Source organism: Parus major, chromosome 5 (assembly GCF_001522545.3).
Source record: "Parus major isolate Abel chromosome 5, Parus_major1.1, whole genome shotgun sequence".
Lineage (NCBI taxonomy): Eukaryota > Metazoa > Chordata > Aves > Passeriformes > Paridae > Parus > Parus major.
The window spans coordinates 50819076-50891164 of NC_031774.1; the positions used below are offsets into that span (position 1 = coordinate 50819076).

At 37.2% G+C, this 72089-nt stretch overlaps 1 long non-coding RNA gene across 1 annotated transcript; it reads right to left on the reverse strand.

Moving 5' to 3' along the window:
- Positions 1-2759: 2759 nt before the first annotated feature.
- LOC107205945 lies at positions 2760-38973 on the reverse strand. The gene is made up of 2 exons (XR_004498000.1): positions 38721-38973; positions 2760-7876 (listed from the first exon to the last, which is right to left on the reverse strand). It is a non-coding gene; the product is annotated as an uncharacterized LOC107205945 (long non-coding RNA).
- Between the last annotated feature and the right edge of the window lie 33116 nt (positions 38974-72089).

Consider the following 72089-nt stretch of genomic DNA (forward strand, 5'->3'; position numbering starts at 1 on the left):
CACATTGTAAGATTTTTGAATTTTTTCAAGTCCCACATTAAAAAATAGATAAATATGTGATGATGCCTAATAATTTTAAGAGACATTGCTAGTATTTGACAGTCTTCCATAGAATACATAGATGCAGCTATTTTTTTTCGGAAATTTTGGTATTTATGCTGTAGCTTTTTGAGTTAATATCAGGAAAAGAACAATACTAGTACATAAGTTCTCCTCCCATTCCAAAAAAGAATAAATTCTCTGGTTGTGATTCCAAATATACCTCTCTCTTGGGTTGCTCTTGCATTAACTTAAATTACAATGAGCCATAATAGTGAATATTTTCCCCAGAACATGGCTGTGTCTCAGGTCTCTCTGATGGCTCCTTCTCTATTCTGCTTCCCTACCCACTGGTGCTACTGAAGTCCCTTTACTCAGATGTTGAAATCAAGCATCAGCAAAAAGTTAATATTGCAAACATGTTGAGATTTGGTTTTTCTTTATCAAGTAAATCCTCTCAGCAAATACTCCATAAATGAAGATATTGTTGAAGTTCTGCCTCCTTCTACAAGCAAGACACAAAAAAAGACTATTGCCTTTTAGGCAAAGGGTGTTACTTATACCTGGTCATAGAGAAAGTTCTCTGCTGTTTAAATTCTGGAATTATAACATTATGCTAGATTTTGTAATTCTGAATTCAAATTCAGATTCTAGTCCTGATTTGTTTTAATAAAATGTATTCCAGAAATAAAGTTTCCACATCCATTTCTATGGCTATAAAGGGTAAATAGCCATATTAAAAGAAGAAGAAATGATCCTTCCAGGAAGCAACAATGGCATATGCAGGAGTAATTTGTTGTGTTCTAGCATCTTCTGTTATTGTCACAAGCAAGACTCCAGATCTATGTTTTCAACCAACTATTACAGTGTACGTCATAGTATTTCCAAGAACCTCATCCTCTTAGAGTTTGTTTTGAAGGAGATATTATTTGGTGCCTTTTGGAGCCAAACTAATTAACTGCCTTAGTATTCAAACTTTGTTTTCAACTATCTGAGCTCACATTCATAAGAGAGAGACATAGTAACTACTATTGAGATGACACTCCCTGGAAACATTAACTCATCCCTGAAGATTAAATCTTCTAAAATATAAAATCCACTGTAGCAGATCCTGACCTGCAAGATTATTCTTTCCTGGGGTGGGAAAAGGCAAAAGTATTATTAGTTCATCTTCTATCTAATGAGTGAATTAGGAATGTAATTTAGAAATTTCTTTCTTTTTGTTCAGAAAACAATACTTCCTTAAAAAAGAAAAAGAAAATTAAAAAGAGAGAGAAAAAGCATTTAAAAAAAGAGGAAAAAAGAAAAGTAGAAGGAGAAACAGAGTTTCTTACATTAGAGATTTGTAAACTTTCCTGCATTAAATATACGGACAATTATATGGACAAAATTTATGTTATCTCTAAAAAAACTTGAAAATCCAGGCAGAAATTTTCCCTAGTCTTGTAGCACTTTTCAAAAATTAGATTGTTGTTTAAATTTACTGTTTTATTTCTCTTCTTCATTTGCTGTCACTTAGTGATCTAAGGAAACATATTTAATATTATGTGCAGATCCAAGTCATCTACAACATGGGGCAAATGCAATTCTGCATTTTGCAAAAGTAATGAAGGAGTTGAATTAAGTTTTTCATCCTAATATTGTTAATATTGTAACACAGATATGATCTGTTTACATATTCTATTTATCTATTAGAAAATAATAGAAGAGAGAGTTTATGTCGTGGCTGGGGACCACGACTGTGAGACCGGACCAGCTGGAGACAAAGTGGTGAAATAATAGAAGGACAAGCTCAATTTGATGACCCGAAAATAAAAAGCTTTAATAGTAAAACAACAAACATGTAATCCATGCAAAATAGAGGATACACCAAAAGGGCAGGGCTTAGGGTGTTACAGTAACTCATATAAACTAGGATAGAGGGGGAGTCTGAGGGTAAGGGTCCAATGAAGAGGGGTGGTTAGGAATATTTAAAACCCTGCAGCAAAAATAAACCAATGACAACAGAGGAAACAGGGAACTTTCTAGTAACATTTACATGACTACAAAAAAGGGGCAGTGTGGGTACTGTCCTTTCTCTCCATGACAAAGAGGGGTTTTCCCATGGCCTTCTGCCTGGGTTTTCAGTGACCCAAACAAGTTTCCACCTATTCTAGTTAAATACTAGAATAGGTGTAAACTGTCTTTTCACGATAGTTCAATTATAAACAATACTCACAAAGCGTGCCTGTCTACTACTATTTTAGATATTTTTATACATTCATGGTAAGATAAAAAGTTACATTACTGGGCTTCATTTAATTTATGAAACACTCAGGAAGAGCTCAATGGAGTTGGGGAACCCAGTCATGGCTTCAGCAGGAGGGTTCCCAGGGTGAACCCTGCGACACCCATCCCGCCTTGGACAGGCCAGTACAGCCAGCCTGGCTGGGCTACCAGCCCTCTGCCCTGGACCCGGCTGCAGGATCAAAGTGCACTGCTCTTGGATCCCATCTTCGCGAGTCTCGGCCTTCCGGTGCTGGAGATGAGCTCTGCCACCGTTACGAGCAAGGAAAACCGAGGCTGGTTTATTTGCCCAGGGCCACACAGCAAGTCGGCGATGGAGCGGCGCGGCAGCCGCTGGCCGGAGCGCGGCCACGAGCACACCGTGCTGCTGCAGTGGTCAGGCCACACGCCAGTACAAGCCGAGACATTCTAGGATAAATTGGCAGTAGGCGCTCTGAGAAGTTTTCCTCCATTTATTTTATTATGTAGTGAGTGATACAGCAAAATCCCCTGTCTTAAAAGGATATAAAGTAACCATAAGCATTCGCTGAAAATTTATATCATTTGAATGCCAGCCTGAAGAAATGGAAGCTGGAACAAAAAAATTAATAAAGTAACATGATAAATCAACATTCTGACACATTTTTAAACATTTTAAATGTGTACATAAACTTCATTAAAATGGTCAACAAACCATTTACCTGATAGGTATCATAGCAAAGAAAATTATATCTTTAAAACTCCCCAGTAGAGAAGGAAGAGACTGAAGGAATTTTGACATGGTCATCAGCTTGTAGGATGAAAACAATTCATTGATATCTATTCCACGTGTTAGCCTCTGGCCCTTAGGGAGGCAATATGACTCTTCAACTTGAAGAAAACATGATTTAAAAAAAAAAAAAGAACTTGAAAAATTTCCTCAGAAAATCTGCTTTATGCTGGCAGTATTAAGTCATGGGCACAGCTCTGTGACTTGGGACTCTTGGAGCACTGAGCAAAAACTTGAAACTGGGCCGCTGAGTCCCTGGTGACAGAGGCAGTGTAATGTTACAGGAATGCTCATGTTTTTTGACACAGGGAACACTTCAGCAGTTGATCCCTGCTCATTTTCTCTCCCCATTCTTCTTTCCTTTGGAGAAATATCATTTATTTAATTAGAATAAATGGGCTATGCTAAGTATTTAAACCAAATCTGGGATGTAGCAATATTTGGATGTGCCCTCAACCACAAACTCAGCATGCCCGTGCCTCTACAATGTTGACTTTGGACTATTGAGAACCCAAGCACAACTGGGGAACTTGGGGCAGGACAACTGGATAAGACGAAGAAATCTGTGGGCCAAGGAACTTGACCAGACATTGTGTTCCAAAAGGCAGCTCTGTACACAAAGAATAAGGGGAGCAATAGTTTATGCAAGTGGCTCTACACAAAACAGATGGTTAGATTTCAACAGAGCAAAGGACTGATGTGTAGTTACAGCAGAGAGGCACCCTCAGAAGAATGAGATCCCAAAACTGATACGTTTAATCCTATGATATCCTACAAGACTTAAAATTTTGAAGCCAACTTGAGTGTTTCACTGTGCTAATTGACAAACAATGTTTCCTCACAGAAATATGACCTGTTTCTAAAAACAGTTTCTGGGGTTTTTAACACAGGATCACCGGTCAGATGTTGCCTCTTGTGGTTTTGTTTGTGGGTTTTTTGGTTTTCTTTAATTTTCACATAAATACAAAAGAAGAATACAGTCAACCTAAAAGTTTTCAGATTTTTTCTATGAGATGTTTCCCACCTCCAGGCAATCTTCCTGCCCTAGGAGGAATCTTTTTCTTTATAATGTAGACAATATCTTTTGACTAGATGCTCTGTTCTTGTTTTCACAATGTTGAGAATTAAAATGTCCCTTAGGTACAGAGGAGGAAAAGTAAACTAGCGAGCTATAAAGAATAAAAATTAGAGGTAAAACTTTGGTTTCTAGTGACAGGAGTAATGAGATTTTTCATTTTGTCAAATTTATATCAAACTCAAGAATCATGCTTTTTGGAAACAGAATAGAACTCATATTGAGTCTAAATTTCTTTTTGCTTCTGGTAAAGTGCAAGTTCTAGACTGTAGCAGGTTTTTTTGTTTTGTTTTGCTATAATTTTATTCCCCTGGTAATCCCAGAAGCAGGACAAGAATTAATTTCAAACAAGGATCTTTATTGTTTGCATAGCCCAATACTCTGTTTAATTACAAAAACATGTTAGCTGTTTTTTTAATTTAACTTTCTTTTAGAAAATGATGGTTCAAATTAAGGGGAAAAATGTTTTTTCAAAACTCAACAGTTTAGTGAAACCTTAAACTGCTTTTCTTATGTTGTCTAAAGAACTGAAAAAAACATAAATGCCACCAGTTGTGGTGTTTTGGGGCTTTTTTACAGAATCAAAGACCTAAATCAGTCATTGATTATGGTCAATTGAGCCCAGACAAGTACCAGAGGATGAATTTTCTAATCACACCATCATGTTAATATATGTATTTGTTTAATCCATTGTGTATGAATTGTTTCGGAACATGCAGGTCAACAGCTATTAGTCACCAATATTTCACTTACAGCTCAGGCTTCCCTACTGCAATGAGCAGCGTGTGGATTCTCACTAAAGAAGACAAACAAATATTGAGCAAGGAAGAAAGGGTTAGTCAGCTTTCTTTGAGAAATAAGAATGCAAATTAAAGTGGAGATAATCTGCAAATTTAGTTCACAGCCCTAAAAGAGAGGATGTGTTCAGAAACACCAAAGATTCAGCCAGAGCTTTGGTCTCACAAGAAACTTAGCATTCACTGGAGGAAGGATATTGCAAGATGCATTTACACATGATCTATGTTGCCACTTGTTGCAGAGCACCGGAAAGTCTCCTACTGGGAGGAAAAAAGCTCTGATACATCTGAATAATCTTGAACTTTAACAGAAATTATCTGATTGAAAAATTCAGCCTAGAACTCTTTATTTACTAGTGGTCTTTTAAAACATTGTCTTCCAATCATGAAGAAATAACTGCAATTTGTTACCAGCATTTTAACAGAAGAACTAATGAAATTTTCACCAATACCTGTGCTAATTGCACCTTTTCCAAATGTAAGGCATTGACAAGAAAGGGAGAGGTATCCATAGGTTTAAACTGTCTTTTGCTTTTTGATGATCATAGAAAATATTCTCTTAGCATTTAGGAAGAAAAAAAAAATTGAAAATAACTGTTATGTGGGCACACAAAATCTCTGTATTTTTACAAGTAAATGTCAAGTAAAACTCAGCTACATACTCACTTAATACACAGAACTCAGTCAAAGCCAAAAAAATTATCAAGTAGGGCAGAAAATTATGTAGCTCTGAATGCTGTCCTTAGGAAACATCTCCCATTTTATCCTATCACCTCATTCTAGAATTTGATTTTCGTATTGTCCAACATGTTTTACATCCCAGAAAGAAATTGTCTAAAGTGGGTGTAATCTACCACAATCCAAAGTCTAAATTGTCCCATTTGCCACATTAGAAGGACCAAAAACTTCTGTAAGTGATAGTGTGTTTAATCCATTCTATTTCTATGCTGTTTTTCAAGAATATTATATTTAATAAATGGAACTGAAATAAAATAAAGCAAATCTTGAAAGATATACAGCACAATTAATTTGATGCAGATTTTGAAAACGTGCAGTTTACCGTATCTAGTGATTCACTAAGCATAAATCTTTTTTACTTGAAAGTCAAGTATTCTAGAGATGAAATCTCAAGTCTGTTGAAGAGAGTGGGAGTTTCCTCCTTGATTTCTATGGGCTGCATTTTACTCTAGGCACACTTTCTCTTCTGAAAGCACAATTTACATGGAATTATTTGAGTGGACAAATTGTATAAAAGCAGATTCATTGTCTGTTTCTATCTTAAGACATGAACCACATGCTGTAAACCTGAGATGGTACCAAAGAAACACTAATTTGAATGAAAGAATTTCTTGACTTGAAGGGGTCAGTGACACAAAATCAAATCTTCTATTCATAAATGTTTACAATATTCAGGAATTGGATCACGTAGATGACTTGACCAAATAATGTACTTGAAAATACATAGTTTATTTCAGAAATTAAAATAAGCCACCTTGTATGAGAATATTTTATCAGGAGGAATACTTAGCAACTTTATTTGAAAAATATCCTAGAAATAGTTGAATAACTTTTTTTGGTTATATCTGACAATTATTCTCACTGAAATATTTCTGAATTCTCTATTCTAGCTTCTTCAACTAGAGAAATAAATGTAAAGGTGATAATCTTTAAAAAATTTACTTATTGTATGTATCTAAAATTCGTTTGCATAAGTGTTTATCCAGACAGGCTGGAGGCACAGTTTTTGAAGTGCCAATATTAGGCCCTGGCTCAGCTGGGGGGCTTAAATACATGCTTTCTGCAAAAAATGCAAGATAAGCATGCCTGAAAAATAAGAGTATTGCTGTCAGCATCAGTTTTTGCATTTCAAGTTAGATGTATTCCCAGACTTGTTAAAACCTGAGTTTTATGGTTAACTGTTCAAAACCCAATGTTTGAAGGATGAACATGAAGAACACCACTTTGTTGCTTTCAACTTCTCTGAGCAATCTGTGAATTCCTTCATGAGCTTTCCTTTCTCTGGTGACCTGAGATGACTTGAATTAACTATGATGCACTATGTGGAAAACATTGTCTCCAATCTGTCCTTCCCCACTTCTCACTTTTAATTTATTGGCCACCCACCCCTCTTTTTTCTTTTTGTTCTTGTCCAAATTTTCCTATTTCCAGCATATGTTTTAAGATTAAAAAACTCTTGTTTGGCAGACAGTATAAATGCTGTACCTCAACAGATGTTTTTAGTGTCAGTGCAAGAAGCGGCCACACGCTGATGCGGTTCTGCTTGGCACCATTTCTTGTCTGGAGAGACTGACACTGCATGAATATATTCATTTTACTGCTGAGTTCTTTTTTGTCATTTTTTTTTCCTCCTTTCCACTCTCATGACACTGTGGTAAATTTGGTGTTTCTGTGACTTGTTCCCTCTTTGCATATGACTTTGTTTTAAAAGTCATCCAAGTCTTGTTTTTGAAGACGCCAATTGACCTGAATTTACCTTTGAGCACTTCTCCCTTTCCTTTAACCATGATACCAGGAATATGTTTTCAGGTTAACTTGTATCCTTTACCAACTGTTTTCATGTGTCTCAATATCACTATTTCTCTCCAAAATGTATTGCTATGCAGGCACATGTATCAAAATAGTTAGGGCCTCAGTAAGTACAATCCACAAGTTCAACAGGTTTTTTTATTTACTCAGCTGGTCATGTTCTCGTATGAAGGAGGTTTTTTTCAAGCTGTATTTGAAACAGGGGACAGGTTATGTAAGGGCATAATAAAAATATGGCTTTTGTGAAGGCACAAGCATGATCCAACAGAGACTCTCTTTCTAAATCTCCTTCCGTCTCCTAATCTGAATGGATTTTTCTGGCTTCTGATGACAGGGGAGGTTCTTCTGTGCAAATTCATGCCAGGTAACAGCTGAAAATGAGAACTGGAAAAGTGGACAAGAGAAAAAAAATGTGAAGCTAAACATTATGAATTTACAGTGCTTTCTGACCATAAAAATCTCTTCTGGCTAAGTGTTAGCAAATGGTGCCATATGAGACACCACAACATTTCCCTCAGCTTGCGAAAGGCCATAATTGTGGTGCTCCAGATAATCTCATATGGTAACTGCTTATAAAAATTGACCCTTTAATGACAAATCTCTGTCCCAGATATTTTCTTTATTGCACCTTTATACAAAAAGTAAAGCATAAGTTACAAGAAAAACAAAGAAAAAACAAGTGATGGGGCACTTGATTTTCAAAGTACAGGAATATCTGTCACATCCACAGCCTCCCTGTGAGAATCCCTGATGACCAGCTCTCCAGAGTTCAGAAAAGGCTTTTCCAACTGACTCTATCAGCTAGCAGCAGTGCTCTGCTATCTCCTCTATTACTAATCTGTTTTCTTTTCAACACTCACAGGAGGAATATACTCCTTTGAAGAATATACCTTTTGAATTCTTTTGAAGAATATAAAACTTTGAAAAAACAGAGAACTGGTGTGTAAACCCACTTAAACCATGAGGGTAAGGGTGTTGAGACCAGTGATGTCCACTTCCAAGTTAGCTTTAACTGCTAAGCTACTGCTCAAAACAGAGATCTGTAGTACTGGGCTTGTTTAAAGAATGAGCCTTGCTAAGAGATGCATGGATCCTTTCAAAGTCAGCATCCAAAAGTGGATGCAGTCCTTGAACTCCAGAGTTCACCTTCATTGCCTTTCCTTTTTGTGAACCATCTCCTGGAGCTGCTTATCTCCTCCCAGATAATGGCTGTGAGCTGCCTGCTGGGCTTGGGCCCTTATACGGATGCTTTTGTACCAATGTCATCCCTTTGGAGCTCTTTCCACAAGCCAGCACATGAGGCTGCTCCACAATGGCTTTGGAGGAAATGATGCTGCTGTTTGGAAGGAGCAGTGTAGGGAGAAACTCCAAGAGGCAGCCCCACTGCTCATTTTGCTTTTCACTTGCTATAGATTCCTACTGGACTCCCTGGGCCTTCATCCTCTCTCGGCTTTGTACAAGTAGCTGAAGATGTTAATTCACAAGCTGGGGGAGATGGAGCTCAGCCTGACCTTAGATAGCACTCAGTGGAGGATCATACCTCTCCTGCAGCTGGCACAAACACACAAGCCTTTAGTGTCAAAGGTACATGCCTCATTCTTCCAGCTGCTTTTGTCGCAAACAAATATTTATTTTGGAGAAAGCAGGGGAAATCCAATTCTCTAGTTGTGGTTTCGATTCTTTTTGTCTGCAGCATGTTCTGCTAGGGAAGTGATGCACAGCGGTTTCTTTTTCAAATTTGCTTCTGGCTCAGCAAGAAGGTGGGTGGCAGGGCAGTTGGAAGTCATCAAGCACAAGCAAAAATGTTTAGTAACCTTTTGTATAACTCTGCCCTCCAACCACTGCAATGGCTTCCTTTCTCTGTTCTTACTGGGGGACAGATCCTGGGAGGTCCTGAGTAACTTTGAATTTGTCTGAGAAATTCCAGGTCTTGAATTTAGTATTCTAAACATAGCACAGAAAAGCATCACAAAATCTTTCTTATCCATGATGCAAAAATGGAGACAGCCATAAAACTGGGGTTAAAGTGAAGCAACTTTCCTAAGGGCACTGGAAGAAGGCAAACAACAGGACATTTAACACAAGCAAGCCACAATAGCTCCCTCATGCTAAGAGTCAAATCCTGAACTCCTGGGCATCACTTGAGTAGATAGGATCTTTATGAAATATTTATACCCAGGATGTAGCAGGTGTCAGATTTTTCACACCCCAGTAGCAAGCATAGCTGCCTTATTGCCACCAATTAAGCAACTGTCAGCATGAAAGGCATGTTCAGGAAAAAAATTGCCTCTAGATCCCAGTAGTTGCAACTGGTTACTTGCTAATGAGTAACAGTGATGATTACTGATATTTATTGATGTGGTAGACTTTGAAAGCAAGTGAAGTTTAGCATCCCTGGTTAATGCTTTCCCAAAAGCAGTATGATGACCCATTCAATGTGCTAATAGTTCTGTTAGCATTTTTGACACACAGATTTTGGAAAGAAGAAGAGGCAACTTACCAGAAAATGTATGTAGTGTACAAATACAGTCATGACATGGATGAAAGTAGGGAAAATATCTGCTTTTTGAATTTTTCTTTCTACATTATTTTCCCTTCCACTCTTTTTTCTAGAGGAAAAAGTTATTTTTTCTCTTTCTTTATGTCCACTGCAAGCAGAAAATCTATATGCGTACTTTGAAGAAAATGTCCTACTTTTAAATAAGCTGTTCTCCTATTTCATAGTGATTGCACAAATGTATATTGATACAACATGGGCCCAGAGGATGGCTGCATATTTACCCCAGAGAGGTAATGGAAGTTCTTCATACTAATAAAAATTTTAAGAGCACTGCCAAGGGCAGCACCACTCCCGGACACTTGTAGATGGCCAAGGATCTCATGAAATTGAAAAGAGCGCCACATGAATGCTCACCAGAGGACAGGGAAGGTGAAATTTTTCAGCATTACCACCCACTTAGCTGAGGCACTAGTGGCATTCGCTCCAATCATGGGTGCAGTCCTGGCTGCAGTTGCAAAGCAGCCCATGACAGCCTCTCATCTATAGGAATAGTCTGCACACAAAGATGACAACACCCCCAGATTGTTAAGCTGCTGACAGAAAGATCTTCAGAAAACACCTGAAATGTCTTATCCTGTCAGAAATAGGAAGAGAAACAAGAAATAAGGTAGACCTTTACTAACATTCAAACTGTGGAGGAAAGATTAATAATTGACAAAATTTAAGTTTCTGACTGAGATGGAATTCTGAGCCAGAAATAACGATAGCTCTCGAAAGAAACATCCCAGGAAGAATGGATATGATAGAAAAAGATTCTCTTACCCTTCCAAAGGACACAATATTCAATAATAAAAGCATCTTTGGCAAATATGTCAGTGAGGAAGTTGCTGCAGGTTCACAGAGAGGATGTAAGTAAGTGTTATTAGCACCAGTTTCAAGTCTCATGGAGGAGAAAAGTCCTTAAGGAACGGAATCAATTTCATCAACCATTTCAGAAATTTGAAGGCCAAGAGCCAGAAATCCATCTGAATGACATAAAGTATACTGCTCATTTTGTAAACATATTTTCCCTTAACATGGCCCAGAAGATTAAAAAAAAATAAAATAAAAAACTTGAGTTACTCAATTAATCAATTATGAAAAGGCACACTAGTCTTTTCAATAACATCCAGGGTTTGATTTATTCCTGGAGAAAGATAAAAGATAACAAAACAGAAGCAGAACATATCAAGCTGGTGTCTGAAATAAGTATTCATCCTGACACACTCCACATATTTCTAGGAACAAAATTCAGGCAAGTATCACTAAGGGCCAAGGATTCCTTTTCTTCTGCTCTCTCTGAAGCCTATCAAAGGACCCAGCAGCAATGTAGAAAGGCATTGTCTCTGCTGAAGAATGAGCTCCAGCTTCCAACAGACATTCTGCCCACCCATGGTTGCTTGCATTCATTGCCTCTCATAAAATGCACTTTTTATTCAGAGGAGAAACAAAGGAACTTCTGCTGGTACTGAAATCTTGGTTTGGATCTCAGGGCTAATGAGGGAAATGTGCTCTTAACACCTCAAGTTCATACAGTTGTTGCAGGAGATAGATGCCCAAAGGGTTGAGGACACTGGGTGTCAGTGATGAAGGGCCTGGGTTTGTGTCATGTCCCAGAAATCGTGACAACACAAACATTGTTTCCAACCACTCAGCACTACCAATAAAGATTGTGTTACTCACGGTGGACTTGCTACTGCGACAAGAGTGACCCAGTCAGCCTGTTAGGACCCAGAGATCTCCTGGGGTAAAGGCATAGAACATGGAATGTACCTTTTTTCTTTGAATTCTTTTCCTGGCAGATTTAACTGGTGCTTTGATTCTGGGGTTAACAGCCAAAAAAACAAGCAAGAATACAACAAATTTTTTCACAGTGTAGGAACATCTCCTCAGGCCCTACCAAATTTTGGTGGATGAAATCTGTTGAAGTAGATGACACAATCTGAACAAGCATATGTGGTTTCTGAAGACCCAAACAAGGTCAAAGCAGACCACCTGGCAGAGAGGTTTCTGAAGATTAGGCTCTCCCATCCTATAAGGCTGAGGCTTGAAAGGTGGACACTTAGCAAAGTTTGCAATATGTTTTTATCCTAAACAAGAAAGGCATCTTGCACACCAATAAGTGGAAGCCAGAAGGAATTTGGACACTTTCTTGAGAAGGTCCAAATAAAAAATGGAGAACTGAGATAAATACGCAGAAGCTGTACACAGCTCCCCAGGGAAAATGAAGTAAAGAATAGTTCAGGGTTTACCAAAAGAAGTCTAACCCATAATCACACACTGAAAGCTGTCAAAAAAACAAAGAACTCCAGCACCTTTGTGTCACTGAGAAGGGAAACATTATGAGACTTCTCATTATACATATGTGGATAAATCACAAAGCTCACACATCAATGTGCTAAAGGAATAAAATATGTGGTGTCAAGTGACAGGGTTTATTCATATGCTCTGTGTGAATGTATATGTTGGTTAACACTTAAAGCCAGCAGATATTCATACATCTATTCTTATAAAGACCACAGTTTCTGAATAAATACATTTTTTTAAAATCTCTACTAGTGGAACTTGCAATTCTTCTTTACAAAGGTGTAAAAAAAATCAGATTTGGCTTTAATCCTCAAACAGACAAGAGAAATTTTAATATTCATCCTATGAAAAGAGCAAACAATGGCTTTGTAAATTTTAAGAGTCTTAGTTTTTATTACTGTGACTTGGAAACCTAATGTTTTTTAATTATGTGATGTTGCAGGTCATGATCTCCTAAATATTGAAGTACTTGTTTATCGTTTGGTGTTTAATAACCAAGTGCATTGAACACTTTCTGCTCTAAATTAAGCAGTTCTTGGATCTTCACCAAATTGCAGAATGCTGCTCCAGACAAACTCTCTCCCAGCTCTGACAACAGTTTAAATTGCTTTATATTTTTAAAACAATAATTATTTTAAATCTTAGAAATTAATGAAAAGAGGTGATTAATTACTAATATGAAGCAAAGCCTCAGACAGGTATTAATTTATTTTTGTCAAGGTAATGCCAGATTTCTGTTTCATATTTACTTTTCTCCTTTGCTCCCTTTTACTTTAGATTTATGGGATATACACAACAGAAGTGTTTTTCAAGCACTCTTTGTTAAGCCATTCCCAGTGTGACTGATAAATGCCAACCCATATAGATGAAGTTATGGTATTGGACTGCTGTTACCATATTCAACTGTGGATGTACTAAAATTAGGCAGTTGTATTCCCATTTAGCTACTTGAGTCATTCACATCAATAAAAAGTAGGCCACTTGTTTAGGTGCCTTTAGTTAAGTGACTAAATTGAGATCCCATGTGGCACACATATTACAAAATAACATTAGCTAGTTCCTTAATAGGCTCCCATGAAAGCCAATGGGAATTTAGCCATGGAATTCAAAGGGGACAGACTGCACCCAACTATTGGATTGTGTAATAGCTTTTATTTTGATGTTAAGTTTTTGGTACTTTTTCTCAGTAAAAAGATTAAAAACACAAGTTAATAAATCTTCTAATTAAACCACTTACCAATATTACAACATTAGTGTTGGGATAAGAACAAGCAAAAAGAAAGGCAATTATAAAAGAGGAAAAGAAACAAAGGAAGAAAATGTGACAAGTAGGTGGACTCTGGCTTTGTCTCTCACTTCGGCTCCTTATTTCTCTCCAAGGCGTCTTTTGGGGGACCAGGCTAGGCAGCGGATTTCAAAGGTGTTGACAAGCCTGGCAGATCAGCCATTTCAATTTGTCCCACAGCAACAATGCCAGGCAGCTCTAAATGACTAAAATTCTCTGCTTCACAATGATTCCAGGATTACAGATAGGTTTTTGCTTTAAGTCCAGCATGGACTCCCTGTTAAGAGGCTCAAGATTCCTTAGACAGTGAACACTTGCAGTCTACAAGCCACAAGCCTAGCCTCTTTTCTAAGGTTAAAAGGGGCAAAAATCTTTTAAGGGTTGGAAAAACACTTCAAGAAGTAAACAAGAGAAGTGTGAAAGAGATATCACTCATCTCCATTTCCTTCAAAGAGATGTATGTTCAGAAATCCCCTCAATAGTTTGAAAGTCTTCCATCATTAATTTGGAGGCATGTTACAAGTTTTGTCTTAGTGAAGATGATAGCTCTATACTATATTGCTCAATAATAATAATAAATTACATAGATTTTTAACAAAGGGTGGGAAGACTTCCCAAAACGCCCCTTTGGTGCTTGAACAGCCCTCTCCCCATAAATTAGACGGTCTCTCCTTTTACTACCTGTGCTCAGGATCAGACTATGAATGGAATCCTGGGTGATTTGGTATGTCATGACACTGATGGGCAGCAGCTGCCCCCAGCCCCTGAGAGGCTGTGAGGGCTCACACAGGCCTGCTGCTCTCTATATCACTTGACATTTCAGTCTCCTTTTCCTTATAGCCTGACTGCCCTGAGTTACCACACCTTGGTTTGCAGTGAAGAAACAGAAGGAACTAAAATGACTGAAAAACAGACTACAGTTTTTAATATCTTCACATACTAAAAAAAGGGGGAGGGGGTTTGCCTACATTTTCAGCATTACAAACCAGCAAAAGGAAAAATGAGACTTTGGCTCAAAACCAAAAGCTTTTAATTTAGTTGTGAATATTGCACAGTTCACTCTGAACCATCGAAATAAATGAAGTCTTGTCATTGGTTTCACTGGAAACTGGCACCAAGCCTTCATTTGGTAATTTCAAGTCAGTTTTACAGCTGTGAGCCAATGCACAAAGCATATGGTTTCTGATGCATTACAAGTTAGAACTGCCTAATGAACATCGTCTTAGAAGAACACTTTCTTTTATGTATAATTTATTGTGTCTTCATCTGTGAAACCAATTCAAAGCACGAATGCAAAGGAAATATATTGGGGTTGAAGTTAAAACTACAACAGAATATACAATAGTAAATGTGCAAAACATTTTATCTTTCTACAGTAGTTCCAATGGAAACCTTCAAAAAATTGAAGAGTCTACTCTAAACAAACACTTGCTCCTTTCAGCAGGATTTGAAAAGCTAAGAAACTTGGGAAAATAAGTGTTTCAACTAATTCTTAGTTAAAAGAGAAAAGAACCCTAAAGCATCACCCCTTTCAGGATTGAATAAAATCAAAATGGATGTTTAGGTCAATAACTCAGGGGAAAAAAATATTGCTACTCTGGACAAGAGAATTAAATTTTTTTTAAAATCTTATGCTACTCTTTTTTCACTGTCACTTTGCTGTCTTCCCAGCAAGTGCCAACAGAAAAACCACATCCAAATATTCAAAAACATTAATTTTTCTGGAATACTTATGGCTGACTTATAATAAGAAATCCTTTTTTATCATATTATTTCTTTCATGGCCAAATTATTAACTTGCAGTTTGCTACATATAATTCAGTTTGGGAATAAAATTATCTCTGGATATGATCCTTCAAAACTGTTGCCAAACTGGTCACTTAAAGTCATCTCACTGTTTAATCTGAGTAGAAATTAAAATAAATAGAGAGGGTTTTGTGTACATACAAATATGGCTTGGGAGAGTAATATTAACAAAGTATTTCTTATCCTTCCTAGTTACACTCCTTGTGTTTGCCTAAGCAGCTTCTTGCCAAACATAAAATTCATTAATATGGGAAATACTGAGCTCATTGGCTGCAACACCTCCATTTTAGAAATCAGACTACTACTATCCACCACATGTTCTGGCACAAACCCAGGTTCCTTCTCTCCCTGTTCATTCCACTTCTCCCTCAGCTTCATAAAAGCCCCACAAAATCACCTATGGAAACAAGAGCTTTAGAAAAGTCATTTCAAGGATCCTGTCAAATGCTGCTGTTCATGGCCAGAGCCACAGGAGGGGAGGACAGAACTCCATGGAGGCCATGAAGGCTCTGACTGGGTGCAGGGATGCTCCCACATGGAAGAGATTACAGAGCTGGAGGACGAAGCCAAGCAATTTGCTCATCCTTCGCATGATCGTGAATTTTGCATATGTTGTGCAGCAATGTACCTTTCAGTTGGGACCGGTTATGTTATGCTGAAGTTCATCTTATGTAATTCTGATCACTTAGACCACAGATGCTGATTTAAGTGGGCCTTTAGGAGCTGGCCTAAGTGATTACAGAACCAAGAGCAAAGTGTACCAGGGGTAAAATAAATCAAGAACTGAAGGACAGCAGTTCATACAGGGCTCTATATGGACACTTCATCCCAAACTTCTCTTGTTTTTCTTTGCCATCAGAGCAGATTTTTGATTACTGCAGCCAGTGTCCAGGTTTTCTTAGAGTTCTGCCAGAAACAAGAGCTGGGGCATGTTTATTTCTGAGGGTAGATCCAAGGGGATAAGTGCAGCCAGCCAGCAGGAGCTTGCTTCCAAGGGAATGAAAGAGGACATGAGGAAGATTCATAAATCCATAGCTTTAAAAACAGAAATGGACTTGTCAGTAAATGTTCCTACAGACATAGAGACTTGGAATGGGGAGGGAGGTTAATGGGGTGAATGCACAGGTGGAAAAGGATTTGAATGTAGACAAAAATAGGGAACTTACAGATGAGTATCCAGGACACAGTGGAGGAGAAAGCTTCAAGACAAAACCTCAGGAGTCTGGGGTGACCTGGCAAACATAAAGCATCAATAGTACTGGAGTAGACTGAACTTGGGTGGGGAGGCCTTGGTACACAGAGATCAGGGAAGATGAGATTTCTGGCTGGGTGATTTCTGGTGGGATACCAGTTTGGGGGATTTGAGGATTTGGGAACTCAGGTTGAGGTAGCAGAGGATCCTTTTTCAGTTTCCCAGATTGACATATAATCAGATGCCAAGGATATAATAATAGCATGATGCTTTCACCACAGTAAAACACTGCCACCCCTAGTGATAGCCAGTATTACCCTTCCTTCACCTCCCAAAGAGGAGGTCTGCAAGGTCATTTTCTCAAGGTTTTTTTTTTCACTGATGGAAATACAAGAGTTCTAAATCACAGTAATAGGCAGAATTTAAAACATCCAGAAATATTGAAAACCACTGAATATTTCCACAGAGTTGCACTGTACCTGAGGAGGGTTATGAACCACTGAAAGAAAAATGGTCAGCATTGCAGTCATGCTCTTTATTTTTAGTGGAGCTGAAGCATTTGACATTCTAGCAGAAAAAAATGGAAGACCCTCAACATCCTGAAACAATGCTGAAATATATCTTTTAACATTAGGAAAAGAATGAGAGGTTCAATGAGGGACAGTTAGTCTGGGGAATCATCTTTGTTATTCAGGATCTACCCAAATTCCCAATGCCAGACAATACATGGGAAAAAACCTGCAGAATACCATTGCTGTGAGAGCTATAATTTATCCTGTGGAAGTGTTAAACCACGAAGCACCTGGTAGGCGGAAAACAGCACCTTAGGCAAGAAGAGGGCAGTTTGCCCTACGGAAAAGTTTGAGGCAGCTGCTTGACTTGAGAGAGCTGCTCCCAAAGAGCTGCTCCTTGGATAAAGGAAAGAAGTGGGCAGCTTCTCTGGGGGAGGTCACATATGGCACAGGTTTGCAAGAGATGAACCTGCAGCTTGAGGGAATGAGGCTGCTGCAGGAGGAACTGAGAGCTCACTTGTGCTGGAAGGATGCAAGGTTGCGAGGCTGCACGGCCTGTGGTGCAAAGGTACAGAGCCATAGGTTTCTAAGTGGGACAGGACAGGGGAGTTGTGCTGATCTGCAGGAGTTTGGGGACACATCTGTGTGGTTCACACCAAATTCTAATTCTATTTGTGTAACTGGACCACCTGACTTTCGATATAAGCTCTGGCCAAGCATAGCAACCTTTGAGCCCTGGCTGCTAAACATGACAGTGAGTGCTTGGTGCAATTCAAAAAAGTAACGGTGCATGCTCACTATAAGCATCATGTTCTGCCAACTTCTTGTACACTGGTGTCATTTCAGCATGGTGGGTGGTGGGAACTCAGTGAAACTTTTGGAATTAGAGATGTTTGAATTCAGAAATAAATCTGTTTCTCTTCTTTTTGTTCTCATCATTTTCAGCTAGATATAGATCTGTCTAGACAGAGTAAAGTTATATTAATAACCCCGTTATTATTACTATAGCTAACAAAACATTCTAAGTGCTTTAAAAATAGTTCTCATTAGTGGGAAGAAATTTCATGTCCAAGCTCTGGCTGAGCTGTCCTTCTCATGCTGTCTAAGTAAAGGAAGGCAGCGACTGTCCTCCCACCCCTCTCTGGATGTATCCTAGGAAAGCCCTTTAGAGTTTGTGATTTACCCCTACACCAGCAAGGATTAACAGCTTCCTCTTGAAGCAGCTGGGCTTTTATTGTCAGTGTTCATTTTCAGAACAATTTTGCATTGTTTATTTTGTTTTCCTTCAGCTGAAAAAGCAAATGGCTGTCATATTCCAGAACAAAACTAACTGTGGTGAGGGATTTTGAAAATACTACACAGGAATCCATTTCTATCAAATGGAGCTAGGAAAGCAGCATTTTTGTAGCCTACCTTTAGGTTCTTTTAAAACATGCTCACTCACAATCAGACAGCCTGGACAAAGGGTATTACTTAAAGTTTAAATTTTGGTGGTGAAAGGTTAGCTGGTTTACGTTCTCTTGAAATAGCCTAAGCATTCAGGTTGAACATCAGATTTTCAAGAAAACTGCATCACTTTAATCAAAACACAAAAATCAAAGAACATTAATTTTTCTTTGTAATTGCACTAGTTTATGTTTAAACTAGTTTGTTTTAATCCAAAATAAGAGAACAGAACACTTGGACGTAATATGAAGCAAATCAATTTATGCTCAGGTGTAATTAGAAAATCCACATTTGCCTTCGTTCTCTATTCTTCTTCTAGTATAGCTTCATGAAGCTTATCTTGCAATGTAAAAACCCCAAATGTATCAATCTTTAAGTACCTGCAGGTGACAGAAATCTCAGCCATATAAACAATTCATATTGTATGAACTGAAATTTTCTGACTAGCTATTTTTCTAGTGGAAAATATTACATTTGCTTATTAATACCAGATAGAAGACTGCAATAACCTTTCATAGAATTGTAGATCTGGCTGAGGAATCCAGAATTAAATCTCTGAGTAGTGATATTGTTTGATCCGAGGAAACTACATAGTTTCATAGAAACTTCTTGTGCGAAGAGGGTATTCAGCACTAGCAGTGCTACATGTACAAGCATTAAGTCAAAGATTTCAAAAGGACCTTGGTGTAGATTCTTCTGGTAGTATGTCCTGTGAGATGGACAATTCAGACATTGACACCATTCAGAATGTCTTTGATACACTGCTCTGGGTGTTTTACACAAATTCCCAAGGCAAGTATCTGAGTTAGGTGCCTAAACCAGCTGCTTGTGGCACTTTCTGTAACTGGTTAAGGGAGACATGTTCCTCCAGCAGAAGAGAGAGTCAATGTATGTGAGTTAGATTTTTCAACTGAATTCCTGCAGGAGAAACTTCTCCCACTTGACTCTTCGGGGAGAGTTTGGTACATACTTTCAATCCCCCAAAGTAAAGGATATCCTTAAGAGGTTTTGAGCTGAAACGAGCCAAATTACTCCACCAAAATATTGCCATTCCAAAGAACTTGAGGTTTTCTGCCTCATGCTGCCACAGTTTCTGTCAGTCAACTCTGCAGGGGCATGTATCTAATCATACTGAGTCCCCAGCAAGCATTGTAACACTTATCTCAGGCTAATACCATGCTGATATTAAAAGCAAGTCTCTAAAGTTCAGTTCATGTTCCGTGGTTAGCTATGGGAGTCAACAGAGGTTTGTCATGCCTGTTCTATTTGAACAATTAGCTAAATCCTGAGTATGAAGGAGACAAAGCTGATAGAAAGTGAATTTAGAAGCACAGCCAGTTATGAAAAGTCATGCTCAGCAATGACACAACTACTTCAAGACAAAGAGAAAAATCTATCCTTTTGCAACTGTTCTGGATTCTTGCCCTGAGTTGTTGTTTGCTTCAAAGTTGTGTGGTTGGTTACACAAAGTGCTACTGAGCTGAGAAGCACCAAACCCAGAATCCATTGGATTCTGAGCAATTGCTGACACAGTTAACAATCCAACTGCACCTGGGCAGATCAAAGTGTTGTTTCCAAAGGCCATCCTTTAAGACAGTCTTATTTTGGCAGTTTTGTTACACTTTTCCTGTTTATTTTCTAAAACCTCCCATGGTAGAATTGATACTGTGATGTAAATAAGGCTCAGGTCATTTTTCTGTATGATGCTATTAACCTTCTCTACCCTAAGTAAAAATGCATAAAATATGCATCAAATATTAAGTGATCAATTAAGGAAATTTGTATATTTATAATGGCACAGGTTATGTTTTTAAAATCAAATGTTCATATTTTCTAAATTAATTTTTTTTTAAAAAGAGAAATACAATTTATCAAAAATATATTTTCAATTGATGTCACAGTTTAATAATTTTATGGTTTATTTTTCAATTACAGTAAGCTCATTATTGACCTCTAAATCATCAGAAATTATACCCAATGCAGGCTAGACCCTTCCCCAGAAAAGATTCTGTCCAGATGTATTTTTTTGGGGAAAGGGGGTTTAGTCACTGCAGGAAAAATAATGTGCTGCCTTTCTCAATATATAGAAGTAAATTGCAAATTAAAAACTTAGTCTTTAAAGTTAAAGACAAAAGCACAGGAAAGCTGCTTTAAAGGACACCTGTCATTTTAGAAAACCTATAATAAAAATGCAATTTTTGTACCATAGCAACATTCAAGAAAACTACCAGGAGAGTGTTTTCAATCAAGGCATTCATTTCTGTCCACAGCTGTTCTGCATTTAGATTTTTAGTTCACATTACTCCTATCTGTTTGTCCAGGGCTAATTCAAACTGAGAAAGAGCTATATGTCACTCACTAAGCAAGAGTATAATTAAAAGTCCTACTACTACAGCTGGTTTGAAACATTTGAGAGCTTGGGAATTGCAGGGAACTCATATTAAAAATAAAAAGGATGTAATCACAGCCTCCTGTAAAGTTTAATGGGAGAAAGTAATTTCATGATTGCAGTTGGTTTGAATGAAGCACATTTCTCTAATTATGTATATCATGTGTATACACGAAAAGACTAGAATCTATCTGTATAATCAGGGTGATTTAAAATATTTCTGAATTTCAGGATTATAATTAATCTGGGAAAACTATTTACAAATCATAGATCATTTTATACCATGGTGTAAGCTAGAGCTTTCTTAAAGATGTATCCCTGTCACACACTTAAATTATCCATATTTGCACGGTGTCCAGCCTTCTGGGTGGATGTAGGGAAATACACTCATGTTGTAGCAGTTTCTATTTTAAAAACTGAACAAGTAAACCACATGGTTCATTGTTTGGCATTCCTCTGCTGAGGATGCCTACACATTACTCTGTTCTTCACCATACTACTCTTTCTGGAAAAGTCATTCCAGACTGATGTCAGTTTGGATATATGAAAGCTGCAGACTCGTTCTAATTGTAGTACTAAAACAAGCTGAGCTAGTGCCAATACTTAACAACTTCCATTCCAATTCACAGCAATTTTTGCTTACTTTTGAGTGAAATCAGTTCTGTCAGTTTTTGTCTTATTAGAAGAAACGTACTTTCCCTCTATAATTCTTACACCAAAATGCTTCAGATAAAGCTGGAACCAGAAACACCAAATGGTAGCTATTGTGTAGGTCACAGCATTGACTCAAGAAGCAACCTGAGGCTGAACCTCACCAGCTTTATATTCCTAAACTAAAACCATTCTATATTAGCATGTTTAGATTACTAGCTCTTAGAGTGCTGCTTTTTATAACAGGACTTTTGCAGATTAGGACAAGTTTGATGTTTCTTAAAAAAAGTTTCAATTAAGAATGTTGTCATTATGCAAATACAGTTTAAAAGTGTATTTGTTAAAAAACCATCAAGTTTTCTGTCTCCTTCTGTCTCTCTTCATCTCTCAGTTAGAACTCTGGAAATTTAAAAGAAAACCCTGATTCTACAAAGTTCTGATTGCCTCCTGCAGAAGCAAAACCAGCAGAAGGTAATCATGGTCAGTGCCTCTATAAACAGACTGACCTGCCAAATCAAGAGAAATACTGAGAAATATTGAGAAATCAGAAACATAAAAGAGCTGGTGGAAAACCTTGTTTATATTTAGCAGAAACACTTTTAACACTTTGAGTTAAACTTTGGAACCGAGAGAGTAAGTGAAAATATTTCTTTTATGCCAGCATGCAGTTGAAATAATTTCTGCTGTCCAGAAGAGGGGACATAGAGTTCCTAACAGAAGCCAAGAGTATTCATAATACCTTAATTTGAATCATGTAAGTTATTCTGAATGACACACTAACAGGAGTGTTACATACCTTGCCATTTTGGTTTACTTTGAATAAGGATACAAAGGACGTTGATTCAGGCCTTTCTTTACTACATACTTGATCAGAACTTTTAATATTTCTCTGATCACAAGGTTTCCAATCTGATGCCTTATTCAGTGTTGTTCCAAAGTGTACAATGTCATTTTAATCACTTGGGAACTGCTTAATTCACCCTCTAGTAATACCATTAAAATATATTTCATTATTCATATTGGATTCATATGGCTGATTCAGAGAATATGTTTTGCACTCATTTTGCTTTCTATGTCTTTGGAAATGAAGTCCTAGATGTTTTCCTATTCTTAAGACTTAATTTCAGTTCACACTAGCATTTCAGATTCCAGTGAGGAAAATATTTCTTAGCACAAGTGATAGCACAAGATATTAATTTTGAGTATATTTCATCTGCTTTCTCTGCATCAGTTCAGGTAGCTGCTTAGCCAAATACTATATAAATGTAGCATGCTAAATTTACAAAGCCCTCTATTCAATGAAACAGCAAAATACCCTTTTGGCTTGCCCAACTGGATACATCTGTACAGACACATCTGGAAAACTGGCCTAATTTTACATTGTAAAAAAATAAGTAAGAAAAGTAAGCCCTTCCCCTGTTTTCTTTTACTTACTGAGAATTATGTCTTGTAGATAGCTATAAGCCAAAATAATATAATTCCACACACTCTTGGTGATATTTTCAATACTTTTCTGAATAGTATTTAAGAATTTAGTTATTTTTTTCACCTACACCTGACATATGCCTGTTGTTATTCTGACATTTCCAGTGAATTATCTCCTCCAAAATCATGAGAGCCTCTTAGGTCAATTTTCAGTGTTTAATTTTGTCTTTATTTACAAATACAGAAAATAGACCTACTATGTGTTTGTTTCTTCTCAAGCTGTTTTAGGCTAATTCTTTTCCCACCATGGGGCCACTCTGTCTTTATTTAACTTGGTTATACTTAAATTTTGTCCTGTAACCTTTACTATTTTTTTTCCTAATAGAAAAAAGATGATGCACTAATAATGTGGCTAAATTTTCCATTTAAAAAATTCTAACGTGGTGTGCTTCACTACTTAATATATTTGAGATTGCCTAAGTTTCCCCCCCCCCATCAAGACCAAAGAGAAACATATTGGTTAAATGAGCAACTTAAAGATGACAAGGTTATAGTCAGTATTCTGCTCAGCATGTAAAGATGACAGCTGCTTAGCACGTATTCCAGTTTCATAATGATGGACACTGGAAAATGCAGTATTTTTCTCTCTCAGCCTTTCCTAATTCACTCCATATGTAAGGAGAACTTACCTCATGCTCCCAGATTTCTAGCACCCCCTCCCCAAGTAGGGACAGGGTCTCCAAAGCAAATAAATAAATAAAAATGACCTTGGTGGTTTGTGGTTTTTATACACACTCTCAGTCACATATATTCAGAACCACTAAAAATCACCAACTCCCCAGAGAGCCAAGATTTAATTTGGATCACACGTTACAGGCCAGACTAGAGAGTATTTTTACAATAACAATATTTACTTATATTCATCAACAGATGGTAAAACAGCATAGGGAGAAATGCTTGAAGAAAACTGAGCAGTTTTACACAGAAATAATGGCCACACCAGCTATAGATCATCAATAAAAAGCAAATCAGATATGGATAGAATATTTAATTCTTGTCTAAGCTGGGTTCTCAAATTACATTACAGATCAGAAATTTCTTCCTTATGTGTCTAACTCATAACAGAAAGTCAAGTTTACACTATTATTCTCTGGATTTTTGCCAATGCCCATTTCCTATGCAGGACAGAAATCAGAAACAGCACAAGGATGAGATTTGACATTTACAGCTGAAACCAGAACTTTTTAGAGTTGTTTCCAAAAAGTTGACTTTACCTGTCACACTTATATGTGACCATGTGTAGAATTAAGATAGAAGAACACAAATGTCAAAGCATAACTTCCACAATTATTTAGCTGCCTTTTTAGATACATCACTCTTCTTTGGAATACCTGCAAGACTAATATAATTTCTACTTTTTCTCATTTCCTACTCCCTAAAATAAGTATAATCACAAATTAATGTATTTTTTAATCCCTTTTCAAGAAGACTGGTTCATACTTGGTTTTACTCCTGCATTATACAAATGTTGTTTCTTCAACTCCTGGTGTATAATACAGCAGTTCAAACTGGGCTTCCACTGAACTTTTACTTTATACTCTATCTGCCTCGAGTTAAAAAAATAAAAGTAACTCTCCTGCCACACATACATACTTTGCAAAATAGTGCCATGGAGAAAAGCATTTTTATGTAACATAGACTGTCTAGATTTCTAACAGTGTAACACAGTTCTCCCTCACTACCAGGATGATAGATGAAATCTAATACTCCCCCAAAAAAGGTAAAGGAATAACTCAGAAAGGACAATTATTTATGTTGCTTGGAGAGAAAGCCTGCAAGAACTGGTGGTACAGGGTCCACTGTTCAGATAAAGGGCAATTCGCTCATTAAATTACATCAGATACCATTCAAGTTAAATGCAGTCTGAAAAAGTCACCTGGAATTATTATGTATGATGCAGAAACCTTAACCATCAATCACATGCTGGAATATTGTCAAGTGGCAATAATACTGGCACATAAACTTCTAACATTTTTTTTTATTTTCATCCATTCATATCCCTCAGACATAGGAGGTTGACTGCTCAAAGGGTAGCAGAAGATTTAGTGAAACCAGATGATCTTACTAAAGAAACCAAATTTTTATGTATTTTACTTGCTGAAACATAATACATAAAACTGGTTTTTTTCCTGACATCAACTATAACAGTAATCTTCTTCATGACTCATCTGCCTATCCTAACCATGCTACTAAAAGACAATCTAGTTCTTTTGAATCAATGTTCCTTAGGACAATTTGCTACAGATGTGCAAGGAAACCTCAGCCCAGCATGAAAACAAAGACTTGTTTAATAATTATTTTAAGCATTCATGTGAAACTATAGAGTGAATTTCTGTTTGTACAACATGCAAAACTTTACTTGTAAGATATGCAAATGTTTCAATACATGTTCTCCTTTCTGATCAATTGGTCATTCAAATTATAGAGTAGGGAAAAATAGCAAATGAAGACTCCTGTGGTCAGTTTTGAAAGTTAAGGTGTGTGTTACCTGGCAGTTTACCACAGTGGAGAGGAAACTCTGCTGCTGGCAGTAAACTGAGAGCCCAGTTGCACAGTTTAGCTGCAGCAGCATGAAGTTATGGGTAGGTTAATTTAAATAATTTTTTTTGTAACTATGCTGTAGATCTACCATATCTAAAAATGAATTGTAAAAAGAGATGGAGAGCAAAAACCTTGTGTGCTATAATCCCTGAAACACTACATGTAAAAATCCAACAATACATAAACAAAAAGACACACTTCTCTGTCTTGTCTTCCAAGGCTGTGAATAAGAACATTATCTGGTTATGTACACTGGGTCTTCTAGGCAGAACAATAGTTTAGAAATTCTTTCTTGCTGGCTTTTTGGGTTTTTTTTCCCATCACAAGTGACTTTTCATGACATTATATTGGTTACCTATCACCAATAGAAGCTTTTAGTTGTTAATATACATATTTTTTAAAGCATCGGTATCTACACTATCATAATATTCATCATTTTTTTGCTGTAAAATAAGCATGCATTTGGTTACATCTTTAATCTGGGGCCATCCCAAGAAAATACTGCTTGTCCTAACAAGCAGTATTTTCCTACCCTGGAAATGTAGCAGGTACCAGCCTACTACTAAACAATCAAAACAAGGCACATTCACAGCAATATGAAATTTTCAACTAGAACACTGTGCCCCAGGTGAAGATGACATGGGTCCAATAGAAAACTAGACAAGTTCATGGAAGAGAAACCCACTGAGGCAAAGACACCTCAAACACACATCATTATTTCTGTTTCCAGAAGTCCCTGACTTTCAAAGTATTGCAGGACTGTGAAACTGTTCTCAGGAAGTATCACTGCCTGCTTCCCTGCCCTTCCATGCCTCTGTAAACAGCAGCTTTTATGACACTGGCAGGAACAGGATGGAGTGTGAGCACCAGAGCCACTCCAGTGTAAACACTCAGGAGCACGTGCAGGTCACTGCTGCCCAAGTTCAGCGCTTGCTTCAGTGAAAACTCTAATGGATTGTTAACAGAAAGCAACCTTTTGAGATTTATTGTGGACAGTAGCTGCTCAAAGCTGTAAATTAGAAAATAAGCTTTTCTGGGCAGGAAACAGCTTTTTTTGTTGTGTATTTGTATGGTGCCCACAAAGAGTTTGTATAAAGAGGACAATAGGTTCACTGGGACAGTAAGTCCTGAACATTTCCAGTCACAGCTTCACTTAAAGGGCATCATGACCTCTCTTTCTGTAACACTTCTGGGATTATGTCATTATTCCTAGTTCCTGTTACTTTTATACTTCTGTGACCATAACCCCAAGCAGGAATTACAAGCCCATATTTGGGAATTGGTGTCCATGACTGCTACTATAATATAAGAAATACAAAGCCCCCAAAGACTGGTTTGTTAGCAAACAGAAATAAACTTCTTAGAGATGAACCATAATTCTCTCCCTTAAAATGTCTGCCATTGTCTTTTCAAAGAAACAAAAACAATAGACTAAACAAAGACAAGAGTTAACCAGAGTGCTTTTCATTCTTTAAAAGAAGTGTAGCCATAGATTCTTGCCAGCTTCTGTTGCCATTTATATAGTACAAAAGATACAAGTATTTGGAAAAGAAAGGTTGAATATGAACCTGCCAAGCTGCAACAACAGCACTCTTATCTGTGGTACAATAATATGAACAAATTAGTACAATAAAAATAGTTTATAAGGGCAAAAATATCAACTTGCCATAACAGTTAAGCTTCTTCTCCCTTTAAAAATTTCTAGTAAACAAAATATAAAGATGTTAAGAGTTATTCTTTCCCTGTTTTCTTTTGTACATCTGTTATCTTCTTGCAGCCAATTTTTTACTGAAAAGTTGATGTTTTGTTGAAGCAAATCCAGTAGCTGTACAGCTGTGCTGCTGTGCAGAACAGCAACCCATTACTCACCATCCTGAGAACCATGCAAAACTTGGGAAGAATAATTGGCTCTGAATTTCAAGGTTCTCCCTATTTTCTTCCCTCTTACATTATTCTAGAGATCAAGGGGTAAAATACAGCAGTCTTTTATAGTACATCATCTAGTCCTGCCACTAATGCAAGGTAAGTTCTTCCACCTTTCACTATGGAGAAGTGACTTTACATTTAGTTTGCATTTTCTGCTTGGCAACAGCCTGGATATGAACAACCCACATGCCATAGCTGACATATTGCTAGTTGACATTCTAGCTTATCTCTTTCACATACACTCACCTTCAGGAAAAGAAATATGAAGGTCAACCATTTTCAACATCAAAATGGTGCCATTTTGGACCTTTTTTAACCTTACAGGCAACCCATAAAAACAGGGTGACTAGCTCTAATTAATTTTACTAATAATGGTCCACATATCAAGTACAATTTTTTATGATATGGTAGAGTGTTTATATGTATCCCCAATATCTAAATCTGAATTTTTACCAGCTCCTATGAAATTAAATCTAAAATAATAATATTTTCTAACATCTCTTCACACGGAAGATAAGAATTTTTGATAATTCACGCTCCAAAATTTGTATTCCTGCTTGGTAAATTTTTCCTTTTCTTGACCAGCTCTTTTCTGAGTAATTCACAGCTGTACTGGTCCAAGTAATGTTCACTGGTGGAAAATATTTGTCAAGTGGATATTGAAAAGGCTTCACTATTTACATCAAATATATTTCTACTCCTCTAGAAGTAGTCATAAGTACTTCATAAGTATTTAGATATGCAAATATGGACGCTTTATTGCTGCTGCTCAGGGATTCTAAGAATGCAGTATCAATGGACACATTCACACCTGCTAGAGTGTGGACTGAGTTTTAGCTGGTTACTCTTTGGCTGATTAATAGTTAAGGATTTCTACACTCTTACTTCCCAACAATCTCTGAGCATTGCCAACTTCCCTGACATGAAGTTTCAATGTACTGCTGTGCAAAAGCTCTCTGGGTTATCTCATGCTTCTGTTTATTAAGGAGGCCCACAGATGGGTTTTAATGATCATCCTTTTGTTCTGTATATGAAACCAATGTTCTTTTCTAAAGAAAATACACTGTGGAGATGAGGTATGTTCCAGTTAGTGCTAAATTAGAACCAAAGTATTCAAAAATGTCTGAGTGTTCCTGCCCTCAAGTGTTGGCAAACTGTAGAATACTTTTATAACTTGCTCATGTTGAGTGTTTCTTTAGGAGGAGATGTATAAACCAGCATTACATCAGGTTTAAAGGGCAGTAGGAAGAAGACATGGTTAGTGACAAAAAATGGCACACAAAACAAGTCTTTGAAATCCCATCAGCAAATTTTTCCTTTGTGGAACAAAATATTCTGACATCCAATCATCAGAAAGTTATCAGTTCTGAAAGGCAATAAGCAGTGAAACACACTGGAGAAAATACAAGAATCACTGTGAAAATCATTTCCTCAGTGACACACCACCCTAACACAACCTGTCTTTTATCTGCTGCCTCCTTGACCTTTCCTTCATTTTTCCTTTCATGCTAGTTAGTTCCACAGTAACGGAATTATAATCAACTTTCTCATTTCACTCTCTTCATTCCCATATACAATTTCTACAGAAATATTATTTTCATTTCATTAATTCCACTTCTACCTCTCAATCCACCTCATTAGCCCCTCTTCATCACTTTGCATTTTTGCAGTAATTTCTGTTATTTTATTTTGTATCTTCCTTTGCTTTCTATTTAAGCTCTTTTAACAATACCAAAGAAAGGATGTGGGACCATTTTTAAACAAAGAACAGATCTTTCATTCTGCATCTGTGATTACATCATGTCTTGCACTGCTGCAGGTATCTTCCCAAGCACTCACACCCCTGATGTGCATTTGAGTGGTTTGGAACCTGTCCTTCTTGGCATGTCTTCATCTCTTTCTCACACTCATTTTCCAGATAACTCTGTGCTCACATTTCCACCCAAAGCACAGTCTTTGCCAGGAATTTCATCACAATCAAACTGCCTTTTTAGCTAGTGACAAGTTTCCTGCACAGGCTTCTTTTCTTGAAGTGATTGTATTAGTACTGTGCTCTTCCTCCATGTTACAAGACATGGCTTCATACTTTGCATTTAAGCTAGTGAGCTAGCATCCCATCAAAAAGTTCATGAGCAGTCTGACAAACTATTACAGATATTTTTCCATGTACCACCATGTGTATGGAAAGCCAGTCTTCTCCAAGTGCTTCACCAAGGAATATGAGACATGGAGTATTTTAAAGGAACATATTATCTGCAAAGCCAGACCTAGAGGGTGACCTTAGCATGAATACCTAAATATTTCCTGGGTTTTCTATATTAAGAGGTACATGTACTCTGCAGGTTCTGCTCCTAATTATTAAAAAAATTAATGATTCGAGAAAAGAGAAAAGAAGTTATGAAAAAACCTACTTTTATAGTTACTTCCACAAGTGGTTGCTAATTGGGAGTGATTTTGATGGAAATAATATGTCTCATATATTAAATTCTAGGTCCTCATTGAATGCAAGCCTTTCAAAGAGCCTACTAAAGTTTTATTCAGATTTTAACAAAATGAAGCTGCCAAAGACCAATCAGCTTGGAACTGAATGACAACCTATGCCAACTAATACAATGCAGATATGTTTGTGAAAAAAAACAAACCTGTGTGTATGTAGGTATGCCCAATATTATAACATATAAAAAAATGCACAATGAATTATATGAATTATAATATGAATTATATGTTAGTAAATACATGAATTTACTAACTTCAGGCCAAGAGGATCTTATGTTGCTATATTTAAAGGTGATAATAGGATTGCACCAGCAAAGAAACAGTTGTTAAACCGTTGGTGGAAGAAATGTTGGGAAACCCCTAGTTTCCATTCAGAATATTCATGCTTAGTCTCCAGTATTTCAGACTCAAATTTCTAATTAGAGAAAAGTAGGTTTTAATCATATCTAGCTCAGAACTATGTCTCTGTTCAATACAGATATGTAAATATGTGTGTATATATAGATATGCATACCTACACAAATGTCACAGCAGTAGAGAAAGCAAAAGCATTGGAGATAAAACTTTTTGCTCCTCTCTGACACTTAAGTGCCAATTTCAAAGGCATTTCATTTGCCTTATCCTTTAGTTCTCCTTCTTTAAAATAAAAACTTGTTCCTATCCCAAATGGAAGAACCTGGTGAGAATTACACTAATAGGAGGTTTGCTAAAGCTGACCTCCACTAGGAAATTGTCTCCTACTTCCAGTGGAAAAGAAAACTTCTAGCGATTCTATTAATCTGCATAAAAATGCGCTAAGTGAAGCAGCTTCCTGAATGTTTATAGGATCTGGAGTGAGGGAGATCCAGGGACGCTTTACAGGTAATTTATTTTAAGTCACTTTAAAACTTTTTCTATTCAAATATTAATTACAATGAATGTAATACACTGTACAAAGAATTCAATATAGACTTGTAGTACTGCTAGGTTTGACCTCACTATAATGTAAACACATTACTGCTCCAAAAGCAGAAGACCACTTCAGATTGTATCTGCCTTCCTCAAGTAACTCACTGGAGAAAGACTTTCTTTAAGCATTTTTTTTAAGACTTTCTCAACGTGTAACAAGTTGCACACACATGCATCTCCTTTCAATTGATATAATCTACTATCTGTGACGTCACAACTGTGTTCTTACACTATTTAGATCTTAAAGTACTATTAATGGGAGAAAAAAACTGTGTCTCACCTTACAAAAGTATAAAGAGGGTATAGTTCCCAATGTGTGATGCTCCATGTTTTTGAAATTACAGCCCTTAGAGATTTTTTTGGCATTAAATTAAAACCACTAACAAATTGCTAGTGGTAAAACATTGCATGAACATTGTTTCTTGCAAAATATTGGAAATAACTATTGTAGCATTACTCAACAGTTAAGCAACCTCTGTTTACTGTAAGTATTAGCTTGAACAACGTGTCCTGCATACGTAAATTCACTCCCTTTGGAACCAAACTCCCAACTCCTGAGACTTGGATCAAAAAAGTCAAATAAAAATATATGAACAAGTCCCCTTGCTAACTGGTCTAATATCCATAGGTGGAAGAAACTGCTTATTTCAAATAAATAACTAAATAGAACATGGCTAAAGAGAACCATGATTATTTTTCAAATATTTCCCCACAAACAGTTCTAAATTATACTTCTCATTTATAAAAAGCATTATTTTGTTTTGCTTCTTGTATGTACACCTGAGAATCAAACTGTGTTGCCAGTTCGCTTTGGAGAAGTAACTAGAGCACTGTTCATCCTATGACCCAGAATTGACCTTATTGGTCAATGAAGCTCCTTTTTCAGCAAAAGCAGATTAACATGTTCCCTTATCTGTCTCTATCCATGAAGAAAATAGGAAAAGAACTGAAAAATTTGACGAGTTTCCTCAATCATGAATAAATTCAGCAATACGATGGGAAAGTATAAACTCATTAAATTTGTCTCATTTTCCTCCATATAGACCAAGGCCCATAAAACTAAACACTGGCTCTTCTTGGTGGGCAGGATCAGAAATGATTGGTTGCATACTCTCTCTAGCATATTTCTGTAGAATTGGAGTAAATAAAGACAGGCTTGATGTGTAAACTTAAATCAAATTTCCTAGTTTTCCTCGCAAAAATTCTTTAGACTGTTCTCCTTGAATTTTATAAACATGGAATGGAAGAAGTCTTCTGGATTGAAATATTTCCAGTTTCAAATCCATCCTTACAATGGAGCTAATACTGACTCTCTTCTGAGTTCCAAGAACATTTCTAATTATTCTTTCACATTTTATTCCAAATACATATTGTGACAAATAAAGAATTGGTGCCTTTTTATCCATGACTTTGAGCTTTATCTTTTTTTTTTTCTCTTTTAAATCATCATTACATACAACTTATTGATTCCAAACACACAAATCTTAGAGGAAAGCTTGTTATTTAATTACTTCTACTGTGGTTGACAACTAACATAAAGAAAATTAATTTAGATCCTGCATTAATCCCAGAAGCTTAACAAAACTGGAATTTGGGAAGGAGCACAACCATCTCCACTGTACACTGAGAGGAAAAAATGTCACAACACATTTAGCACATACTATGCCAGCAGTAGTAAAGCAGAGATGGGAGTTAGCACCTGCTTAAGAGGAGAACAAGCATGCTAACACTGGGAGTCAGGGGAATTTCCCACTAAACTACAACATATAGAAAGTAGGTCACTTTTACTCTTTTGAGAATGATAAAAAGCAACAAAATTCTGAATTATATATGAACCATTACATTTAATTTTCTTCTTCTCCAGCAGCTCCCAGGAGCCTTGAAGACAGAAAAATCTGGATTTTACGACTCTGGCAATTATCTAAGTTAATGCCATAGAATTCTCCACAACCATTTTTATTATAGTTACAGATTTGTCAGCCTTTCTATTTTACTCCCCTTTACAATTCTTTCTGTACTGCTTGCCTCTGATTTAGTGTTTGCTATAAAAGTTTACTCCAGACATAACTTGGCACACAAACGTCTTACACACAGGCTTTACCTAAAATAAATCTTTAATATATCTGCAATTTAGCTTACCTAGCTCTCTTTTGCCAGATGTTATTGGCAGGAAATAGGGTCAAGTTCAAATGTCTGAGACAGATCTTCTTAAATAAATGTGATTGGCTGAAGTACCCCACCCAGAAACCTGGGAAAACAAAATATCTTCCCTAAGTGACCCTAAAAGTCAATTATTTTCTATTCTGAAACATGGATTCTATGCAAAACAAGAAAAACATGATGTGGGGAAAAGGAGAACTGCAGTTTGATGGCATACAAAAGAAAAACAGTGACATTTATAAACATGAATAACTAATCTGTCTGATAGTAGAGTTGAATTTAGGGGTCACATTTTATTGAGTATAACGTAGTAGGCTAAATGTAAAAAGCTGGCTATGACACTTCCAGGGAAGAGAAGAAACACTGCAGGTCAGCACCCAAAACAGAGGCCTAGTAAAAGAACCAACCACTGCAATTTTCTTTAGGGACTAAGTTCAAATTCAGGGCAATGAATGTTGCTCAGTTGAGTTCACCAAGGATGAGAAAGGGCAAAAATACAGACACAGATAGAGCAGGCAGCGGGAAGGCCCCAGAGACAGCCAGAGAGTGTTCAGGATGATTTTGATAAAGAAGTGAAGCAAGAAAGAGTGGCTTAGGGTAGACAAATATCTGAGGAGACTGTTAAAGCAATGAGCCTCTCATGTTTACTTCTGGCACTCAGGCAACTGGAAGTTTGTAAATATAGACAGAATTGCAACAAAGAATGATTACATTTCATCATAAATTTGTAAAAATATTGCCCTCAGATATCAGCTAATCAGAATGGGCTAAAAAGAATGGAAAACCCTCAAAATAGCTCAGCAGCCTTGCACCTGAATCCTGCTTCTCCCAGTGCAAACATCTTTGTAACAGCACTCCCCCTTCAACCTGCTGAGCTCCACATTACTGCCAGCACAGCACTAGAGTATAAAGGCATATTTGCAAGTCTATTCCCACAGGGAATGCCTCCCTGACCTCATGTCAAGACTGCTCCAAGATGAAGCCAGGGAGAAGTCAGGGGCACTGGTGTAGCATGGTTAGCTCAGGCCCCTCCATCCCTGTCAGCCATCAGGCCTCACTCACACTTTATTCATTCTTTTCAGCCTTTAAAAATTAATAGCACCAAAGGCCTTAAATGTAGTCTTTCCCATCTGGGAACACTGGCTTGCCACAAGGCTTCATTTCTGTTACAGCTCTCTCAATTTAAAGCCTTAAGAAATGTGTTGTTTTCTTATGTTACTACTCAGCATGTGGCATATGGAAGATGACAGCAGAGGTCGATGCTGTGAGTTCCACAATAATATAGAAAACACTATTTATGAAGAGACAAAATAAGGGTGAGAAACAAAGGAAATCATCAACATGGAGTGATGCCAGGCATGGTGGGTTTCCAGACAAATTCTCTGTACAGGCAGTACAACTGAACACCATAACTAAGTCTCGCTGCAGAATTTATAATAGAGGGAGAAAAAATTCATTAGTATAAAGCTGAGGGGCTGTAGTGGAGGAAAGATGATCAGGACAATCCTGCTGGGATAATGCCCCCAAATGCTGGAACAGGTCATCAAATTATTCAAAGGAGCCCAGTAGAAAGAATTTTGTATCAGTTGACACAAAAGTGTTTTGCCTTTACCTGAATAAGTAATTGCATTGAATACTGGGGAAAGAAATGTTTATACTGCAGAGTTCTCATTCTTGGGACCCAGAATTAATCTCAGAAAGAATGAAAGTTAATAAATCCTACATTTCTAAAGCAATAGACCTAGTCTTTGAAGCATGCCATTTAAAGAGCAACTGAAGTGATCAGTGAAAGGAAGATAATGATAATGTATTGATACGGAACTAAGGGAACAGTATGGGGCATGCAGGTGCCATGTATTGTGGATGCCATCTAACACATATGCTGCAGACTGCAATTTGACAGAAAAATTAATGGCCAACCTATAAACTGCAGTGACAGAAACAGAGGAAGCAGAAACGATGCATCTCCATACACCGCTGCTACGCCAGGAAAAACAACCACAAGCATCTACTCTTGCTGCTTCTGAGACCATTTGGAAAGACTTCCACTGAAGGGAAAGCAATCTGCAGCATCAGTTAGCAGATGCAGAGATTCTTTATGTACATTTATTACAGAAAAAGGCAGACAGACGCTCAGCTGCCATTTTTGCTCAAATTATTAAGTCAGCAATAGATCTAAATCAAACTAGATGGCACAGCCACCTTCACTTCAACTTCAGCCACATCATGAATTAGCAAAACCAGGTGCTGATGAGGTGCAATGAAAATGTTTCAAGACCAATAGGCCAAAATAAGCTGTTGATAAGCCCATGAAACAAGTGATAATAATTCTTGAATTCAGTAGCAGATGACAAGATTGGATTTTATTTAAAAGGGACCATAATCCCATTGGATTCAGTAGCTGACACCAGGAAATGGATAAATACTTCACAACTGAGAACAGGCATGCCAAACATAATTCAGGAAGCACAGCTCTTGCCAGAGATAAATTCTGGTTCTGAGTGTATACGATGCAGCATGAGGTGTGCAGAAATTACTGTGATTTTTGTAACAGAAGGAGACTGCAGATTTTGAAAATCCCAGCTTCAGCTGGGAACAGATGAGGACAGACCTATCCAGTTTCACTGATGAAACTCCATGGTCCAACTACACCACTCCAATCTCTGGAAGACCATCAGAAGGACACAGAGAAACATTTTATTTGGAAACTGAAAGCTTAGCACAACTAGCAGACTGTGCTCAAAGTGCTAGTATGTCAAATATCTTCCTACTGTAGTCCTTAAACACTGCATTTTAAGATTTTATTATGCAACTATTGTTGTCAGAAAGATAACATTAAAAGAAAGGCCTTTATGTTAAGCATTTCCCCAAAGAATGGACTTTTAAACATGTACCACGCAACTCACAATGAAGATACCTCTGAAATCTTAAACTTGATCTGCCTTGATTAATTTGCTAATCTTTTACCACCTACTGTCTGTTAGTACAGAGCTTACATTAAACAAAAATCCTCTTTCTTATACAATCACTTTATTCTTGTTTTCAATCAGTACCTGTATAAGACAGGAAGCAGGAGCAACATAACTTTACTAAAGGTAGAATATAGGAAAGGGTCAGGATATGAAGCTCTGGTCCATTTTCCTCACATAACTATCTGTGGCTGATGACCACCCTATGAAATCATCCCACAATTCACTTACAGCTTCACTCCTGCTTAAATATTACTTAAGTAGCACCCAAATGATTTATGATACCAGTCAAGCTCCACAGGTGATAAATATTGTATATTACAAACAGACCAGATCGGCCAGATCACAAGTTGTGAGAGAAACCCCAGTTTTACCCCAATAGCCTCAGAGGTTTGGCAGATTAGTAATACATGCATATTATATAGAGTATTTTCTTCTGAAGAATTTCAGCAGATCTTGACATAAACTGTAACTTTGAATGCCAAAAGTGATGTTTGCACCAAAAATGATCATTTTTTTTTTGCTTCTCAGTGCAACTCTAGCTAATATGTCAAAAGTAAGATAGGAATTGTTCTTCCCTCAAGGCAGCAAATACATCACCCATGACAGGACAGTGCAAAATGAGGTGCAACACTTCTCTCCAAGCACATTCTACTGCCATTTTGCTTGTAACTTCTTGGGTTTAAATGAAACTTCTTTTAAAGTAATATGGTGTATACTTCTGGTGATAGACTTCCATTAGCCTCATGGATTGAAAAAGTCCAATATATATTAGTGGTTTAAAATTAATAATAACAGTTCTGCCTTCTTTAAATCTGTTGAAAACTGTATAAAGGTCACAGCACTGCTGATGCCCACATTTTTTCTGTTTTACACAACTGAGTAGATGAAGTAACTCATGACAGCCAAATTCTGAGATCAGGCCCTAAGCAATGATGACATCAGATGCTGCCAAAAGACATTTGATTCCTCTATTGTGAAATGCCAGGTTGGTTCTGGAACATGGTGAGAAGCCAATTGTAGTTTAGAAAATTCTATAGTGAGCTATTGTTTGATACTAAATACAAGATCATCACTCTTGCTGCTGCTGCAAGTCACAGGGCATCCAAGGACACATCTAACAATATTGCCACTTTCTACTGCATTTGCAAAACACAGCAACAAAGCACCCAGACTATAGAGAGTGTCTGTGAGAGAATGGAGACACAGGACTTGATGGCAGGAGTACAAATTAAGAAGCTGAAGCTAATAAAGCTAATGAAAGCCAATCACCACCAGCATACAGCATATATGTCAAAGGGGATCTTAGCTCTACAAGTTTCTCTGCACCTGACATTTTGCAAAATCATTTGATTTATTTCTGAGCAATAAATTTTTAGGTTTTTTTATACAACTAAAAGGACAAAATATTCCTTCATGACTATCTGATACTGTTTTAAATGCCTAAACAGAACTATTGCTGATTTCAGCCAGTGAAGGTCCCATTCTAAAGCATGAGTGATGGCACTGTAGTAAATTTACTATATTCACAGCAAAAGCAGAAAAAGATAACTGAGAGAGCAGCTCCTTAAACCTGAGTAGTCTGTGCTTAGTAGATGTGGGCTTGCTTGATTGGCAACTTTACAATTTATGTTGCAAGACAACTCATGATGTGTAACATACATTGTGCTTTTAATTAATTTATTTTCTATTTTCAATTATGACTTTGGAAAAGAGGACAGTTACACAAAAGGAAAAAAATACACAATTTATTTGATTCCAAATAAAGTGATATGAAAAGGTTCTCAGAGTGCAGAGTACCAAATTAATCTTACTAAAGCAAATGTATTGTCTTTTTAAACATATAGGAATATGACAAGAATAGCAAGTGTTTTGTACTGGTAATGGCAGTATTTGGAAAATTCAAATTTCCAAATATTATGCAAATAACACATGTGCATAATCAGACACATTGAATATTTGGTTTATTTTTTACAAGATTAATTTATAAAGACTCTCCCTTATAATATTTTATCAGATCAAGCTTCCAATTTATCCAGCAGCCATCCTTGGTGGTGTCCAAGATGGATCCCAGGGAAGAGTGTGAGAACAGTGTAACATACAGCACTAATTCCCCAGAATATTTTTCAGCCTCCTGGGATTTGTGGCTGATGAAGCAACTAACCAGATGCAGCAGGTCTATCTTTAATAGTCCTCAATGGTTTCTTCTTGGACTTTTCACATCCGAGAGTTTTTTATCATCCACAGCATCTTGTTGCAAGAATCTTGACAGCTTAAAAATGCAATTTGAGGCAAAACTACCTCCTTTTTCCTATTTTGAAATTGACACTTCCTGGTTTTACTTTTCATATTCTACTCCTTTCTATAATTCTTCACAGTAAAATGATGTTATCTATTCACTTCTGTGCCTACAAAGCTCATGGAACAAATCCTCCTAAATGCTGTGCTAAGGCACTTGGAGAGCAAGTGACTGTGGCCTTCTACAATGGCATGACCACATCAGTGGACAAAGGAAAAGCTACAGATGCCATCTCTTTCTGTAAGGCCTTTGACATGGTCCCCCAAAAACACCTTACCTCAGAATTGGAGAGGAATGGATTTGATGGATGAACTGTTTGGCAGATGAGGAATTGGTTGGATAGTCACATCTGGAGGGTGGTGGTTGACAGCTCAATGATATCATAGATGTTCCATGTCCAAACGGAGATCAGTGACAAGCGATGTCCCTCAGAGGTCTGTACTGGGAAAAGTAATGTTTAATATCTTCAGCAAAGACTGAAACAGTGGGACAGAGTTCACCCTAAAAATATCTGCAGACACCACCTAGCTCTATGGTGCACTTGACATGCCTGAGGGATGGAATGCCATCCAGAGGGATCTGGACAAGCTCACAAACCTCAAAAAGGCCAAGTGCTGGTGCTGCACCAGGCTCAGGACAATCCCGGTATCAATCCAGGCTGAGGATGAACAGATGGAGAGCAGCCCTGCTGGGAAGGCTTTGGGGGTGCTGCTGGGTGAGAGGCTGGACATGACCCAGCAATGTGCACTGGCTGCCCAGAAACCACCCGTGTGCGGGGCTGCATCCAAAGCACCGTGGGCAGCAGGGAAGAGAAGGGATTCTGCCCCTCTGCTCTGCTCAGGTGACACCCCACCTGGAACACTGTATCCAGCTGTGTGGTCCTCAGCACAGGAAGGACATGGAGCTGTTGTTGGAGCAAGTCCAGAGGAGGGCCACAAAGATGATTAGAGGGATGGAGCACCTCTGCTATGAAAAAAGGCTGAAAGATGGAGTTTTTCAGTCTGTAGAAGAGAAGTCTCTGGGGAAACTTAATGCAGTCTTTCAGTTCTTAAAGACAACTTATAAGAAAGATGGAGACAAACATTTTAGTAGGGCTTGTTGACTTAGGACAAAGGGTACTCATTTTAAACTTAAAGAGGGTAGATTTACAGTAGCTACAAGGAAGAAATATTTTACAATAAGGGTGGTGAAAGTCTGGAACAACTTTCACATTCGAAGTCAGGTTGGATGTGTCTCTGAGCAACCTGATCTAGTTGAAGATGCCCCTGGCCATTGCAGGGGGTTTGGACAGGATGATCTTGGTCACTTGCAATCCAAATTGTTCTATGATTCTATCATCCTATTCAGAATAACTTAGTATTGTCAGCAAACTAAGATACCTCAAAAATTTCTCCTTCTCATTTTTAGACCATTTATTAATATTGGGAACATTGCAGGCCCCAAGACAAATCCCATGGATACTTCAGTGGAAACCTCCTTTCACGGTGAAAACTGACCATTTATTGCTGAATTCTGTGTTTTTCTTTTATCCTCTGACTTCTTAGATTCTTTAAATATAACCTAATGGGTTAAATCAACCATTATTTCTTTATCCACAAGCTTATTGATTTCTCTGAAGAATGCTACTACATTTGCGAAGCATGACCTACCCTTAAAAATCCTTTTTGACTCTCTGCCAACATACAATACTAATTCCTGTTCACTGGTTCTTCAAAACAGTTACTTACAGTAATCCAGTTTCCAAGCTTCCCTAGAACCCTTGGGTTAACATCATATATTGCTGCTCATTATTAAAAATTTCTTCTGTAAGCACTTCTGCAGAACTATGGAGTATAATAACTTCTTGGAAACTGTGTGTGAGTTCCCCACTCCCCCACACAATCACAAGGTTATGATTATAGCCAGGTAACCAATAGCTAGAGTGAAACCTGGCACAAATTAATGGCACATGAAGAAATAGATATTCTTATCACTTGTGAACATAAAGAATCCAACAGGACCGTGACTTCTTCAAGACTTATTTTCTACACTCAAAACTTAATTTTAACTTAAAAATTAATTTTAACTTATCCTGAAAAGCAACTGTAGAACTAATCCCTGCAGAAATCTCTAAACATGAAATATAAGCTATTGATATAATTTGTCATCCTAAACTTCCAGGTCAAACCTTTTTTACTTCCCAGATATGAGATAAACCCCAGCCTCAATCCTACTTATTAAATAGCCACAGAACTAGTTCTTGCAGCTAAAGTGCATTAAGGAGAGTAACTCCATATTCACCAATAGTCTCTCCAAATATCCACCCTTCCCACTCAAGTGAACAAGGTATTCCACACGGTATCAGATAAAGGCATTTGCCCTTCTAGGTGTTAACCTGCCATTCCAGACCCAGTCACAAGCTGGGCTCAATGGCCAGTTGATTTTTCTTAAATCCTGCTTTTAAGCAAAAAAATAAATAAATAAACTGAGTAAGCATTTCATTAAGAAAAATTGAGATTCATTAGAAAACAACATTTTTTTTAATCTGTGTTGATCCTAAACAATCCAACAATGAGCTTGGTGGAAGATGATTCCCTCTTTTAGGTCATAATGCCACCTTAAACATAAGCCTAATTTTCTGTTTTTTGTTTTATTTAAAGGGATCACTTTGTATAGTAAATCCATTTATAAGGCATTTGTTCCAAATCATGCAAACTTTCATCCTATCTCTGACAGTCTTGCAGAATACAAGAATAAAAAGGCTTTCTACCTTTTTTTCTGAAAACCTGATTCCAGTCCTAGCCCTAAAATAATCATGTACTGTAGAGAGAGGAAGAATCTGTACTGGAATACCTAATATGAAGCATATGCTCCTGCCTACACCATAGTACTCTCTCTGACATGTTTTTTTCCAGTTCCCCAGCCTTATCCCAAGCCTTCCTTAAATGGAAGATGTGTCCAGGAATACTGAAAATAAAATATTTGCTTATGACTACACTAGCTTCCTTCTGAACTCTTATAAATTCAGAAAAAAATCAGACTTGCTACAGCCTTCCTTTCTGATACCTTATCTTTTCCCAGTTTCTACCAAAAATTTGAAGACATTCACCCCCAGAGATATCAGCAGTCTTATTCCTGCCAGTCAAGTGGATCTGATACAAAAACAGGTTTTCAAGTCTTTTCCTTTTTTTTCTTTTTTTTCAAAGTTTAACATATAAGCTACCTATACACAGGAGCCTTCTGGAACAAATGAACATATACATCCCCTTTTTCATTCTTGATGGCCACACAAGTATCACATGATAAGATGACGTTTTGAAAACTTGTCTTAAATTTTAATCCAAACCACTGTTAGAAAATTATTAAGCCAGAATAAAATTCAAGAATTGGTGAATTAAACCACACTGGCATTAAAAGGAATCATTTAAGAGATCAAAAAAAACAGTTACACAACAATAATGAGGCACTAGGTCAGGTAAAATTCTTACTATATGTACATTGTTGGAAGTTTATAACTAACCTTAAAACAGTGAGTGCTTAGCACTGAACAAGCAATAAATAAAGATAATGCTTGCCCCATGAAACTCAGCATCTAAAAGAGAGCCTTGAAGAGGATAGGATGCTGTAGAAGGTTTAGAAGGGGACACTAAGAATGTTATTTCATTGCAGATATGCCTGACCCACCTGATTAAATAAATGTTGAGAGTAAAGAGATTATCTAACTACATTGCTAAGTATTAATATGTCTTTAAAAGTTACAGTTTAAATGCGATAGCAGCATCTGGTATATCAAATTCAGAGGTTAGTTTGCACTTGGAGCACTTGGTAGGCAATCCAAAGATGGGAATGAGAGATAGAGTGGGATGTGAGAACCCCTGTGTATCATCTGTGCTTTTGCTCATTAGATGGAAAAAAGGTACATTATATTCAGCAACATATTTGTGGTTCTGGCACACATTCAAGCAGATTCAGCTGTTGCCACATCACTCTGCATTATACAACCCACAGGGATGACAGAAACCACTGACAAGGTGGCTGCAAAAGACTGGACAGTTTTTTACTTTGACGGGTTAATGCCAGCTAACTATCTCCAATGCTAGCATCTGTCATTCCAGAAATATCTGTTTTTAAAGGGATCTAAAAGAGCATTAAAGACTGCACTACAAATTTCAGGCAAAACTGCAAGTGAAATTTTGGACATTTTATGTAAAAACGATGACTACCAAGATGCCATTGCTCCAAGATAACCTAGGTGATAATTTAAGGTGTGGATAAATTACAGATAAATCCATCTACAACTATTATCTTTGACTCAGCCTCTTTCTCTGTAGAATTAACATTTTTCTCAGGAGGTGCTCATGTTTTATTACACATACAATAATTTATAATACTAGAAAGAAAGTAAAGCCAGATTCAACTGGAAAGACAAAAATCCATCCAAACCACTTTCACTGAATTACGAAGCATTCCCTGCAAGAAAAGCTTCCATGGTCTTGTCAGGAGGGGAAGCAATTTATCACTGAATCCAGCCCTTAGGTATCTGCACAGAACTTCAGATTTCAGAAGTGGGCTCCATGACTTTCTTTTACAGGTTAAAAATACTTGTTAAAGTCGTCTAAACTGTTGCTAAGAGAAATGACACATTTGGCAAGGATATGTGAGTGATAGCTGGAGATTCTTGAAAATAAAGTAGATTTGGCTTACAGGTTGTTTTTTTAACTTACTTCAGAATCTTTAGTAATAGTTACCAATAAAATTCAAATCATTATATAACACAAATTCAGTATACATTCACCAAAGGACTTCTATGTCTTCCTCACAATCTTCCTACAAAGCCACATCAGCTGAGACAAAAATACAGAAAAAAATTTAGAGATAAATTTTAAAACCTTTGTGGAAATGTAAATTAAACTTGTCCCATGTTGTACATGGATTTAAGAACAGCTTTCCTCTTGCAACAGGGAACACTGAGCCAGACTCAGTTCTTCATAGCTCTCTGCACTAGTTTACCTTGGGTGTTAGTCATTCAGATTGCTCTTAACATACACTGGAATAAGTGTGCTAAGTTGGTGTAAGAATGTGAGTAGGAACCAACTTCACAGGTTATGCATTTCGATGAAATCCTTAAGGAAATGAGAAGTTTGATTTTTTTTTCTGGACTGTTTGGAAAAGATTTGTGATGTTACTCTGTGTACTGTTAAATGATACTATAGAAATATGGAGGCAATGACTTAATAGAAATTATATTATTACTTCAAAACTCTAAGCAGAGGAACAGTGAAGTTCTAAACCATTGACTAGAAACACATAACTCATTCCCCCCAGCTCCCCCTGGATTTCCTCGATGGTTTATGAGCTCCCTGTTGGACTGTATGATGATCATGTACAGTACTCTGTATCTCAAAAGCAGTCCTGTAGCTGGGTTTCTAGCACTAACATCTCAGACTGTCTTTTGAATTCTTAAGTGTTATTTATTTCTTAATAATATAAGGGGAAAAATAAAAACAAAATTTAAAAAAGCCTTGATCTTGTTCCGTAAACATTGTTGTCAGTCCAAAACAGCTCCAAAATTTTTAATAGAAAGAGTGGAGTATTACTTGGGATTTTCATGCATTCAGATGCCAAACTTCTTTAAGAACCTTTGCATTAGTTGTAGCCATGACCTCAGCTAACCCAAAGAAAGCCACAGGCATGTCTCCTTTCCTTATTGGCAGCTACTTTAATTGGCAGGTTCACAATGAGGACTTTTGTTTGCATCCTAAACATGCACAGCACGATTAAAATGTTTAATACTTTCATCCTCAAAGTGCAGCAATCAATATGTTGGGTTTTTAACAGGCCAAGTCATTACACATTTAAATAGCATCATTCAAACCCTTAAGGAACTTGTTTTACAAGAACTCAAAAGGTTCCCTATTGAAAATTATATGGATTTAGCTCAGTTTAAAAATAGACATTTTGTTTGTTTTCCATTCAGTTGCTCTACTATTTGATGCTCTTTTCTTGCACATGTAGTCTCTGAGTATTTTACTACCCCCTGCTGTATGGAAAGAAAACTGTGCGATAGATGTGGACTGTGCTACTAACGCCTCTTGAGAGCTCCCCATCAGCTGGAGCACCAAGGGGATGGATTCAGAGTGGCTGGAGATACAGGGTTCTGTTTGGCTTCTCACATGAAGTTCCTATGGCTGTGGTGTGGGTAACAGAGAACAAAGTTTTCTTGACAGCTCCAAAATCTAGACTGCTCCAGGAGTGCCACAGTTACTGGGTTTGTGTAGTGCATATCCCCATGTTTCCCAAGCAACTAAAAGTGCTTTGCAAAGCAGTGAGTCAGATGCTGGTTGTGCAGTAACCACACACAGGGATTTATGTTTTCAGGAACTATGTGTCCAAGAGCAGGATATTCTTATATAGGTCTCTGGCACTAAACCTGCTGGGCAGCCACTGAATTAGACTGAACACCTCTAAAGCTATGTGAGCAACATTTGGTGTACTACTGTGTACCAGCACAACCCACATAATATTCACTCACTTCAGCTGCTGTATTACATGAAGAAACTCTCCACTTCCAACCCAGATGAACTGCCTCTTGGTAAAGGGCATAACATTAAATTGCCTTCCATACTTGCACAAAAAAATACACATTCCACATGCAGTTTGTCGGTCAAATCAAGTGCACACTCAAATTTTGCTCACCCATCATGAGAAGTCAGAGAACAACATTTCTCCTCCATTTTCTTCAAGAAGTAATTTGCCAGAAAATCTCCTTGTTTTTCTGACATCAGTTCCTGTGCTGAAGAAAAGGGATTTGTGCTCATTGGCACATCCTCTCGCACTGCAGTTCACAATGGGCTAACTTCTTGTTCACAGAGGGTAAATTTGTTTCAAATTGAAAATTCCTGATGTCAGGGATGGTTGGTGGCAGGTCCACCATTACCCTGCCCCACCTGCCTTGCTAAGCAGCAAGGTGGTCTCTTCCTGGGTTCCCCAGCTATGTGGCTATGCTGTCTGGGAGGTAGGTCTGGCTTTTTCAGTGTTTCTAAATCCACTGAGACTTTCTCAGATCAGGTTTAGGGATTTTTAACACATGCCTCACTGAAAACATCCCATACTTGTATTCTTTTCTAACCTTGGATGCACAGTATCATTATTAGAAATAACAAAATTGCCTATGAAAGAGGAAGCACATTTCCCACACTACTGTTTGCCATTGACTACAAGGGTGGTTTGCACAGCTTGGCTGAAAGCCTTGAGAATAATACCTTAGGAATAGTTTTCTCATTTAAACTGCAGCACCCTAAAAATCTGGTTTTTTTAAAGATAATAGAGGTTGGACTGTAACCTAGTGTCAGGTTGGAATAATGGTAATTTAATATATGTATTCCCCAGCAGCAGAACAAGTCCTAAATGGGAAATCCCAGAGTTTCAATTCAATTAAATGGGGAAATTACCTACATCAAAACTTTTGCTGCACCAGCTATTTCCTGGTCTGTGCCAAAACTGCTGCACATCCAGTTATGGACAAAAAGTCCACCAGGTCTTCAGTGCTGGTCTCCTGTGCTGTCAAACATTGCCTGCACAGGACACAGAGAGCAGTTTGGCATTGCCTGTTCGTCCCTACCACCTTTGACAACAGGCTTAGGCAGAAATACAAAACAGCCACTTACAATCACTTGTTCCTTTGGGTGAGCAGGGACCTTAGTCCATAAATCATTTCTGCTTTGGCACAGTGCCCCTGTCTCTGAGTAAAGCACCACTGTAGCACCCTCCCTTCGGGGCAAGCTGCTGGCAAAGGGTCCTCAGCAATACGGACACGACTTCCACCACTGCAGCAAAATGAGCTCAGCAGGTACAGACAGACACCAGCCCAAATTTCATTCCAGTCCCTAAAACAGAACTGATACTCCTTGTACCTTAGGTCCTCTGAGGCATTTAGCACTGAGTGATGCCAGTGGACAATAAAGATGCAACAGGCAGGGGCTATATAACATATGCTGCAAAAGAGATGGATTAGCCAGACGGTTTCAAACAGCCAGCTCTTTGCAAATCTAGTCATGCCCAGAAAAACCGATTTCTCTAAATTCTTATGAACAATTCTTATAAGAAATAATTAATTTAACTGTATTTTGTCATGATGTCAAATACTTTATTTGACAAATTTCTTTTAATTCAATATTTTTAGACTGTTCAGCTAACTCAAATAATAAAAATGTCTTATTCTGTCTTCATTTCATTCACTTCCCATTTCAGAAAAAAAAAATCAAGACTAAACATCTACCAAATGTTATTCCTCTCCATCTGAATGTGACGGATTGTCTGACGATCACATAAAAATTAAACAAAAAGTGCATTGTTCCCTTCCAGATTTTTCAGCTGGTGTAAATCAACATAGCTTCACTGATGCCAAGTTGCAGAGATGTACATCAATTGAGAATCTTGCCCTTCATCTTCAGAGAGAGGGATTTTACCTACAGTTTAGTTTCTCTGTCTCTAGGCTCAGGAAAACTTCAACCTACTTTCCTTTCATGCTCTGCATATGACCATAAATAATCCATTTTGGTTTAAGTTTATTACTTCTCCTAACCTGAGAAGAGGTCTTGTGGAGAAAGCACAGAACAGATGTGACTGGTCAGCCACTCTGGCCAAGACTGTCTGGCTAAGATCCAGGTATTGTAATTACTCAGTGTTTCATTTCTGACTTGTGAAATACATCCTTAGCAAAGATAAATATGCACAGGCTTTGCTCACCCCTGGCTATTTATTGATCAGATCCCATGGTGCCATCAAATCTATAAAAAACTTAGTATCAAAATGAAATAATTTTAATCTAAAATGCAGTCTTGAACATACTACTATTCTCCATTCAGTTTGATCCTTCTATCTCCCTTATTCCCTCTCCCTGAAAAACAGAGGAGCCTGACTACAGCAGGGACTTGGTATCCTCTTCTGACCACTGGGAAGTTGCAAGAATGAGAGGACAGGAGCCTTTAAAAGATAAAACTCTAGGATTCTCAGGCTTCTAAAGCCCCTTACTCTACATGCCTCATGCACAGGCAGAAAGGTAACCCAGCCCAGACTCAGAAACACATCTGCAGCACCAGCCCACTTCTCCAAGGGAGCTGGAGGGACCCAGCCCTTGAACAATCTCTGAAATGCTTTTTCCAGGTGTTTTGCCCTCCCTGGCTGTAGCACCATTGGTTGTTTGTCTTCCCTCAACCTTTCCTTCCTCCCTCTCCATGATCCTTTTCTCTTTCCCATCTTCAGCCGCAGTCCCTCCCAAACCAGACTAATGAAAGTTTTGTTTTCATTATATAAGAGCAGTGCAGAATCAAATACATTTTAAAAAATAACAAAACTAGGGAACTGACAAGACGTGTCTACAATCACCCTATATCCAAACACTGAGGTTTGAACTTGGCTCAGACATTTCTGAAAATGCCAAATTGGATTTCCACAAACACAGGGAAATGGTTCCACAGCTGGTATAAACAGAATTAAGGTGCATTGCTTAAAGTTGCCTACGAAACACACAGAGGTAGGTTGGTAGAGGAGACCAACACCGTAGAGGAGAAGGAAGTTGCAAACTTCAGCCTGACAAACTCTTTTACACATGATTAACATTAAGTAAGTGTTCCACCTTCAAATGGGACACTCACAAGCTTAAAGGTAAGTAGTTGCCTAAGATCTCGAAGAACAGAAGTCTCGATCCTGTAGGGTTTTTTTGTACTGAAAACTAACCCATAGGTCTTTGATATTTCTGTAATAATTCAAATCAGACAACACCAGACAAACTACTTTTTTTGTTTTGAGTGGTTTTAAGGGTAACATTTAAAAACACATTAGCTCCCCTGAAAAAGAATACAACTGATTTGCTTAGGTCTACCAATGCAAGTGAAAACAGAACAGAACTCAAGGGATCATTCAGGATAAATTACAGGGGAAAAAAAAATGCAAAATTCAGGAGTTTTTAAATGGAAGATCAGATTTATATGGCAAGCATTCAGTCCTGCTCCAGGGTGTCTGGCCACTGACAAAACAAATGCCAAGTCACCTCTTGTCCCAAGGATCTGACAAATTTGGACAACAAAGCACACTGGCAGCCCCCCTGGAAGCTTTCAGATGTTTTCACACCATTGGGATGTAGACATTCAGTGCAGACATTATTAAAGCACAGCAGCTGCATTCCCACCTTCAGGGTGTCCAGCATATGCTGGGTTCTGGCAGTTGCATTGCTCATGGCAAGTGACTGGGGGAGTTCACAATTAGGCAGATCATGTCTTCATTGCAGCAGAAGACTGAACTACAGACATGTCAGGATGAGAAAAGTCAATACAAAGGAAATGTGGGAATGGGAGGTGGAAAATGAATGGAGAAATAAGGAAGCTAATTTATGGGAAAAAAAAGATGCTTAAAACATCAGCTTTCCCTGATGTTTTTCCCTTTCCCTGAAGACTATAATTCTCTTTTTGTTTGGGGTGTTAGTCTTGGTTTTATGTTTGGGCTGTTTGGGGTTTTTTGATATTGTTACATCTAATTTTGCTTCCACCACACTTTTCTATACTATAATAAAATACTTCAGCATTGCCCATTCCTGAAAATGATTTTATGGAAGAAGGAGGCAGCAAGAAGCCCAATTCCTATTGCACAATAAGTAAAACTCTCTCAATGGGTCTCTGTTCATCATAATACACTATGGGGAAAAAAAGACTACAAATAAGCAGTATAATAAATAGCACGTGCAAAATGTACAGTATAGTAAATACACTACAGGGACTACTTACAGACTAAGTATGCTGACTCCATAAGCACCATCAACCATCTTCTGTGGTTTGGCACATCAAATATTTGCTATGTACTTTACCATTTTAAAAGCATTGCAAATCCTTGGCTGGACACCAAGCAAATGCTGTATATTACATTGTCAATTGTTGCTTTGCATATTCAATGTGTGACCTCACCTCCCTTCACAGTTCAATGTTCAATGTATAGAAACACCAATAAAACACACAATGTTTATTTCCAGTGACATATTATTAAATGGGTCTCTCACACTAACAAAGCAAAGGATTTCTCTTTAAGGGGAAGTCTAAGGGGAGACAAGGACTTCAAAACTATATTTGAGAATCAGTTCTGTTGAAGAACTGTTTTGCCAGTTGTTTTGCCAGGTCCATTATCTGAAGAACATAGGACTCTCTGCAGCACTGTGAAAGGACAGACATACAAGCGATCCTTCTGCGTTCCCTAACTACAGCACTGAGGAAAACCACACTACACACTTAATTAATTAATGTGTCACTAGTGTAGATACACACCCCAGATAGAGCCATCTGCACACATAAGGGAAGGGAAGAGAGAGAAGAAATCATAGGCAGGCAAGATGGGGACATTTACCCTTGCAAGAGGCTTGACTGGACCAGAAGATGGAATTCCAGCTCCAAATACTAAAGATGGATCAGTCCATCCTCTCCTAGCAGGCTGGACAATATTCAAGGGCTTTCTCACTCCTGCCTGCCTTGTGCACATGAAAAATATCAGCACTATAACACCTCACTGTATCTTATCCAAGAAGGAAAAGAGGAATACTTAAAGAAGTTAAAGTCCAGCTGAATGGAAATACAGAAGAAAATTATTGATAGTCTACTTGTATATGAACTAGAAATGAGGCTGCTAACAAGCCTGCAAATTGTGATGTCATGCAGATGCTGGCAGGGGGAACAGTGATTGTCATCTTACTGAGTGCAACCTGGATATCAGGAATTATCCATCATGAGTAGGAACCAAATACTGGGATGTCGTCAAGTGACCCCAGCTCAGATCAGGAGCTTAGAAAAGGTCACCCTCACTGCAGGGTAATCATGGTTCCATCAACACAAACATGACATTGTTTTATCAGCTCTAAAAGATTTCTTACCAGCTCTGAAAGACTTTCACTACTAGCCTAGCCTGGATTAAAGCTGGAACCTGCAGCAAGAAGATTCCTTGCTAGTAAAAATTAATCCCAAACTTTTTAGTCTGTACTTCTTTATAGGTAATTTTTCTGTAAATAATAAGAATGAGCTTGTATAAAATCATGGAGGTGATATAAAGAGTATTCCTTCATTTCTGAAATGAAGAAATACATTCTAGATTTTATCCTGAAAAACAGTATCAGGAAATCAAAACATACACAACATGCATAAGGATGATACAGGAACTATTATTATTGCTATTATATGTCAGTCATAATGTCGCTAAAAGCCTTGTGAGTTGTCATGGATTTCAGCTGGTATGGAAAGCACTTTTATTAAGTACTGGTTTTAAAAAACAGTTTAGCATATTACAGTTCCTCTTAGGTCATTGAGGGTTTTTTTCTTAAATACATTAAAATGTAATAATAACAGCCCCCACAGTTCAGCACAACAGTTTAGGATTTTGTACTCTATTATGACAGAGAACACATCTAAGCATTACATTAGCGAAGTGTTTACCTCACTATGCTGAAATTATATCAGTGAAGAATACATGCTCTAGGGCATCTAGCTGTCTCTATTTGTACCTCATGACAATCTTTCATCAGAAAGTGCATCCCTAGCAGGTGCCTTTCTGGAGCATTAAGTTATCTGTATCCTGAGTGACGTAAATTTGTTCCTTAAGGCCACCCAAAATGTGAATTCTGCTCTTCCCCTCAGACTCTATTTAGATCTGCAGACAACACTGTATTTGTCAAAATATCTCCTTGTAGAAATGTGGCCAACTCTATTTACAGATTGATACTTTTGCATCAAGGACTGATCCCAAATCTTGGTTTGAGTTATTTAACCCAAGGAAAGGAACCACTCTATCACTGTTTCATCAGAAGATTAATTGTCAGTGGCCACTGGCCAATGCTAAACTGATCCAGTTTGAGAATGGATTTCAAATCCAGACATTTCTTTCAGGAGATTGTTTTATTCTATGCCAGCTTTCTCCTCCGAAAAATATGCAAATGTCCAAAGTTCAGAATTGTAAGAATATGTTATAAATTCAGAATCGATTATTACCTGACTCTGCAATGTGTGATTGAAGCTGCAAATAAATAAAAAAATTTGAAAGTGCAAATAGCTTTTGGAAGTAGAACCTGAACATCACCTTAAACCAAGTCAGCACTGAACCCTAATAAAAGTCCATGTCTAATAAACATTATCTGCTATGTCACATGTTTTATGTATATATTTCATATGTCTTAAGCATGTTAGAGTAACTTCCATATTCTTTTGAGAATGACTTCTTATTTCAGTTGCTCAATATGTCAATAACTATTCAGAATTACTGTCAGTGGGACAGTAGCCCTCAACCACTTACTAGCTTCCCTACAGTCCTTCTGTAGGCAATTTTCCAGAAAGACTTTGGCTCCCCAGAAGTCTACAGTCTTAGTTAAAAATCAGGAAATATAACCAACAACATGAGACTGCAAAAAGTAAGACAAAGAAAACCTTGAAGATCACTAGATCTGAGATCCAAAAAGACATCTGATTGTGTAACAGAGGCCACAGTTTCATCCAGGTACTTTTGCACTGAGCCATATAATTTCTGTTTGGACAAAATATATCTTCCATAAAGGCATTTAGTCTTATTTAGAAATGTCAAGAGAGAAAGAATTCACTTCTGGGTAGTTTGTTCCAGTAGTTTACGCCAACAGTATTTCCAGAGCCTACAGAATGAAGAGATATTTTTTGCACTTATATAATTCCAGCTCTCATCTCTGCAGACAGAAATTCATTAAAGTCAACAGACCTCAGTCATCACTGATTTAAGCCAAAAACTTTAAGTTTCATTGACTGTCTTTACTTCTAATATAATTAAACTTTTTTTCACACCAAGAATGCCCAAGATGTTTACCTCGTTTGACAGGGAGTAGGAAGAGGTGGACCAATTTCTTTATGAGGAACTGTTTCAACTGGAAAAGTACTGAGGGTGCTTGGGTGTGCAGACAACATGGAAAATATGGATCTTCAAAAAATTACCCAAAAGGACATGGTCATCATACATTTTTGGCCAAAAATCTCATGATGGGGCAGGTATGGCTTGGAAAGAAATTCAAGCATTTGCTAAAGAACTGAATGATCTAGATGATGAGTTTAGCATGAACTAAGGAGCACAGAGGGTGGTTGTTTTCAGTTCAAGATCATCCTTTTCCTCTGCTTTGGAAAGCGTCTTCCCAACAATCCACTTACTCAGATGAACTGATTTTGCATTGTCTTCAATAATTTCTTGCTACCACTGTCTCCATCCCTTACATGTTAAATATGGGCAGAGTCTCCTCAGATGTTTGCAATAAAGCTGTTGCAGTGAATGGGGTGGGTTCATCATCATTGCAGTCAGCAGTTCCTGTAAGCACTCCTACCTCCAAAACTGCCACAGTTGTCTCTCACAACTAGCTGGCCTTCTATCAAACAAATGGAAATGGCACTGCTTTCCTGTAAAGAAGCACAGAGGAACAGCCCTTCACATCAGCCAAAAGCTCCAGTTCAGCTGAGAAGGCAAAGAGTTAAAGTTTAGATGGAACTTGCAGTTAAAGTTTGGATGGGATATAAGAAAGGGAGCTCAGGGAAGCAAAGGTTCATGAGCAAGAATAGTTGGAGTGAAGAAAAAACCATGTGAGGGACTAATAAAAAATTACTTAACAGGTAATGTCATCTTCATCTTCAAGTTTTGTGGATACTCCTGAAAAGCACCCTATTGTAGTCTACAATGTTCTTTTAGATTTTAAATATAACAGGGTAACAGCCCTTTGGGGTCTTTCTGGAGCACAACAAAATATTGCGAACATAGGCTCCACCCTGTCTATCATGGCAGTAATATTAATAATCATTTCCTCTGGCCCCTCATAATTGTGTTCTGCTGGGACTACGTTTGGGGAAAGCAACTTTTAACACCTGAGCTGCCACTTTAGTTAATATTTCTCACCAAAAATCTCTTGCATAAGCTAAATTGCACTTCTCCATTCTCCCTAAGAGCAAACCTTGAAAAATTTAATTTTAGGGCTAGGCTTTGTCTATGCTTTGGCATTAGGAGAAATACGAGGAACAACCTGATGCTGAATGTAAAATCAGTACTGGAACTCCAGAAATTTCCTTGCCATTTAGCCTTTAGACACAAGATGGCAGCAAGAAATTCATTTCAAGCATTTGCTCCCAGTAGTTCAGCATTACCTGGCAGTAGCTTTAAAGACATGGGTTTGTGGGCTTGGTTACTGTGAGTAGTTGATGGTATTCACAAACACTCGTGCCCTCACACTGTTCACCCATGGCCCTGAACTGTGCTCTTACTCATAATGATGCTCTACTCATAATGACCAAATATTTATTGTACTGCATACACAACCATGCACATAAAAACTTCTATGGAAAACACCGTTGTTAAGGTGTGTAAAGCACAGCCCTTCTAAATAAATCAGTGGAAAACTCATTCATTAAGTCTTCCTTTATTAAATAGCCCTTTGTTCCTATTCTTTCCCATTGTGTGATATTTTTTCTTTCTCATAATTTTAGCTTTTAAGATCTAGAGTCTTTAGTAGTCCTGAAAATTTCCATCCTTATTTTTTTCCTTAGATTTCTTCAACCTGTGATGTTCTAGAACTCATCTGATCCAAAGCTTTAGAGCTGTTCAGGAAAGATTTTGCATATTTCTAAATATTCTATGTCAGACAGAATTTCTGCCCTTTAAATTCAAATGAAAAGTGGGGTTTGCCATTACACAGGAAAATTATCTATTTTTACCCCATTGAAAAATGAACAGTGTAAAAATTAAGATTAGTCCACAACTCAAAAGTTCCTTAGTATTTGTGAAGCATTCACAAATTTGTTGATAAGAATTTGTTGATAAGAGAAACTGCCCCAAGGACTCCTACAACCAAAGCAGCGGTCTAAAATTAAAGGTTTTGAACCAAACTTGCCAGCTAAAACCTGTAACACATTCAGATACTCTGAGGATTGAAAGGACACACATTTTATACACAAACACCATAACACTCATATGTACTAAATAATAAAGCAAGTCAAAGAAGAGCCAGGGCTTTCCCTCAGAGACAGCAACATTCTGGAGCAACATTCCTCATTTGCAAGCAAGCCAGAGCTACATGGACATTGCTCCACCTAATGCTGAAGTAACATCACCAAAACACACTAAGTAATTTTTTTTAAAAGTAGGAAACTCTAATAAAAGTATCCATATATATATCTGGTTTTATCCACCCACCTTCTAAACTGATTAAACTTGCTGGTAGAGAAGCCACTGATTTTAATTACACAGCCCATCAATGATGTAAATCTGTCTACTTTATTACATATTTTCATTGTCTTTCTTTAAATAATTTTCTTCAGACTGTTAGCAATTGATTTTTTCAAGTGTCTTGTTAAAACAGGACTGTCTGATTTGGCCTCATAATACATATTTAATCTTTTAATATCTCAAAATAAATAGTCTGCTTCATAGTAGCCAGACATTGCACTTGACATTACAAGGACACACAGCTATTATATCATCTTCTTTGGGAAACATGTGATATACAAGTTTACAGAAAATTTGGCCCTTTGTTTAAACCTCGTAAGTGTTTCTTTCCCCTCAGAAATACATATCTGTCTTCCAAAAAAAACATATCACAAGATTAATGAATATTCCCTTTGTTAAAAACTTTCATATTCTCTGGTCAAGAGGAGCAATGTCCAGCTAGTAATTAACCTGCACTCTGGTTCAAGGACAGAATTATTTACTTACAAACTTGGAATGCTGGAGATTGAAAACACATTTTTATCAGGATACTAACAATACTAAGAGTTGATTTGAGGTGAGGTCTCAAGAACTCAGATGAAATTCTTAAAAAATTTACCACAAAACATATTTGATTATTTACCCTTTTTAGTACTGAAGTTTTCACTGAGCATCAGTATGTCTGTCTCAAACTAAATAAACCTAAAATGAGCCACAAAATTACATTAACTTTTTTGTTGAAAGTAGTCCTGATGTTCCCACAAATACTAAAAATATGTGCAGCATCTATTGTGTGTTTAGATGGAAACCAAGTCTCCTTTTCTTCAGGAATATTATTTCTAGCATAACATTTTAGAGTCCCTGCACTTATTCTTTTCTATCCACAATGTTCTGAATAGGTTCTCATTTGACCTGCATTTGAATAGCTGATGACTGAATTGCATTTTGAACTTTTCCAGATAGGAATTCTTATTTTAAGAACATTTGTTTTTATCTGCTATATACAGAGTTCCCTTCAGAAAACAAGCATTGCAGGAACAAAAATCTCTCCCACCAATCTAATTACAGCAAACAAACTCCTGAGGCCAAATCTTCACACCCCATTGTCTTCCTGGAAGATTCTGTCATGACCTTAAATCCTCACACCTTCTTCTGGTAAACTACAGGCAAAAAAGATGGAAGCAGTAATTTTAATTTGTCATCCTGGGAGACAAATCCTTTCAATAAATTGCTGCCCAATTTCAGGGTGAGTGAGATTATTGATTAATCTCCTTAAACTGTAGACCATGCAAGGAGAAGCACAGCCCTGTTACAGGGATGCCTCACGTGGAGGAACCCTCGGAGTTTTCACTGATGCAGCACAAAGCAGGCAGACTCAGGAGAAGAACCAGAGCCAAAAGGCTCAGCTGGAGGAGCAGAAAGCTGTGGCTGATGTTTCCACATTGTCACCCAGTTCTGCACTTGGTGCAAAGCCTTCCTCCACTGAAGTGGGCAGATCCGAATTGCAACAGAATGCAGCTACAAATTACATAATTTATAAGGTCAGCCAAAATAATGGAGAATTAATAGTTTGTTTCCCTCCCCATGTATTTATAAACAAATACACCTTGAATATGCTCAAATATTGTTTATATGCGCTTTCCACAAATGCTCAAGAAGTCATATGGTACAAATTCTGCATATAAGTGAGCTTCTAAACTGATGTACAAGTATTTATAGAAAAAATATTTTCAAACTTCATGATGAACAATGGTGCCAGGCACTCAAAAATTTGTCCAATTTTGTAGCAGAAGCTGTCTTTAACATGCACCAGAAATTAAACACTTAGAGTTGCACTTGAGTTTCAAATTTATCTGAATCAATACTCCCAGGGAAATTATCAATAACAATCTTTTTTTAATTATAAAATTCGTTAAATCTGAATAATGAATAATTCAAAATATCTGCTTTGTTCTTAAAATGTAGTGAAGTAAAGTGAGAATCTACATTTATCAAATAAATTATTCATTGCAAGATTAGTCATTCTGTTCTGCCAATACATATCACACAAACAGATTCAATTACTAGAATTATGGCTTGGGAAGAAACCTCCTCTGATCTTAGCTCACAGTTTCAGCAAAATCACTTAGTCAAACAGGACTTCAGCACAGAGGCTATCATTAGGATAAAGTCACATATCAAAGAAAATAAATGTAGTCTGAAGAAACCACTGAACCTACAAATCTTCAAATAAAAACAAATAAGGTAGCTTAAAAAATAAGTTATATGACACCAGTAAAATAATAGGCTGTTCTGGAAAGAAAAGGGTATTATAAGTTTTTGAAGAAAAAGATAGTTATTAGAGAGTATAAATATTATAGGCACAACATTTTTGAATCCTGATCTGAAATTTTGGAAGAAAGTAGGAGTCTTAAATTTGGATTGCAGTCTGAGACTCTGTTACTTTAGAGACTATGACACAAAGAAACTTTTAATATTAGTTCTTCAAATTATTTTGTCCCATTCCAGTACATCTAGTGAATTGTGTTCATCAGTACAGATAACCTACAACAGACTTTACATGAAACTATTTTGTTGGAAAACAGAGATTTCAATCAGCTCAATAAATAGTCAATATTGAAACAAGAATAATGTTTTAAACAATGTGACATTAGAATTCTATGATATCTTAAACTGAAGTGAGCCCTAATCCCTTATTCTTTGTGAAATATTTGTTATAACTCATAAATATGATTAGTTTCATTTTGTTCAGACTTTTTTTATACTCGAGACATAATGACTGTTCAGAATCAAATCCAAACTATGTGGCACACACAAAACTAAAACACAGAGATTAAACAGGTATTCATTTCAGAAAATACAAGTATTTCCTACCAGGAGCCTGAAAATAAGATGATAATTGAAGAAATTATTGAATAGTTTACAAAGATTTCATTTTTCCCTTCAATCTCCAGGTCTTAAGAATCCTAAAGAATAGGAAATTTCATTTCAAATGAAATAACTAAATCTGGACTTTTCACAACTGAAAAACAAGCTTTACAAAATTGAGAATATGTTTTTTTAAAAACATTAGAAACCAGAATGCAATTAAAACTAAATAATAATATATTGTTGGGACGAACAAATTGATAGCGAACAATCTGATTCATGATTTTTAATGTCTTCTGCAACAGCTTACTTTCAACTAACTGACTTACCTTTATTTCATATCATATACTATCACAGAATCACAGAATGGTTTGGGTTAGAAAGGACTTTAAAGATCACCTAGTTCCAACATCTTACACTCGACCAGGTTGCTCAAAGCCCCATCCAGCCTGGGCTTCAACAGCACCAGGGATGGGGCAGCCACAGCTTCTCTGGATACCAGTGCCTCACCATCCTCACAGCAGAGAATTTCTACCTATCTAAACATCTCACATCTACTCTTTTTAGCATGTTTGATGTCATTCCCTGTTGTCTTATCACCCCATGCCATTGTAAAGTCCCTCTCCTGTTCTCTTACAGCCCCTTTAGGTACTGGAAGGTACAAAAAGTTCTTCCCAGAGCCTTCTCTTCTCCAGGCTAAACATCCCCAACTCTGTCAGCCTGTCTTCACCAGAGAGATGAAACCCCTTCCTCCAACATGTCAACTGCACCACACAGCTTCATGTCATCTTCAGACTCGTGGAGGGTGCCCTCAACACCACTGTCCATGTCACCAGCAAAGATCTCAGACAGTACTGGTGCCCCCTGAGGAAGGCTATTATCATTAATAAAAGGCAGCATTTCTTAAAAGCCAGTGTTCAGCAAAAAACAGAACATATTCTAGACATAGGCTTTGTTCTCACTGTAGTGTAAAGCTTCTTCTCATTAAATCTTATTTGAAGAAGACATAATATTGAAAATAAAAGTCACCCAACAGAGAGCATTGCCAAAAGTCCAAGAGTATTTGCACTGAGTTAGTAATGTAAGCACTGTGGAAGTATTTATCAGTGCCTCAGAAAAGCTTCATTAAAATTAGGACCTGAAAAAATATTATTGTATTTATATTAACAGTCATATCCCATTATTCAAACTCTTACACAGTAAAACATTGCTCTTCAAAATCACCACAAAAATTACTAGATGTATCTATCTACATAACTAGAAAATACTCCAGCACTATTGAAGTCTATGATTCTTTATATAGAAGCTCTAGTGGAGCCAGAGGAAATATTATTTATGAAAATTTGCAATAGATATAATCCTTTATATTTTTTTTATTCTTAAACATATTTCAATATTACACTTTATTTGTGGAACTTTAATAAAATCTGAAACTTTATTTATGCTAGGGGTGAAATATAATACGGGCTCCATTTTATCCAAGGTGACTAAATTAAATAAATAAGTAGATTGACAAATAAAACAGAAAATTAAAAAAAAAAATAAACATTTTAAGCCCACCCATATTCAAGGAAAACCCAGAAGCTATTTGAATAAATATGAAAATCTAAGCATTTCAATCTGCAGTGGCCATTTTAAAAATAAGTAGTTCAAATGCTAGGCTTGAAGGAAAAGAAAGTAAGGAGCAAAAAACATCAGATGAAAGAAACACAATTAAAAAAAAATATTGTAAACCAGACAAAACTGTATAGTCCTAACTGAAAGAGCACAGGAAAGAGAATGTGTCAGGCAGGCATATACTTTTAGAAGCAACACACTTCATTTTGTACAAAGTGTTCCCTTGGCTTGTCAATGTGTAAAGAACAAACACCAACCAGGAGTCTTATTCACCAGAAAAGGAATTGTGTTATAGCTGAACTCAATTAACCACCAGCTGAAGAATTTGATCCAGGAAGCTTAAAATGCTTAGAAACCAAATGAGTGAAATGCAAAGAACAATTTTTAAATATTTTAGAATAATTATATTCCAGGAAAAAAAAAAATAGAAAGGATAAATTCAGGGGAATAAATATAGAAATATATATATATTCTCTAAAAACTGATTTCTTCACTAAGCGAACTAGTGGAACATTATCTAGATATTATTGCTATAATCTAAGTATACAACTGTATGGAAAAAAGTGATGGCCAATGTCTCATTTTCAAATTAGATTATGCTTAAGAAGGCCTCAGAACATTTGAAGTCATTAATAACTTGGTGGAACAAGAAATAATCCTAAAATTTGGGCAAAGACAGAAGTGGATGAGACTGAAAGCAAATTGAAAGTGAAGATCCAAAGTAAGCGTGATAAATTAGTGGGGAGAGGGGAATGAAATCACTCAGATGAAATTTTATGAAGTTCAAGGTTCTGCAATAAAAGAAAAACTAAAATATACAGTATTGAAAAGGGAAGTCTGGAAAAGAAACAAGTGGGTAAGTTGGATCACCAACTGAATATGAGTCAACTGTAGATGAACGTTTCAAAACAGAATAATATAATTCTGTGTTTATTAAAAATAAAGCTCTACATAAAACATGGAAGGAAATTATCCACTCTGCTAATGACTGGTAAAGCCTCTGCTACATCTATTTTGGTCTCTCAATTTTAAGAAAGATGTGGTAAACTGGAAAGAGTCCTGAGGAGAACAAAGAACAAGGGGAAAATTATTAAATGTGACCTATCAGGAAAAAACAGAAGACTGAAGACAGAATTATAAACATCAGCCAATGTTGACTTTAAAAATTTTAAAGTCATCACATATCCTGTTTCCATCAAAGGATGGCAAGAAGTAATTAGCTTCATGTGTGAGAGAAGACTTAGATTAGATGTTAGGAAAAGTCTTTATAGCAAGGAGACAGGCCCTCCTGGTGTGGATACAAGAAGGCTGGTAGGGAAAGTAACCACAGCATTACTTTGCTCCAAAGAAAAATTTTCAGCTGAAAATGGAATAAGTAAAATGACTGCAATAGAAAAGGAGGAGGGAGATGCTGGCTCTCCAGCAAATACCCTCTTTCACTCACAGTCTTGGCCTGCCACATCAAACACTCATGACCAACTCCTTTCCTGCTAAAAACTGGTATGGCTGCAATGGCTTGAAGGTTTTTCTCAACCTGTATCATCAGGAGATATCAGACCCTGTCCTTTGTCTATGAAATGAAAAGTGGGAAATGTTTTTATCAAAAGACAGATGTGGACTGCAGACTGTAGCCTTGCACCAGTGGTCGATTCCCTGACATGTTAACAGAGAGAGTTTCACATGAAGCTGTGCTTCTACTTCAGGGAGGCACCAGACTAACTGTTCAATTCTCTTTTCCTCTTTGATACAGCTATGGTTACATCTAGCATCTTCCTCCTGCCCTTCCATTACACAGACCATCCTAATTTATGGTCAGTCCCTAACACACAAATACATTGGACAAGAAGATAATGTAGCAGCAGCAAAAGAAACGCCAAAATTCACCAAATGAGGCAAAAGGATATTAATTCTAAAACTCTGCAGTTGCAGGAGAAATATTTATTTGCCTCCATCTTGGTATTCTGGCCAAGCATATTTGTTTGGATTTGTAAATAGTCTGGTTCAAATAAGCTGTTTTTCTGAGTAGCTGATTTTAAAGTTTCCTCTTGTGAGGAAATTTTCTTGTTGTTTTGCAGATAAAAATTGAATCTATTTTGAAAAGCCTGTCTACATCCATGGGGGCAGAATAATATTTTGACAGAGGAAATGCCAATTTTTCTCTGCTTCATTCCTGGCCAAAGTCACTCACCAAGGTATGGGAGGTGCTGGGCAAAGGTCAGGCCTTTGGGTGCACTTTGGCTAAGTTCCTTCCTGGCTTAAGAAGGTTATTTGGGAACTATTGGCTCCAATGAATGCAGATAGTATCTGTGATTCTTTTTTGGGCAATCCATTTGTTTATTGCCCTTACCAACATGGAAGACTTTATTTTCAAAGAGATAATGACTGACAATTTGACTTCTGCTCATCTCTTTTTAATCTGCTCTGGGCTATAGTCACTGCTGAAGTGATATAAGGAGCACACTGCAGTGCAGAATTCTGTTCAGGTGACAGCAGCTGACTGCTTCACTTCAGCATCTCCTTGGAAGTAACAGCATTAATCCAACCTATGCATATAAAGTAGTATCATCATAAGGTGACTGACCTTCCACACAAGAGGTATTGATAAGTTTAATTTTCATGTTGCTGCAGAGATACAGTATTGGTCAGCTGCTTCTCCACCTCAAAGCTGGGGTGCCCCAGGGTCTTCTTTCTGCCACAGTACAGAATCTGAGAGCCCAAACTGCTGGATTATAACAGCCTTACTCAAGAACTCATCTGCCTGGTGTGCAGTCCCACCCTGACCCAACCAAAACCTCCCTCTGTCCACATTTGACCCAGCACGTTGGAGGGGATGAGAGGGGTTTGTCAGATGCCTCACCAGATGCTGCCAGAAGTTGTCAGATGCCTGGCCAGAATTTACCCTGCAGCTGTTGGCTGCCACAGCTCCTTCTCTTACCTATTTCCAACACAGTACAGGTACATCCCAGCCCCTTCTTGGAGCAGCTTCTCCAGTCAAGGCAGAAGCTTTGTGTAACACACAGTAAAACTTCAGGCACTGAAGTGCAGCACAGGCACGACAGCAACAGACAGAACAGACTGACAACTTCCTTAAGTATTCCACCTAAGAGCAGGAACTGACTATAAAAACTCACTGGAGAACTGCATCAGCAAAAGGTTCAGAGATAAAATAAACACTGTAAACATAATACAGCCTTTCATAGTAAGAGAAAGACCAGGGGAGGAGGAACAGTACAGCCTTTGCTGTTTTGACTGGCATCACTGCTCGTCTCCCTCTGACAGGTTGCCAGGTTAAGGTTTTGTTTTGAATCAGTCGTTTCACTTTGAACAGTGGCAACTGTTACCATTGTTACCCTGTTACACTGAAAATAAAACAAAATTTCCACCAGCAGCTTTCCTACCATATGTTTATTCTAGGAGGCAGCAGGCAGCTAGGATTTGGTAGCAATCACAGTGAGGAAACATTTGCAGGACCTGTCTCAACAATATGATTGCCTCAATCACAGTAATATCATACAGAAGGAGACTCTGAACTCACAACTGCTGTCCATGAGACCTAACCTAAGAAATCTAATAATGTGAGGATTTTTTTTCTCTTTAATTGAAAGGTTACTATTTCAAGAATCGTCCCTCTAAAGTGTAAAGCATACACTTGAGGAATTAGTCCTGAAACTGTGTCAATCATGTTTCAACTGCAAAATTATTTAATAGATTTTTTGGAAACACTTTCACTTTTTTTCCATGATAAATCCAGACACGTCCTGGTAAAAGCAGTTTCCCATAGAAAAATGATACGAGGGGTGTAAAATACAATTTCATAATGCTTTCATATTAGCACATTACCATTAGGAAGATGTCTTTGAATATCTCCAAAAGCTATCACGATTTCCTAGTTACTTATGGAAAATATTATTATAAAACTATTCACATTTACTTATGATGTAGGTCTTTTCTTTCAAAACATTTAGATATGAGGAAATAGATATATTAAAATGAATGTAATCTGTTTTTATAAGAACACCTTCACAGTTAAATCAGCTTATCATTATGGTGCTTAGTAGTTCATTAAAGCAGTTCAGTAAATAATGAGTGCTCCCTCTTTGCCTGAATTCCTAGAACAGACGACAAATTACCAGTGATCTCTCACTCCTAAGCAAATTTTATTAAATATTTGGTAAGATAGCTAGAAGTTCCTAGAAGTGGTTGAGAATAAACTACCCATATGGTCTCCTGGACTTAAAAAAAGCTGAAGCTTGATGTAATGTTACAGGCATTGGAGGATAGTTTATTAATAACAGCTTGTATTTTTGAAAGAACCTAGAAGAGTTAGACTTTCAAATCCAAGTGTCCTTTAAAGGAAAATTGTTGCTAAATCCCATAGGTTCTTTTGAAATCCCAGGCATCATTAAAAACTAGGAGAGGAGAAAGATACATTGTTTTGACCTTAAAAGGAATCCACTGTCAACAATTTCAGCTGCTTGATATTGAACGAAAGGTATTTTTTTTTCATGAATGACAATGAGTGGTCTTCAGCAATCCTAGAATTCATCTAATATTCACATTAGCCTTCTTGTAGGTAAAATAATCTTCCTGTAGCAAAGTAGCATAGTTTATTTATTACTCTGCAAGTAGCTCAATAGCCACCTTTGACTTGCTTAACTGCATTTCGTTTTTTGAACATTAACAGGAACACTTTATATGTGTGAGATTTATGTCATGCTGAGACAATTTTTACAAGATTTAGAGACCAGAATGTGAAGATCTTTTAGAAGGTAAGATAAACAAGACAAGGGTGTTGAGCTTTTAACAAAATATACATGAAAATATCATTGTAAAAATGTATACAAAATGAAAAAAAAAATAGTCTAATCAGCCAAAATTCATTTTTATGGCAACAGATTTGCCCCAGTAGGGTTTGCCTGTCCTTGTTGTAACAAGTCATTGGTCATTTCTCAGTGCCAAGTGATTTCTCTGAACATCAAAGTTGTTGCCTCCTGTGTTTCAGCTGGAAGGAATAAGCCATTAAAAAAAAAAAAAAGTGAAAGCAGGTTAAAAAATAAATTAAAACACTGTATCAGAAAGGGGCCACTCTCCACCTCTGCAAGTGGTAGGTAAATACAAGACAAGAACTCTTTTTTCCCAGTTTACCTCCTCTCCCCTCTACCTATTTATTTCCAAGCTCACAGAGTACATCAGGAAAAGCACCACAGAAAAAAATAGGAGTAGGCAAGAGAGGAACACTCAGTAGATGTTAAGATATGCACAGAAAAACATGCAAGTTAAAAACACAAATTAAATTCAAGGTTTTTGAGTTGCTTTCTTTTATTTACTTGTGCTGAAGACTAACAAGCTCTTCATTACATCACATTATGTGTAATTAAAGTGTGTTACATTTACAGATTCTGAAAAAGTGATGTGGTGAAGCAAGTTGCTGGAAAATATGTATAAAGATGTTTGGGTTGAAGCATTTGTATCCTTTCACTTAATAATGCTCAGTTAAATAAAATCTGACATCTTCCTTATTAAAACTAAGAAGTGATGTAGAACATCCTCCCTCAAGGGCACCTCAAATGTAAAATAAACAGAATGTAAAGAAGGCACACTTTCCTCTCTCCAGAAAATGTTCCCATCTTTTGGCTGAAACAAAGAAGCTGCATAAAGTTAGCTGCATGTCCCAGTAATCAAGAGAAGGAATTGGAAAATAACCCTGCCAATTGAAACTGCAGGAGGTTTTTTGGCCAATGTAGTGTCAACACTGTGTCCCTTTGGCCAACCAAGAGATTATTGAAACAACAGGAAAAAAAAATACATAGAGTTGTCAAAAATGTCCATGAATAGATAGGGTCAAATTTTCCAAAGAGAGAAGCCTTTTTCAAGCAGACAAAAGAATCAGCATGAATTATACACCTGTATTTGCCAAAGTGCCACATGAAAATGTCTGAGGATAAGTAGATGGGAACTAAGACAGAAAACAAACCAGTGGAAAATGTTCAGTCCCCACTTTTTTTTCTTTTTTTCTTTTTTTTTTTAATTTTTTTTTTCTTTTCTCTTTTTTTCTCTTTTTTTTTTTTTTTCCACAGAAAGAAGTACAAGAATAATTTTTTGCTCTCCAGTGTTCTGGCTGTCAAAACTTTCAAATATATAAGAAGTGAAAATCTGCAAATTTCATCCACGATATAAACTCTCAGCTTGCATCTGCTCTGGCAATTTGCACATAAGGAAATAAAATCTCTGTGTTTAGTGACAATAGTTGCACTTTCAAATGTAAGCACAAGTTCTTGTATGAGCAAACCAATTATGAAAGGTGGAGGGTAAAGAGTGATCATAAAGTGCCAGAATTCTTCTAAAAGTTGATGGCCCACTGCTAACATTGGGAGAGATGTAGCATCTACTGGAGCCAGCAACACTTCTTGCAACTAATTAATTGGAGGGCTGACAACCAAGTAGTTGTGATTGTAGAATTGTCTGCAGATTTGCCTGGGTTTAGAGGATGAAACTAAACACGACTATATTTCCTTTCAAATATATTCTCAAATTGGTGGATCCCCGATACCCTCCCAAGCCCCTTAAATGAAACAGAAAATTGTTGACTGTCAGAAGATATCTGGCAGACTTAATGGAATGCACTGACTGTGTTCAATGACATCTGCTCCACAAAGAAGCATTACCTGGCTCTGTTCAGAATAAGCCAGCTGTCCAGTCAGCTGGAATGAGCAGTCAGAGGCATCTGGAGAAATCAGAAATATGACAAATACATACTGCCTTCAGATGAATCAAGAAATGACCTTTCCTGGCAAAAAGCCAGGCATCCAAAAAAGAAAAGGGTTTCCAATTGAAGATCATGTGTTTCTCCAGAAGTATTCCCATAGGGACAGCTCTTTGGATCAGGATGTTGGGAAGGAGAAGATTTGTCAGTGAATACACTACATCCACAAGCCACTTTCTGAGATGTGGCAGCCAAAATGGCTTTGTGGTTTACATGAGATTTACATTGAATAGCTCTGCTGCCAAATCAAGTTACTTGACTTTGTACACTCTCTACAGGGGCTGTTTCTTGAACTGGGAGGAATAAATTGTTTACATCCCTTTATGGCAAGTGACAATATTTCTACAAATTTTGCCACAGGGAAAAAAAGAACCCAACCATGTTATGATTCAGGTCTGATATATACCTTAAATAAAATAATATAATAAAATAAATATACAAGGTAGCATTTGGAGAAAATGCCCACAGGAAACAGCCTCTATGAGAGCTCCTGAGAGACTGATTTTGTAAGATGCAAACCAGCATCACCATTCAGAAGAGCTTTAAGCTAAGAGACCCAAGGAAGAAAACTGGAAAAAAGTCGTGTTCAACTCTCCAAATCCCACTTTGCTACACAGGCAAAAGAAAAACAGTTGAAAGGGTTCAGCAAAAACAAGGAAAAAAAAATATCAGCAGAAGCAGCAAAGAGAAAAATATAAGCAGAGAATATAGGAGTAGTCATGGAGACAGTTCAGTTATTGAAAGGATTATAAAAGATTGAGTTGAAATGGGTGAGGTAACAGAGAGACAACTTTGCTATTTGGAAACCAATGAAAGGTGGCAAGGTTACAAACCAGAGGAAGTGAAACCAATAGGGGAGGACTTGAAATTAGACAGTACAGCCTTAACAAGGCTTGGTGGACTAGCATTCATTACTGGAAAGTGGATATTGAAATATATGATAATCTTCTGAAAGCTAGGAATAAAATCAGGAGTAGAATACTGCCATAGTTTAATAAAGAACATTTCTTCAAATAAAAATCTGTAGTAACATGGATAAAACCGTAGCTTTTAAGGTCAAAATCAATTTGAATGATGGGCTTTAAAATGAATTAAGGTCAGAAGTTTGCCATTGCCTCACATGGATCAAATCTGAACCTGGATGAGGACCTCATTAATATTTTGTTGGAAGGAAAATGGCTATCAGAAATTGTATCGCTGTGTGGACACATAAATTTCTGAGACATACTGGAAAAAAATATGCTACCAAACAAGGTAGGACCTACTTATTCCTGAATATGATAGCCAACATATTTCTTCACTAAATGTGTACTGTGACTAATAAGTACCCTTACAAAAAATGTTCTGGTCAGCTGGAAATGACAGATCCAGCAGAAGACCTGGTCACAGAATTTAATCACAACATTACAATGAGTCATCAGAGTGTTGATAAAACACAATATGATACTAGCCCACAGCAAAAGCAAAGTTTTTCCAAGAGAAATTGGGATGCTTTAATATCATTATAGAAGATAACAGTAAACTGAAGACAGTGCTGTGTGCACAGGTGAACTCAGACCAGGACAGGTGGAGGGAAGGTCTAGTCATCCTTGTCGGGAACTGAGAGTCTATTTTGGGAGGATAGACAAAAATGGGAGCATAGATGGAATGTGGCTGCTCTCTATGAATTGTGTTAGCATGAGGCAAGAACTGGAGGACTAACTACAGGGTAATGTTGGGAGGGAAATAAAGTGGCCTGAATTAATTTAGGAAAAAGAAAAAAAAAAAAACAACCAAAAGACACGTTTCCTTACAATCAGCAGCACAAAGCCTTGAAAGAGCTTCCTGAAAGAAGTGCAGGAGCAAAAAGTAATTCATTGTCTAATGATGAAAGATAATGAGGCTAAGGATGGGATTACATGATGCAGTTCATCCTCAGTGCAGAAGACTGCAAATAATGGTCCAGTAAAATCCTTCCCTGTTCAATGTCCACATAAAATTATTAAGTGTATCTAAGATGCAGATTTTCATCAATAGATACCAAGCTACTCACACACAAGTAATACCTGTGTAATATAGCATCTAGAATCAGAGTATCATAAAATGGTTTGGGTTGGAAGATCCTTAGAGATCCTATTCCAACCCCCAATATACTTTATACTTAGTCCTCTGCATAGTGTACAAAGCTGTAGTGATTTATATAAATGTAAGGCATTGTATAATATATTGGATTTTTTTTTCACTGTATATAAGATTCATAAGACCTATACTACAGAAAATTTGGAAATATGACCTAAATCTATTTAGCACCAACTACAGTTGTATTTGGTACCACTGGCTTTTCACAATGGAAATTACATTTTTTCCTCTTCTTTCTTTCTTTCTCCCACCTTCTGTTTCAAACATGAACATTAAATAAAACAAAAGGGTCACATGTAGAAGGCAGATATGAAAATAGGTGTTGACTTAGACACATAATTTAGGTTAAGTTTAAAAGGTAATAATACACTACATAATGTGCTTCTTTCTCCTCTTTCTCAAACCAAGTCCAATACCACACACAATTCTGTGTATGGGTAAAGTTTTTTTTCAGATAATATTGCCACAAATTTTACAAAGTTTAAAAACACTAAAGACTTTTCTGTGTTATCTATGGTGAACCTGAGGAACAAACTGCTTCTAGCTGTCACCGAGTCAGTGGACTTTTAAAAGGAATGAATCATTTATGACCACTAATAATTTCTGTAGCTATGCAAGATAGAACAACGAATTCAGCATCAAAATTGCATTTTTCAGGAAATAAGGAGCTGTGAGTATATGGTCAGAAAATAATTTCTTCTTAATTTCAGCTATTCATTTTGACAGATATGGGCATATTCAGCTTTCCTTTACTGTAGGGGTAGTAGCTGTTGCTGTATGAAGACAAGAGATGAGATATGGTTTGTGGCTCTGGTGCAATGTAATTTTCTTCTCTTTCACACAGTATATGAGTCTTTCTTTATACTCTACATATGAGGACCGAATTCAGAAAATAAAAAAAGCTATGTAAAACTGACATATAAGAAATTTCAAGGTTGAGCTCAGAGAAAAAGGGAAGATTTTCTCTAAAATTCAAGAATCTGTTTGTATTAACTTTTCATGAGAAATATACAAAATTATACAAGCAGCTGAAATTTCTTGACTAGTGTCAGAATCTCAGTGCCTGAGCATATGCCTTTCTAACCTCAGTTAAACTCAAAATTGTCATCTTGATGTAAACTTCCTCTCTAGTCTACACAAAAAATAGCTTGCCCATTCCAGGTAATGAGCAGAGTTATAGAGTTTGTATGGCTCATTCAGGAACAGTTAATATGGGACTTGCACATTATATGAGTATTTCTGCATCTATGCCTACCTGGTAGGCACACGTGACATACACAGTTGGATAGAAATGAAGAAGGGAGGAAAAAATGATTCAGAAATTGATTACAGTTTCCTCTTCCAGGTATCTACACTTTTAAAGTCTACACATGAGATTTTAAATATCTGCAAACTACATCTCTCAAGCCACATACAGAACAGCAACTATATTACTTAACTTCCGATTGCCCTTTGATGCAAAACCTCAAAGACCCCTCTAGTAGAGGGCACATATAACTCCCTCTGAAAACTCAAGCTTTGGGCATTCAGGCTGCTTCTCAATGTACTCATCATGGAAAAGTATAAGAAGTTTAGAAGATAAGTCACAGGAAATATACTCAACAGCATTCTTCATGATTTCACCAGAACATGAATACAGCAGACTTAAACGCCCAAGGACAGTTTTGGTCTATCTGCCTGTGTTGGGCTCATTGGGGAACATTTTCCACTGCTCTCTTTTGGCAGGACATCTAAGAAAATGTGGAGAATTACATAAAATCAGATCCACCAAAATCAAAACACATAAACTATTTGAATAGAAACTAAGATTGTTTTCATTATTACAGCGAGTCTTCTGTGATACAAGTCCTAATATTTTAAGACATGTGCCTGCATTGAAACAAGTGATTCAAATAATTTTCAAACTTGAATCATGGGTAGATTGCTTCCAGTACAGCTGTCCATCTGGAAATTTCAGATTTTGTTTATCTATTTTCACAGGAGTTTTGACATATCAAATATTTAGGGTTGCAAAAAATGACAATTCATTTTGACTACACACTGTCTAGGTAAACACTTGTCAAATGAGGAATGCTGAAATCAAAACAGGCTTTCATATTTGTCACTCCATCAATTGCAGACTTCCTGGCTACTGGTCCAAATTTTAGTTACTGCTTCAATATTGTTCAAGAAAAGCAGTATTCAGATAATTGTCAATTCTGTAGTATGAATAGTTCAGTGTCTAACAATAATAATATTTCTACCCTGTCCAAAAATACACAGAGCAACTGTTGAGGCCTCTTCACTGGTAGCCATCACAAGGGGGCTGCCAGCAGACCAGCCTCACTGTGAAATGACTGAAGCAAAGCTTTTGAAAAGTCATGTACTTTGGACACTGGAAAATTTAGTAGAACTGAACTAGTCCTAGCTGAAGCTGTGAGCTAATCAGCAAAATTTTAGGTGTCAATGGCCACTGAATTTGGCTCAGGAATCAGGGCTTCACTTGAGAAAAAGTTAATTCTCATTGCAAAGCCACCAAAACAATTGTAAATCACTTGTAACCAGATGTTCCCACCGTCTTAGATTTACACAAGAAGTCAAAAAGAACCAAAGAGGAATTTAAAAGCAGCCGAAAACCAGAGCAGTAGGAAAAGGTCTGGATCCCAACCTGCCTGAACTTGGAAAGACTTCACACACTCTACTTTTCAGCTTGAGCCCATCTGCAGTTTCCAATGTGTTTGTCAATTTAAATTAGACCTTTAAAAAAAAAAAAATTATCTTACCACTAACTCTTTAAGTGTTATCTTAACAGCTGGGTAAATCATTTGCACTGAAATTCTGAATCCTTCCAATGGGCCCTGCCTTCCAGGCTACACAAGTTTATGAACCCCAGAGCATTCAAATGAACTCTGCCATGTAATTGTCTATAAACACAACAAGCTCCAAAATCTCCCTCCACAGTCAACATCCCTTACTCAATACATAGTCTGAATTCCTCTTCTTCTGCTGTCTCTAATCCTCTCAAACACTTCACGCTTTCCAAAATCAACTAAATGGAAACCTGAAATGTAGAGGAGATGAAGAATTAGATAACGCAGTGTTAGTCTGATTCCCGTCCAAGCACAGAAAACAAAGCCTAAAGGTTCACTTGCCCTGTGGAAATGAAAGATTTTCAAGATTAAGACAAGCCTTACCTGCAGCCTGCACCAACCACTGATAAGGAAGGGCCTTCACATGTATTTATCCATATTTATTTTTCAGGTGCACAAACTGTATGCACCACAATTCTCTGAAAACTTTGCGAAACACATCACACCATGGCAAGCAGCCATCAGAAAATGGCCAGGACAGCTAAAGGAATCATTTATAAATCAACATGAAAAAAAATCCCACTTAGTAGATTATTTGCAATAAAATGTAGCTAGGATGATAGCAGAGAGCTACATAAAAGCCTTGAAAATATTTGTTTGTTTTTAATGGTTTGATTTTCAAAATAATCGTTTTCTTTTTAAATGTACTTAAAATTAAGGAGAATTAAAAATCCCACGAGGATATGAAATAAAGTATTTTGGTGCATAAAATGTTTAATGTAAGCAGAAACAATTTTTTATCTGCATTACATTTGGATTTTTCGTTACAGTGAGATAAACAAAATTTTTTCACTATGAGTCAATCTGAAATATTTTCTTATTTTTTTCAGTTCAGAAAGTAAAGTGAAAAATTAATTATTCATTAAGACCTAATGGCAAAGTTTTCACTGGAAAGAGGCTGGAACTTTCTACCAAGTACAAATTAAGTCTTATTTATGTAAGTTCAGTTTAGTAAGTGACCAAGTCCAAGTATATACAAATATAGAAGAACTGAGGTTAACTTCTCACTTTCCATGTTTCAGGAATTGTGCTTCTCTCTAAATGTGGCATTCCCATATATGTTTCTAGCTCACATATATCACACATGATATTACACGTGGATATCAGGTTACCAGTGTGTCCTATAACCAATGTATCACATCCCCTGCCTGAACCCAACCTGGTCCCAGTAGGATGAGGTCACAAATTAATGGAAGAGTAAATAAAGTTGAATGAATTTGATGTG